The sequence below is a fragment of the Gracilinanus agilis genome, chromosome 1 (assembly GCF_016433145.1).
Source record: "Gracilinanus agilis isolate LMUSP501 chromosome 1, AgileGrace, whole genome shotgun sequence".
Taxonomy (NCBI): Eukaryota; Metazoa; Chordata; class Mammalia; order Didelphimorphia; family Didelphidae; genus Gracilinanus; species Gracilinanus agilis.
In genome coordinates, this window is record NC_058130.1 from 155563877 (window position 1) to 155635965 (window position 72089).

The window sequence follows — 72089 nt, forward strand, 5'->3', positions numbered from 1 at the left end:
TTCAATTATATCCTGTCTCTTTTTCTTATTTTTCTCCTTTTTGCTTTTTACTAATTCTGATTTTCTATCTGACAAGTTGATGGTCTGACTGTACACAGACAGCTGATTCAGGGATAACTCCCACTTCAATAATAATCTTTTTCCTGCCTGTTAGATATAATTTATTTTGTGCTTGTCATGTCCAGCACTTATCAATTTTTTCTTGAAGAAAGTGATGATGAGGCATGAAGTTTCTGCATCATCTTCAAATCTTCCTTTATCTTCTACCATTACTGTTGTGGGGTGTTAGAGGTGAACCCCTGGGGTTTGGGAGGGATACCTTTTGCGAGAATGCAAGACTCCAAAACTTAGCTTAAAAATAAAAAGAGAAATTTATTTAGAAAGAATGTTGAGAATGATCAGGAGAATAGTATAGGTAGAACATCAATATGAAAGGCTGCTCCCAGAATCCATCAGTTCTGGGGATTAGATACTTTTTACAACAGTGGGGATGTGATGTTGTGTCATGGTGTGGACGTGATTTTAGAGTGGTAGATACTCAGGCAGTTGGTGGAAGGGTTTGGTCATCTGACTGGGGTCTGCCTGAAGACCCTCAGAGTTTAGGGGACAGATGGATGCCTGAGATACAGTCCAATGGTATCGACGTGTAGCCTGGAGGTGCATCTCTTTATCCATTTCAAATCTAAAGGATGATCCAAGGATGAAAATAGTCTCAGGATCTTATAGAAGTTATCAGATGTTATTGGGTTAGGAGTCACAAAGGCAGAAGGGAGCAAAGGAATTTCCCTGTTTAAAGTTTGCCTGAGTTTTGGGGGTATGACACCCATGCCAATTACCACTTCCTGAATCATGATTTTCCATATATTTCTCCTTATCCTCACCTTTCTCTACCTTTGCATGACAGCCACCAAGCATTAAAGTATATATTGATTTGATTTGGAGGGTCTTATCAAGTCCTTCATGGAATTTATCTACCTCTTTTATTCTCAGCAATAAACTCTTTTCATGGTGGTCCTTTTGCAAATATTTATCATAAGTACTGTAACATGCATTGACCAAATGAGCCATGAAAAATTACTCTTATTGCCTTTGAGCATATGATAAAACACATTTAGCCAATTCTTTATTTGGTTCTCCACTGAGAACCTAGGAACCATCCTTCCATTTAGTTCCTTTAGTTGCAAATTCTTTCTTCTGGCTTTGTTTATATTAAGAATGTTAAGATTGATATACTTTAGCTTCTCCAGCAAAATACTAATAGTCTAATTGAAGTTTATTGATAGGCCCCAAACTGTGTGTCTTATTTTCCCTAACCACTTTCCTAACATTCTGGTACTGTACTGTAGAAGTTTAAAGATGTTGTACAGGACTGAGTATATTTGTTGTGTTGTGTTGTGTTGTGTTGTGTTTCATGGCTTGTCATGGCCAAAACTTTCATCACAATTTGGAATAGATACAATCTATTTCTAGGGTGACATTCAAAGCATTTCTGGCATGCTAGAACCAAATAGAACTTGTGCTTTGCTGGCATATCTTTAAAAACAAAACAAAACAGGGAAACCAAAATATATGGAATGCAGCCAAAACTGTAGTGAGGGAGAAATCTACAACTCTAAATGTTTATGTCATTAAAATAGAAAAGAGCAGATCAAAATGAATTGAATATGCAACCAAAAAAACTATAAAAGAACAAATTAAAAATCCTCAACTAAAGGTCAAATTGGAAATCTTGAAAATCAAAGAAGAAATTAATAAAATTGAAAATAAGAAAACCATTGAACTAAAAAGACAAAGAACTGATTTTATGGAAAAATAAACATAATAGATAAACCCCTGATTAGCTTGACTAAAAAAAAGAAAGAAGAAAACCAAATTACCAATTTTCAAAAATGAAAAGATGAAATCACAACCAATTAAAAAGAAATTAAAGCTATTATTGGAAGTTATTTTGCCCAACCATATGCCATTAAATCTGATCGTTTAAGTGAAATAGATGAATATTTACAAAAATATAAATTACCCAGATTAACAAGAAAGGAAATAGAACACTTGCCCAAGAATTGTAGAAAAAGAAATTGAACAAACCATCAGATTCCCAAAGATAAAGCTCCCACTGCCAAATGGATTCACAAGTGAATTCTACCAAACATTCAAAAAACAATTAATCCCAATACTATACCAATTGTTTATCAACTCTGGGAGCAGAGAGAGAAGAAGGGAGGGAGACAACAAGAATCATGCAACCATAGGGGAAATTTTTTAATTAAATTAAATTAAAAATAAAATAAAACCCTATATGGTTTGGGGTTTTGATTTTAAAAGATTACTCTATTGCAAAAATAAATAATATGGGGGCAGCTGGGTAGCTCAGTGGATTGAGAGCCAGGCCTAGAGACGGGAGGTCCTAGGTTCAAATCTGGCCTCAGACACTTCCCAACTGTGTGACCCTGGGCAAGTCACTTGACCCCCATTGCCTACCCTTACCACTCTTTCACCAAGGAACTAATACACAGAAGTTAAGGGTTTAAAAAATATTAAAAAAAATAATATGGAATAGGTTTTGAGTTATATATGTATAACCCAGTGGAATTGCTTGTCAGCTCCAGGAGCAGGTAGGGAAGAGGGGATTGAGAGAAAATGAATCATGTAACCTTGGAAAAAATTTTGTTTTATTTTTTAATTGAAAATTTTTATTTAATTAATTAATTTAGAACAGTGGTTCTCAAACTTTTTTGGCCTACCTCCCTCTTTCCAGAAAAAATATTACTTAGCGTGCCCTGGAAATTATGAAACTATTTATTGAACTCAGAATAGAATGTAATACAAAAAAAAGTGTGGCCATCACCATGCCCCTGGATCACTGCAGCACCCACCAGGGGGTGGTAGCTCCCACTTTGCAAATCACTGATTTAGAATATCAATCATGTCCCCATCAACCCATGTGATCAAATAGTTGTTTTTCTTCTGTGTTTCTGCTTCTACAGCTCTTTCTCTGGATGTGGATAGCATTCTTTCCCATAAGTCCCTCAGAATTGTCCTGGATCATTATATTGCTACTAGTAAAGAAGTCTGTTACACTTGACTATACCACAGAGTATCAGTCTTTGTGTATAATGTTCTCCTGGTTCTGCTCCTTTCACTCTGCATCAATTCTTGGAGGTTGTTCCAGTTCACATGGAATTCCTCTAGTTTATTATTCCTTTCAGCACAATAGTATTCCATCACCAACAGATACCACAATATATGTAGCCATTCCCCAAAAGAAGGGCATCCCCTCATTTTCCAATCTTTTGCCATCATGAAAAGTGTGGTTCTAAATATTTTTGTATAAGTCTTGGAAAAATATTTTAAAATAAATTTTAAAAACCCTTCATATTCTTAAAAATGAAATAAAATAAAGAACTAAGAGCTTATGAACATCTAAATTAATAGGTCGAGGTGTGGAATGGAAAGGCTCTTCCCCTACCAACATCCATATAGATTCTATTTTGTAATTTATTTGGTATTTTCCATGGGGGATAATTTCAAAATAAAATTTTTAGGGGGAAGATAGAAACTGATTTCTTCAGCAATGGGAATCATACATTAGGAAATTTTCTGCAGCTGTTACACAAGGTGGAGCCTTACTGAGAGAGTTGCCTAGGGCTATTGAGACTTCAGTTACTTGCCAAGATTCAATCAACCAGTTTTGCCTCATTTGCATGACTTAAAATCAGGGCTTCTTGACTCTGTGGACCACTCTCTAGTCACTAGACATTTCTTCAACATAAATGTTATTTTCTTCTCATTGGTAGTTTGTAATAACAAGTGAGAGATCTAAAATGATGCTAATTTTTAAAACAAAATAAATGAAATATATTTAAAAAATAAAATGATGCTTATATTAGTAAAAATTGTTAAGTATGGAAAAGTAGTGAGCATGACTGATTTGGAGATGGAACACAGAGAAAAAAGAGGAAATGGAAGAAAGTGAGGCAAGAGGCATTCTTGCTGAAATTGCTTATGATATGAGGCCAACATCCAGAATCATGGTAGCTTACATGATAGTTTCAAGCCCTGCAGAGTGCTTTAAATGAATTATTTCATGTGATCCTCACCACAGTTGTCCCCTTTTCAAAGACAAGGATATTTGATTTGCTCAAGTCAAAGGCTAGAAGTGTCTGGAGAGGGATGAATACATGATTATCTGACTAAATCAAATCCTTTAAACCAGGAGTAGGGAGAATAGTAGGGTGTGTCCGTTGAAATGTCTTGTGGAAATTAATTTTATCTCATTCCCTAATATAAATTCAAAGGGGAATGTTTAACCTAGTAAGACAAAATAATTGCCTATGAAGGGAGTGGCAGTTTTGTAAGAAGTTGGGGCAAAGTAAGGCATGTATTTTCCTGCATTCTGCTCTCTTCAAACACTATATTTATATATACATATATATTACATTAAATTTTCATCTTGTAAGGTTTTGTATTTTGATCTTTCCTATTTCTTTGTAACATGGCTTCCTTTGAAAAGATTGCAATCAATAAAAAAAAATAAGAAAAAATTGTAAATATTTTGCTTTAAAGTCACTTTAGCTTGAGCAATGTGCCTTGGACAAAATATGGTGGGTTTTTTTTTTTTGGTTATTCAGACATGGAGATTTCTTTCAAGATTAATCATTAATGCCTATGGATTTTGGTAAATTACAATTGGATCTTGGCTTTCCCTTCCATAAAATGAGGGGAAGAACAATATTTGGTTTGTCATAATGGAAAGAGTATTAAGTAGGACAAGGAGACCTGGATTCTTTCTTGTCCACATTCTAATCCAACCCAATAAAGATTTATTAATTGCATACTAAATGCAAGACAGTCTTAGGTATTGTTATAAAGACAAAAAGAGCACTTTGGGGACTTACATTCTAAGATAGAAGAGCAGCAAGGGCAAGGCAATTAGAGATAAGTGACTTGCCCAGAGTCACACAGCTAGGACATGTCTCAGGTCAGATTTTGAACCTAGGACCTCTCTATTCCAGGCCTGGCTCTCAATCCATGGTGCTACCTAGCTACCCCACAACTCTATACTTCTTAGAGGTAATAGAGCACTTAAAAGTGTATTATAACATTGTGGATAAAGGACCATCCTCTAAGTCAGGACAACTTAGGTTCAAATCCTCCTCTGATTCATACTGCTTGTGTGACCATGGGTCAACCTCTCAGTGTCCTAAGCAGCTATGCAGGCTTGAAGTTGTGAAAAATTGCTGATCTGCTTTAATGGAGTGGATTTCTGCAGGGGGTTTTGTTCTCTACATGGATGAAATCATAGACCAAAAAAAAAAAAAAAGCTAAAGCTAAAAAATGAGGTCAACCAATACAATTTTATGGAACATTGATGCATGAAAATAATGTTATCATCTATTGTTTTGTTCTTTTTAAGCCCTTATTATAGTATTTTCCTTTATCTGTGATGATAAAGTATTGGAGAAAACTGAGTTTATCTTGATTCATCACTCAATATTATCAATTGTCTGTTTACTCTCATATGTGCAATTTTATAATTATTTTTGACAGTGAAGAACTATCTTCATAAGATATTAAATTGAATCTGGAATGGACTTCAGAGGCCATCTCTTACTTTTCCAGATGTGGAAACTAAGGCCCATGGAAGTGAAATGACTTATGGAAGGTCACATTTGAATTTTAATCCAGGTCCTATGAATCCAGAACCATTATGTAACACATCAACACATTCCTGTAGGCAGGAAGGTAGAGGGAGACTCATATCAATAGTGAAAGCTGGGAACATTTTTAAATTAAAGCCAGGGCTCTCACCACATATTTTCTTTAGATTGGATCAGCCTGCCATATTCCACATAATTCTATCTTAGAATAGCATGAATATGAATACTTACTCCATTTTACGGAACTTACTACTTGCCACTAATCAGGACCTAGTTGTACCTTGCTAGACATATGAAGTTGGAGGACAGAAGTCATGGCATCTGGATGCACAAAAGCAGATTTCAAAAGAGAGGAAGACACTTGGCATTTGAAAAGGCAGAAACTTTTAAAAAGTATCTTTGGGGGGGCAGCTGGGTAGCTCAGTGGATTGAGAGCCAGGCCTAGAGACAGGAGGTTCTAGGTTCAAAACCGGCCTCAGACACTTCTCAGCTGTGTGACCCTGGGCAAGTCACTTGACCCTCATTGCCTACCCTTACCACTCATCCACCTATAAGTCAGTACACAGAAGTTAAGGATTTAAAATAAAAAAAATGTAAAAAAATATATGAATAAAAAAAAGAATCTTTGGATAGGCCAGTTTCTCTCACTGAGGTCCCTTTAAAAAGTGATGACACCATTTGTCACAAAGTAGAAGAAACATGAAAGTCAGCCATGGAACTGAGCTAAAAGTGGAGCTATAAAAGAGAGCAAGAGGGGCTTAAGGATAAATGCCAAGAAAAGAATAATATGGGCAGCCTTGAAGAGGGTCATTTATTTGGAAGAACAAACCTCAGCTTTCCCTTTATTGTAAGTCTTAGAGATCCGAGAGTGAGTGGCCTGCTGGAGGATGTTTTAGCCAATATTGGATTGAATTTGAAAAGAAGGGAAAGTAAAGGGAAGAAGTATTTATTAAACACTTATTATGTACTAGGCACTCTGCTAAGCACTTTATAAATATAACATATAAATATATTATCATATTGTTGTGGGGTACTAGAGGTGAACCCCCCTGGGTTCCGGAAGGATACCTTTCGCAAGAATGCAAGACCCCAAAACTTAGCTTAAAAATAAAAAGAGAAATTTATTAATTTGGAAAGTAATGTTGAGAATGGCCAGGAGGAACAGCAAGATGCGGAGCTGTTCCTTCGGAGGACAGCATGGATGGAAAAGCTGTCCCCCAGATGACATCAATTCTAGGGATTTCATACATTTTACAACAGTGAAGATGTGACTGTATCACAGTGAAGACATGACTCTAGTGTGGTAAACACTCAGGCATTCAGTGGGGGTGGGGATGAGGAGTTTGGTCATCTGACTGGGTCTGCCTAGAGACATAGGGGGTGACCCTAATAGTTTAGGGGACAGATGGATGTTTGAGATACAACTTGATGATATCAAGGAGGTGTATCTCTCTGTGCATCTAAAGGATGATCCAAGGAGGATAATTCTCTCAGGGTCTTATAGGAGTTATCAGATGTTTTGGATAAGGAGTCACAATGATAGAAGGTAGCAAAGGAATTTCCCTGCTTATAGTTTGCCTGGGTTTTGGGGGTATGATGCCCATGCCAATATCATTTTATACTTGAAATTGAGGCACAGAGAGGGATTTTCCCAGAGTCACAGAGCTAATAATTGTTTGAGGCCTGATTTGAACTTACCTTCCAGTGAAGCCCATTAGCTCTTTACTTTGCAAACAAAACTGTTCTAAAGTTTTGGACTATGTAAACCTAAGTGTTGGCAGGGGGAGCCAGTAGAAATATATAAAAGCCTTTCCTTTCAGAAGCAAACCTCTGACAACAGATCAGAGTCCAGGAGGACAGAACCAAGTGGAGGAATTCTTAGTAGCTGAGTCAGGAATGAAAGGACATGAGTGAATTTAATGATGGAAATTGGATATTGGAGATGTGCCCCTCGCCCTGGAGAGGGAATCATCCTCTTCCTTGATTCCTCAAATTGAGGTAATGGTTATACTGATCATATATGGGCCCCAGCTACGATATCTTGGTCATCATGAGGCTTTTCCTCTGGACACATCTGTCATAAGGACTTGCTCAAAGATTCCCCACAGCAGTGCTGCAAACATATATTCCAATTCTTTGAATTATAGGATTTCAGAGCTTAGGGCTCTTCATCTACACAGGTTAAAAATGGAGCAGGTCAAAGCTCCCTGACAATTATTCACTTGGAAAAAAAACACAGAACCACTATAGTAGTAAAAAAAACCAAATCTTTAATCAGGATAAGAGACAGTGTTCAATATTTGGCCCACACAGAGTCAGAGCTTAATACCACACAGAACCAACAGCCCTGGGACTCTTGTCACAGTGTCTTTGGGAAAACCCACTGCCAAAGATGATTTTCCAAATGTGCAAGTGGAAAATTTGCCACACCTGAGCTACATTCCCAGCATCCTTTTAAGTACGTCCTCATTTGACGTACAGAAGCTTGGGAGATAAATTTGGCTGAGACCCACACCTGCCATACTTTCATCAAAGCAAAGCCCAAAAAGAGCCCCGCAGCATGGGTCTCAGCCAAATTTATCTCCCAAGCCTCTGCACCTCAAATGAGGACATACTTAAAAGGATTCTGGGAATGTAGCTCAGGTGTGGCAAATTTTCCACTTGCACATAAAGAATAATCAAACGTAGGGGTCTTATATACCTTTTGGGGACTTAAATACAACATACACTGACAGGTGGCAGATAGGCTTGGGAAAGAGGCTGTAGCCAGAGGTTGGGGTATCAGAGAATGTCTTAAACTACAATGGATACAAAAGGATGGTTTTAGTCTGGTGCTGGTCTTCTTGGGAATAGATCTCTGATATAATGCAGGGGAAAATTCTAAGGCAAAAAGTGTGATTGTGAGGACTTGAGCATTTCTATCACTCCTTTTCCGGATATTCAATTGATGCTTGGTGGTCCACTCGTCAGTCTAAAATAATATCAGTCTGGGACTTTCCTTAAGGCAAGTTGCCAAGGGACAGGAGCAAACTTGGGGCTCCCAAAAACCCAGTTAACACAATTAACAGTAGAATTAGCCTACAGGTACTTCCGGCATAGGTGAGAAGGAGAATTGGTCTCAAAAAAACTTTTTTTGTTGTTTTTTTTTATTTTTTTAAATTTATTTTATTTTAATAACAAATTTCCACATAAGTTTTACAAATTTATATGATTCATCTTGTCTCCCTCCCTTCTTCCTTCTGCCCTCCTGGAGCTGACAAGCAATTCAGTCTGGGTTTTTCATGTAAAATAGTACAAAACTTATTTCCATATTATTCATTAAAATTTTTTAAGGAATTAATTTTTTATCTGTTTAGAGTTCCCCAAACTGAGAACCTTATTTGCAAGAATCTTCAGACTCTTTCCCAAAGTGTTAAAACAAAGAACTCAAAAGGCAGATAATGACTGAATTGCTTATAAATTTATCTCCCCAATTTGAGGAAACTAACTTCCTCTGCTTGAGGACTGAATTCAAAGGGGACAATAACATTTAAAGAACAAAAAACCCACTCCCAACTATTCTAACCTTTGGCTATTTCATCTTTGATAATGTTCTTCTGGTTTGTCTTACTTCACTTTGCATCACTTCATATTAGTCAAAAGGTCAACTAATAGTTCCTACAGCAGTTATAAAACTTTATCTAGAGAGCTTACTCATGATAGATGTGATTGCATAGCCTTTAAAGGCATATATGCATTGGCTGACTAAGTTATTTAACAATGCTATCATAGCACTCCTATTTTTTGGATATAGCATTGGACTTGGGGGTTAGGAAAATCCACATTCAAATCCTGCTTGAAGAGTTTACTAACTGTGTGACCCTGGGCAAGTCATTTAACTTTCCAGAGCTCCAAATTTCTCATTTGTAAAATACAGTTAATAATAGGACCTGCCTCACAGGGTTGTTCCTCCAAAGATCAGAGATATATTATACCTGTCCGCACAAACACACACACCTATCTATGTATCTATATCAAAAACTCTATTTAAATGTTAGTATCATTATTGTGAAGAAAATTAAGAATTTTTAAAATTATTTCTTCATTAATAAATCATAGTGAAATTAGCTTGTTTGTATTCTGAGCCCCAGAGAAATCATTTTAGGATCAATTTTCTCTTTATTATTCATTGCAAAGGAAGCCCACTTCCTGGCGACAGTGTTTCATATTGTGATTACTCCTCCCCCCCATACCCCCCCACCAGCCTCCGCCCCAGCCCTTTCTCCTTTTTTTCCGGAGATAAGAGATGAAGTGGAAATCCTCCTCCCAAATTTAGGAAGATACCAAGCATCTTTAAAATACAAATAAAAAGAGCTCCAAAATAGGCGATAGTCTAATAAAGTTACTGTTATCTAGTAGGGCAGCAGGTCACTGCCCAAGACCCTGTATCTAAAAGGGCTCTCCCCATAAGACTGTAAGCTCCTCGAGGCCAAGAACGGTATTTTTGTCTTTGCATACTCAGCGCTAGACAAAGGGAAGGCCGCTTACTAAGGGCTTAATAAATGCATATTTGCTGATTGACACACACAAACTATGACCCACTTTAAAAACAAACAAAAAACTAAGTATTAGTTCACAGTCTTCTGTCTCTCACAAGTCTTTTTCTTGCAGAGAGACAATCTAGGAGTCAAGGAAATGAAAATGGGAACGGGATCGCCTCGAGACAATGTCAGATGGTGCAATCTCCAGCCTGCCTTGCGTGGAAAGAGGGCTGGAATCTTAAAAGAGAGAGCTAGAAAACTGAGGCGATGGAAGGAGGGGCAATCACGCTGCCTGCGCGTGCCTTCTTAGCCAATGAGACAGCGAGCCGCTTCGAGCCCCACCAATCTGCGGAGGCCTGTGGACAAAGGGGACCAATGAAAAAGCGGGGCCGGTGGGGATGGTAGCTGAGCGCGGGGGGCGCGGAGAGGGCACGGGCAGTTGGCATCCTGGAGCTCTCGCTACTTGGACCATAGTGCTGCTCCCTCTCTATTTCTCTCTCTCTTCCTTTTTCTCTTAGGTCTCTTGTGCATACGCGAGAGCTGCGCTCAGCACCATGGACACTCTTCGTCAGGTGGTCAACTTCGGCCCAGGACCCGCCAAACTTCCTCGCTCCGTAAGTGCCTGGCGCTCCCTGAGAGGGGGCGGAAGAACCAGGGGATGTTGGGGGCGGGGAGAGACATATGCATTTTCGTAGCTGCCTTAGTACTTTCTTTCTCCATTTGCAGCCAGGAGCCCCTTCTCCAGCGGAGTTCCCGACTATTCTTCCCTTTTCTCCTCTCATTTTTGTAGCCCCGGAGTCCTTGTTCAAGGCAACTTGAGATGGACTAGCCAACCAGGCTGGCACAGTCAAGGCTACTGCCAAGATCAGGCCGCCACTTTAGCAACTAGAGCAACGGTGCAGAACCGCCTCGTGGCCGACTGTTTGATTCACTGCCCTGGGCTCTGTGCCCTTCCTGGACGTGCAATTACTGCCTGGCAGAGTTATCTGCAGCAGCCCCTACCCCTAGGACAGCTTTCAAGCATAGTCGCATTCTTGTCCCGGGTTTGAGAGGGAAGCAATACCCATCCGCAGGTAGAGAAATCATAAGAGTTTGAAGGGACCTGAAAGGACCTCCAGTTCAGCCCAGCCCCCTCGTTTTGCATTAAGCTTTGCCCAGGGTCCCCTGCTAGTAAGTGGTACAGGTGAAGTTGACACCTAGTTTTGTCTCCCTGACTCCAAGGTCAGCGCTCTGTCTTGCTTTTTCACCACTAAGAGCCCGAGGATGGGTTGCTGAGCCCACTTTTCCTCCCTCCTCTGCCAATCAGTCAGTCTGAAAACTTTTGTTAAATGCTAACCACGTGCTATGCACTCTGCTAATCCTTGGGTGTAGAAGGAAGGGTGAGAAACTTAGTCCCCTCCTTCAGGAAAAGGAGACACCTGCAAATGATACTTGCTATAATTGTTGCTAACTGCAGAAGGATGAACTAGGGGATGTTTCAAACACTTTTTGTAATGGAAATCCTGGAATCTGGAATCTGGCCAATCCCAGATTTCCAAAGAGAAATCCTATCCACTTCCCTGCTACTTTCTCCATAAGATACTACACAAGGAAGAGATAAGTTTTCTTTTGATCAAGAGGGAAGGAAAATAGGTACTTTGGTTTCCTTTACCCTCTCAACTGAACTCAATGGGTTAAGAAAACTCCTTTTAGTTCTTCAGATAAAGGACCCAAAGACAAGTTGCTGCTTTTGCTGGACTTTTCTTTTTTTCTAAATGAAATGAGAGGAGATAAGAGAGGAGGTTTTGGAGTTCAAAAGACTGGGTTCAAGTCCCATCTTTGACAGACTGTCATAGTCTGTCACTAGAATTGCCTTAAGCAGCATTGATTGAGCATGCTTCCCTGCTCAAATTGATGAAACCAATGGTCCCACCAAAAAACAAAACAAAAAAAACAAAAAAAAGAAAGAGGAAAAAAACAACAGTCTGCTTAGAAATCTGTTACCAAATTGCTGAGTCTGAATATTGACATTTTAAGTAGAAGGGAGTTTAGCCAGGTGCTTAATCTACTGTGGAGAAAAAAAAGTTCTTAAGCAAACTCAGAGGTTCACAGTGGCACTTGTTGCTTCTACCTGAAAATGAAATCCCTTCTAATAATCAAATACTCAAAGGGATCTGTGATTTCTTTTTTTCCTGGATTTGTAAAGTCAGTAAGCACTTATTAAAAACTCACAACATTCCAAGCACTGGGCTAAATGTTGGCAATACAAAGAAAGGCAAAAGCAGCCCTTGCTCTCCAGAAGCTCACAGTTTAGTGGGGAGACGAGCAAACTGCTGTGTACACATAAGATGATGACCAGGAGGTAATTTTACAGGGAAGGAACCAGCATTAAAGAGAACTGGGAAAGGTTTTTGCAGATTACATAACCCAGCTACATCTTCCAGTGGGCCTCTTAACCCCTGATGTGATCTCTGACCTGAGGTGGGTCCCTTCCCTATTGGCCCACCTTCTTATTCCTTTTTAAAAATTTTAAAATGTTTTGCCATGCTTACATGATTCATGTTCTTTCCCTCCCCTCAACTCTCCTCCCTCCCAGAGTTGACGAGCAATTCCTCTGGGTTATACATATGGATCTGATTTCTTAATCATTTTGGAGCTGAAACTCAGCTGTGCCCACATGTCCTATCCTGATTCTTGTCCAAGTTCATACTTTTTTAAATATAAAAGTCATAAAAAAATAGAACACAAAAAGTGAGAACAATGCCAATTCAAAACAAAATTTAACAAGTAATTTTTTTTAGTGAAAATGCATTAATTGTTTGAGGAAAACCCAACTCTTTTGTATTGTTACAGTTGATATTAAGTGTGCTGAGCTATGGTAACACTCCTTGCAGACTGACAGTTCCTTTCACAGTTAAATTTGAGCTTGGGGCCCAGGCCTTGAAGCATTCCTCCCCTGTGTATCCCATGATCTAATGCTATAACAGATAAGAACCCAGCTTTGTAGCATCATAGATACAAAATAGATCCTCAGAAAGAGCAGAGAATTTGAGCACAGAGCAGTCTCTCAGAGGATGATGTTCAACTAGTGAATAATAAACTGTTCCCATGGCTTAGATAACAGACTACTTTATTTCTTGGTTTTTGCATTACCTTTGGTTACTCTACCAGAGTCATGTACTTATTAATTTCTGTCTTATTTTTGCAACTTTTTTTTGAGTGGGCCATAGTTCTCTGGGGCATTATTTACATAACAGACTGAATATTTTACTCATATAATTATTACCAAAAATTTAACACTAAGAAAAGAGCTTAACTATTGAAATATTTAGGCTAACAATGAGCATAGATTTAGAGTTATGAATCCCAGATTCAAGGATCTGTAATTTCAGTGTTATGAGTAAACTTTACATGGACAAAGATTACCATCTCCCTATAAGTTAATAGATGGTCAGAGAGTTTGCTGTATCTGAAAAATTCTTTGCTATGTGGTTGTGCTAGCCTGGGCCTCAGATAACAGGGTCTGAAGTGAAATACTTTCCAGCTTGGTAGGACTTAGTAGAATTTCTCTTCTATCAGCATAGTCTTTGAGAGTCCAGGGGTCATCCCCATCTAATCATGAAGCAAGAAAAATGCTGAACTTTAGAAATTAATAACTTCCTCTTAAATTCTGATACTTTTGGATCTAAGTGGCAGAGTTGTAGGTCAATAGAGCTAAGGATGGTATCCAGCCCGCTGATTTTGCAGATGAGAAAACTGAGATCCAGAGAGATAAAAAGTCACAAGGGTAGTTAGCAGCAAATTTGGAATTTGAACCCATGCTCTTCTCAACCAAGCTGTCCAGAATAACTGCTTTTGTTTGCATGGTTGAGCTCTCATAGAGAGAAGATGAACCTGTAAGGGGAGATCTGTGTGTTTTTTTTGCTCTTTATGAACTCAGGTCATAAATTATTGCTTCTGGGAACTTCAGTACAGGTGGTTGTATTTATTTATTTATTTTTGTCCAGGGCTATGGTTTTTATCTGAACTCTTGGTTTGGAAACTCCTTTCCCCAATGGCTGCAGGCCCAGGTCACGAGCTAGTATGGATCAGAGGCGGGATCCACATCTAAATGTCGTGACTCCATCTATTGCCATCCTGTCTTGCCATTTACTACTATATTTACACCTTAAAAATATACTGGATTTACTTTGATAATTCTTTTTAATTTATCTCCTGTAAACAATATCAAACATCTAAATTACTCTTAAATCATTCCTGAACTGGAAGGGGGCTCAAAGTTTAGTTCCCTCATTTTATGTATTAGGAACTTGCCCAAGATTACACAAGTAGCCAACATCTGAGGTGAGATTTCAGCCCAGATCCCTTTTTAAATGTGTTATTTTGTGGTTTGGTTGTTTTTCATTCATGTTGAACTCTTTGTGTAACCCCTTTTGGGGTTTTCTTAGCAAAGATTCCAGAGTCACTTGCCATTTCCTTCTCTTAACTAATTTTATAGATGAGGAAACTGAGGCAAACAGGACTCACCCAGAGTCAAACATCTAGTAAAAGTATGAGGCTAGATTTGAAATTAAGAAAAGGAGTCTTGACTCCAACCAAGCTATCCAATGAGCCACCTAGCTGCCCTCTTTCCAGTGTATCAGCATTCTTTGAGCTTGAAGGGAAGGTAGCTCACCTAATGTAATCCTCTCATTTTACAAATGATTAAACTTGAAGTTTCAAAGAGGAGACATAATTTATTCAAGGTCACTCAGCTCTGTACCGCCAAACCCTGGACTCCTAACAGTGTCCTTCTACCACAAGGTACTTGCCTGGATTTAATCTAACCCTTTCTTTAGAAATCACATTCCACTTGATTTTTTCCCCCTAGAATCAATATTGTGTATTGGTTCCAGGATAGAAGAGCTGTAAGGACTAGGCAATGAGGATTAAGTGACTTGCCCAGGGTCACACAGCCAGGATTTGTCTGAGGCCAGATTTGAACCCAGGATCTCCTATCTCTAGGCCTGATCCCACTTGATTTGATGTTCGTTTTTAGAGTTTTGCCCTGGGAGAATCTTGAATTAATTTTATGCTGTAGAATGAAAGTCTTTCCCAATAGATCTCAGTGAATAAAGCATGGGTTTATTTTTCCCCAAGTATTTCTGTCTGCAGTTCAATTCAACAAGTGTCTATAGGAGTTAAGTATCTAAATCTATATCTATATCTATGTATAAATATATTAAAAATATATATTAAAATATATATAAATAGGATAGTTTGTACAGTTTGTAATAAAAAGCATTGTTGATATTTAAGTGAATTCATGTCTTAGGAGAAATATAGCATCCATTTCATCTCAGAATTACAATTTGAACTTTTGGTTAAGTTTCACCAGCAGAATTCAGGGCTGGCCATTTGATAAAAGAAAGAAAATAAGAGTTTGTGGCTGGGAAGCCCCACATGATAGCTTTTAGTTTGGTCAGCACTTCTTACCCATGCCTTTGTTCCCTGCATCGTTAACTATGTTATGTGGCAGATGAACTCTGGTGAACTCCAAAGTACTGGAGGCAGATACTTCATGCAAGCAATTCATGAAAAGTTTTTTGGCCATATAATAGTTTTTTGCTCCAAGTTTACTAGCCTGTTGATATTTTTGGAATATGGTTGTCGTATGCAGTTTCCCTTAAAAAATAATCCCCCACAATTTGTATAAAATTATCTTTTTAAAATATTTATAATTTTTTTAACTGAAATTACTCAATAGATCTGGGAAAGTTTGAAAAGATGATGTCCTAAGTTCTTTCTGGTTCTAAATCCAAAGGATAGTTGGTCAGGTTAAAGTGGGAAGGATGAGCTTCTGGATATTAAGACAAAGTTGGCCTTATCTCAGCAGTGTTCTGGAGCCATCTCAAATAGGCTAGACCTGATTGTTAAGTTTTCAGTGTATTTACAATAGAAACCAGTAAACAGTATAGCTAAGTAAAGAATCTATTGTTTTTTTAATGGTACAAAATGATGGAGAAAATTTTAAGTAATAATGAAAGTTAAATTTTAAAAGAAAACTTTTTTTGAGAGCTGATTGTTAAACATTTACCAGCATACCATTAGGCTTCTCTCTGTACCCATTTATTCCTTGATAAAAAAGATCTTAGCCATTCACCTTGCCCCACCACTATGCTATTTTGCCAACATACACTATTTTGACATACTCCTTGTGAACAAAATATGTCTTTAGCAGGACTATATTTGTTAATATTTTGTGTCTACATGGGTCTTTGGGCCTGTGTTACTTAATTTAGAGATGTGTAGATACAAATGCTATTTTAAATTAATTTTATTTTTTTCCTACAGGTTTTGCTGGAAGTACAGAAAGAATTATTAGACTACAAAGGACTTGGAATTAGTGTCCTTGGTAAGATTCCTGTGTTTTGTGAGACTTCAAGTTTGGAAAATTACTGATAGTTAAACTTGTGTCTAATTAGAAGAAAAATCTAGTTTTTCTGTATTTAAAGATGTTTTAGAGCCGGAATTTTTCATTTGTGTTTATGAAAGTTTCTGTTACTTTTTCCTACTTCCCACAGAAATGAGCCATAGATCACCTGATTTTGCTAAAATTATAAAAACAACAGAGAGTCTGGTTCGGGAATTGCTGTAAGTTTTATTTTTCAACACTGGGTAATGTTAATATTGCTTATTTAGTATATTATACACACTTTGTGATTTCTTTTGCTTATTCTCAGCTTTGTGAGTCTTTTTGTGGTCATCTAAATTTCTTTTTATGAAGAATGGGAGTTAGGACTGTTTGGATTTGAGAGGGAACTCAGGTTGGACAACATTGTGCTTATTTTTAGATAAGGACTTATATCTTCATGAGTCAATAGAAGAAATTTCTAAAATCTCAAGTCATAATCAAAAACATCATTTGGCTTAAAACTGATTTTTATAGTGAAAAAATGATTCTTAGCTTAATCACTTATAAAATACTGGTCTGCCATGGTTTTTAGTGTTCTACAGATTTCTGATGCCATGCAGATTTTTTTGTGTCCTTCAGTAGGTTGTTTGAAGAGAGATAATAGGTATACATACAATCATTGATTTTTCTGGTATATTTTTAACCTGCCAAGGTAAAGAGGAATGTTGTAATATCTTATTTATGTAGTATAGTGAAACCCCTGTTTTTCTCTGCTGAACAGAGGAGGATGTTAGGAGGAGATAAGTTTGCCCAATGTCTATGTGTAAGAGATACCAAAGTATAACCAAATTGATCATATAACAAGGTGATTTACAATGCAAGTTTTATTCCATTTAGTGGGATGGAATTATAAAGCAGGTTGGGAGTTTAGAAATCCTCTCTCTTAGCTCCCACATTTTACAGAAAAAGAATCAGGCATGAGACTCGGTGTTCCACAGCTATTTAATGTTCCAGAAGGCAGTAGAATTTGTTCTCTCCAAACCCAGTTCAGTGTTCCTTTTATTCCAAGCATATACAGTAAACTTATACAGTAAACGCTGTATAAGTGAGTCAGTTAGAATCCTTTAGTCTTATGTTTCTTCATAGTAAATATTATCTCTGCTTTGATACAGAAATATTCCTGACAACTACAAGGTGATTTTTCTGCAAGGAGGTGGGTCTGGCCAGTTTAGTGCCATCCCCCTAAACTTGATTGGACTCAAAGAAGCGAGGTGCGCTGATTACGTTGTGACTGGAGCTTGGTCTGCCAAGGCAGCTGAAGAGGCCAGAAAGTTTGCTACTGTTAACATTGTTCATCCCAAACTTGAGCGTTATACAAGTAAGTGATTGGAGTTATGTGTAATGCATAAAAATTACAGAAAAAGGGGTCAGCTGGGTGGCTCAGTGGATTGAGATCCAGGCCTAGAGACAGGAGGTCCTGGCTTCAAATGTGACCTCAGACACTTCCTAGCTATGTGACCCTGGACAAGTCACTCATCCCCATTGCCTAGCCCTTATTGCTCTTCTGCCTTGGAACCAATATATAGTATTGTCTCTAAGGTGGAGGATAGGGGTTTAAAAAAATATAGAAAAAATTATATCACAAGTTGCTTCTACCAATGTCTCTTTTATTTTGGGACAGCTCAGGGATATTTGATTCCTTCTCCTTGTGTTACATTATCATTAAATTCTGATTGGGCAGTGAATCTTTTAAAACTTCTTAGATGAAACTTCATAAATGAAAAGTTAGCATCTGCTTATTCAAAATTATTTCTGTCCTGTGAAGGATGGGTGCAAAGTCTTCTTTAAAATGGTGATTATTACTTTTAGAATGGAAACTAATAAAAAATGATAAGTATAGTGAAATTTTTGTATGTAACATTTTGTCATAAAGTTCTGACTGCAAAAACATAAATGATTTCAATAGAGAAAAATAGGGGAACTAGCTTTTTTTAAGAAACCATTGTGGGGGGGGGGGCAGCTGTGTAGTTCAGTGGATTGAGAGCCAGGCCCAGAGATGGGAGGTCCTGGGTTCAAATTTGACCTCAGACACTTCCTAGTGGTGTGACCCTGGGCAGGTCACTTAACCCCCATTGCTTTAGCCCTTATTGCTCTTCTGCTTTGGAACCAATACACAGTAGTGATTCCAAGACATAAGGTAAGTGTATAAAAAAAAAGAAAGAAATTATTGTGCCTGAATAGGTATCTATCTCAGATTTTAAAAATAAATGCGTGGGGAAATGGAAAGAAAAATAACTAAGATGGCGACAAAAGATTGGAACATTTTTTAAACTCATACCTTTGGTTTTAGTATCAGTTTTTCTTTAAACCCTTACTCTGCCTTAGAATCAATACTGTGTATTGCTTCCAAGATGAGAGTGGTAAGGGCTAGGCAATGGAGGAATAGAGGTTAGGTGATTTGTCCAGGGCCACACAGGTTGGAAGTATCTGAGGCCAGGTTTGAACGCAGGATCTCCCTTCTCTAGGCCTCACTCTCAATCCACTGAGCCACCCAGCTGGCCTCTAAATAAATTTTTATTGACTGATTGGTTTATTGCTCCCCTCAAATGTTGTGGAAGATAGATTGGCATTATTACACTTATTGCTTGGAGGGAACTATGAGTCTGCTCTTGAACAAATAGGGAAAAAAAATCATGAGCCAGTAAAGTGGGGACCTAGTCTTGAATCTTTTTTTTTTTTAATTAATGCTATAGAAATTCCTGATCCAAACACCTGGAATCTTAACCCAGATGCATCTTATGTGTATTATTGTGCAAATGAGACTGTCCATGGTGTGGAGTTTAATTTTGTACCTGATGTCAAAGGAGCTGTCCTGGTTTGTGATATGTCTTCCAACTTCTTATCCAAGCCAGTGGATGTTTCTAAGGTAAAGTACAAAAAAATAATGTTTTGGGGAAGCCCAGCATTCTAATTATCCTTCCTTCCTTCCTTCCTTCCTTCCTTCCTTCTTTCCTTCCTTCCTTCCTTCCTTCCTTCCCTTATTCCCTCCTTCCCTTTCTCCCTTCCTTCCCTCCTTCCTTCTTTCCTTTTTTTTTTTTTTTTTTTTTTTTTTTATTTTAAACTCTTTACTTCTGTGTATTGGCTCATAGGTGGAAGAGTAGTAAGGGTGGGCAAAGGGGTTCAAGTGACTTGCCCAGGGTCACACAGCTGGGAAGTGTCTGAGGCCAGATTTGAACCTAGGACCTCCCGTCTCTAGGCCTGGTTCTCAATCCACTGAGCTACCCAGCTGCCCCACTTTCCTTTTTTTTTTTTAAAGACTAAGTCTTCTATCTCCAGGTTGGAAGTTTGGGAGCTACTCATGACCAATCCAATACTGCCTGGCACAGGAGCTCTGACGGGCTCTGTTTCTGGCTTGGGCCAGTTTGTCCTTTCCTTAAGCATCCTGGTTGCATGGAACCAGAACTCTTTACATTTTTCTGAAGGGACACAGAACATGCCATTATTCTGTGAGGGGTAATTTTGGGGGAAAAACCCAAACAATATACAGGCCTATATGCCTAGACTTGTATTTGTTGGGCAGAAGGAGAAAGCACAGGAAAAATATTAACATGATCAAAAGGGATGTGGCCTCTTAAGGGAATTTTAGGAAAAGGATATAAACTTAGCCCACATGTTACTGTGTTTCTCTAGTTCTGTTGCACACCTATGTATTATTGAGGAAAATAAACATTTAAACATTTTTACTGTACTCTGTGTTTAAGCACAAATCTGCCAGAAATGATTTTATTTAATTTAACATTATTCTATAATCTCAACATTTCTAGTGTAAAGATGTCCAGAGTAGAACAGTTCCTTCATCTGTAGATATGTCTATCTTGACATGATTTGAGGTAATATTCTTGAAGTGAAGATTGCAAGATGTTAAAATACAGTTTAGGATTATCATTTGAGAATTATTATTATTAAGTTCTTACTTCATTGACCTCTCCTTTCAGTTTTTGAAAAAAAATCTCTGTCACCCTTATTTTAACTTTGAATGCAGCAGAAATACTTCCCTTAGATAGTAACTTCAGTGGATGAGAAGGCAATGATCTTAAGGAGACAGTTTTTAAAAAATCTTTATTCTATTTCCTTGAGAAAAGCCTTAACTTTTGTTCTCTTCACTTTTCTATAGTGTAGAGTCTGGAAAAAGTTTTAGACTGAAAGAAAATATTATTTCTTTGTATTTTTAGTGAAACTAAAAAGAAGAATTTTTTGGTTTGTTTTTAGGCAAGATAAGTCTTTCAGACCCAGCTTTCTATCTACTGCGCCACCTCACTACCCCAAGAAGGTTTTTTTTTTAAGTGCTTCAACAGCGTTCAGAGCAAGGCCACTCATTTGAACGCTGTGTTAGCCAAAATATGACTGAAAGCAGTTGACATGGTAAAGAATGTGGGGAGACACTTAGAAGGTTTATCTTCCATCTGCACTTGGATAGATGCAAAACTTATGCTTTCGTGGAAAATAAAAATAATCAAGTGGATCTTTTTTTCTGGAAAAGCATACTGTATCACTAAGTGGAAATGTAGTCTTTTATACTGTATCTGGTTTTGACACAAAATAACATTTCATCATCACTTATCTCTGGTTTCTGCTTGATGTGAAGCCAAGGGAACATACTACATGGATGAAGTTGGCCTTAACTGAATGGAGGACTAACTTGACTTGGCCTCTTCTGAACACAATAGCCATGAGAACCCTGTAGTACTTTCTTATGTTTACCAACAACAATACATATCAAGACCATTTTGTTGCTTTGGGGCAAAGGAGCTAAAGAGCAGGAAGGTGACTGTTAATATTAATTGCTCCATGTTAAAGAAGGTCTTTCTGAATCTAGATCTGGTTGAATCTAACAAATACTCACTAAGTGCCCATTATGGATACCTGGTTAAAAAAAAAGTCTCCAGGAAGATAAAATTGGGTGCAGGGAAAATGTAATAGCTGAAAAACTATGATAAAGGCAGAGAAACTTAAGTAAAGCATTGTCAAAAAAAATCAAGAGGCAAAGTGATATTTTGGAAATAGTACTGGGTGATAATTCAAAGGACATGGGTTAAAATCCTACCTTAGTGACTTTGGACAAAGTCATTTATCTTCTTGTTTCAGTTTTCTTATCTGTAAAATATGGAGAGGATGGACTAAATGACCTTTTGAGGTCTCTTCAGATCCTTGGTCCCTGTTCAATTCAGGTCTCAGTTCAGCTTTCACTTCAGAGAATGAAGATTGCTCATTATAATTTTGCTAAGTTAATTTGTATGCTCACTTAGACTATCTGCTAAAAATAGAGCATCTAAGCCTCCAAAATTATCTTCTGATAACTGATTTGTTGTCACCTATAGCCATAGTTTATTTTTCTTTTAAATTTTATTTTCTTTTTTAATCTTTTTCCATGGTTACATGATTCTTCTTGTCTCCCTCCCTTCTTCCCTTCCCACTCCTGGAAATGACAAGCAATTTCCCTGGGTTATACATATATTATCACTCAAAACCTATTTCCATATTATTCATTTTTATAATAGAGTAATCTTTTAAAACCAAAACCCCAAATCATATACCCATATAAAAAGTGATGAACATGTTTTTCTTATGGATTTCTGCTCCCACAGTTCTTTCTCTAGATGTGGATAGTATTCTTTCTCTTAAGCCCCTCTTAATTGCTATTAGTAGCAAAGTCAATTACATTTGATCATCCTACAACATTTCAGTGACTGTTTACAGTGTTCTCCTGGTTCTTATAGCTGTAGTTTAAAAACAAATAGATATCTGCGAAAAGGGGGCTTAGAAGTTTTTGTGACTTTATGAATCCCAATTAGAGAGTGGCATATTTGGCTTAGTGAATGGGATACCAGACCTGGAATCAGAAGACCTGGATTCTAATCCTGCTTCTGACATTTCCTAGTGGTGACTTGCCCAGGGTCCCAGATTCTCGTCTGTAAAATAAATGGTTGGACTAGATGGCCTCTGGGACTCCATCTACCTCCGTTTTACCATTTTATGACCTCTTAAAACTGCTACTTTTTTTTTTTAAGTTTGGTGTGATCTTTGCTGGTGCCCAGAAGAACATTGGCTCTGCCGGGGTCACCGTGGTGATAGTGCGGGAGGATCTCTTGGGATTTGCACTGAAAGAATGCCCATCTGTGTTAGACTACAAAGTTCAAGCCGGGAACAACTCCTTATATAACACGCCTCCCTGCTTCAGGTAACGGTGGTGACTTCATATTTAAGAAAGGGGACTGGGGCTGTATTTTAAAAAACAAACGTGGAAATGCCTTCTTTAAGGATGGAAGTATTTCTGTTGGCAAGTGATTTAATCCTCCTAGATCCTTTTGTGAAGGCCTCCTTCTCTTCCCTTCGCTTGGCTCTTGGGTATGGTTATTTGCCACTGGCCAGCATTCGCTATTAACCTACAAGTTGTCCGGGGCCTTGCTGCTGTGACTTGCATTTAAAAGAACCATTTCAGTTTTGTGGAGGACTGAAAAGTAGGAGCCTCCTCCCCCTCCCTGAGCTGCCATAAGCCAGAAGCTCTTTGGAGTAAAATGGTTGGCTTCAGAATGCGATTTTACTTTTTAGCTAAATCTGCAGGGGACCCTTCATCTAAGTGTCAAACCAGCTGAATGAGAGCTCACACAGCAGCACCATTCAGCAGCAGTTTTTCAACTTTTCAACTCTATGCTCAAGGGCTTCTCCTTATGGAAATCTGCCGGCACTCAGGATTTATTAACTGCCCGAGAGTCTCCTGAAGGACTGGGAACGGAGAGGAAAAGAAGATTTAGGTCCTCAGTGTGTGGATGGCTAGATTTATCTTTTCATTCTGGGGCATTTTCATTTATTAATAAAATGGATAAAACTAATGTTGCCTCTCAGAGAAATGAGAAAGCAGTGAGTAGAAAGTTCCTCTGGGTGAATTTCTTTTGTCTTAAAGGATTCAAACTGGGACATTGCATAATCAATCAGCAAATACCTGCTATGTTCTAGAGTCTACATTAGGTTCTGGTGCTATAAATATAATGAATTTATGGGTCAACTCACAGTGGGCTTTCATTTCAGTGAGGGGAGCAGCCATTGGATATGTAGGAAAAGTTTTTATCAGCATGGCTGGAGTCTCCCTGTGCACCTCAGGAGAGACAGCTAGCTTGGCAGGAAGTGGGGCAGGGGTGAGGGTGCTGCCCTCTTTGGCAGTGTCACTTCTACTCAGTAGGATTTTTCTTTTAAAAAATAAATGATCTGGGGGCAGCTAAGTGCCTTAGGGATGGAGATCCAGGCCTGGAGATGGGAGGTCTTGGGTTCAGGTGTGGCCTCAGGCACTTCCTAGCTGTGTGACTCCATTGGCTAGCCTTTGCCACTCTTCTGCCTTGGAGCTAAAACACAGTATTGATTCTAAGATGGAAAGTAAGAGTTTTTTAAAAAATGACCCTATAGAGTAGCAAAATATAGGTAGATAGATAGAAGAAGAGAAGATAGCAGTAATAGTAGGAGTTTACGTTTTATAGAACCAGTGATTCTGTTTTGTTCCAAAACTTCCCAGCATAAACCTATTTTTATAAAATAAATTTCTGATAAATCCCTTCTTCCTCCCCTTTCACAGTGAGCAAAGAATTAAAAAAAATTTTTACAACACAAAAAGTTTGATGTTATATGCAGTATTCCACACCTGTAGTCCCCTGTCTCCCCAAAGAAAGTAGGAATGTAACTCTCTGTCCGCCTGTCTGTCCGTTCTTTTGTCTGTTAACAAACTTATTTAGAGATCCTAAACCTGGACACCAAACATAGAAAAAGACAAAAACAAACACAGAGGCTAGACTTAGTCATTATAATTTCAATGCATTCAATTTTGATCATTATTTACATTGTTATAGTCATTGTTTCTCTTTGTTCTCTGGGTTAGCTTACTTCATTGTGCATCAGTTTATATGTCTTCCCATGGTTCTTTGTATTCATCATTTCCATTATTTATATGTAATATATATAATATTATATGATGATCATCAATATATAATATAGAATATATTTTAATATATATATGTGAGTATATCTACACAGATAAGTTTATACATGTATACATACACATTTATATGTGTATTTGTATATGTAATACTTAACATATGTAAATATATCTCTACATCCATAATTTTTCAATATATTCATATACAATATCTTATTTGGCCATTCCCCCATTGATGGATGTCTATTATGTTTCTCATTCTTTATTTCTACGAAAGTCCAGTGTAGAAACTGTTGGAAGAGTTCCATTATTGCTAGTTTAGTATTCTATCCCATATTCTTTGTCATTTCTGACATATGACTGTGTAGCCTCTTTTTAAACTTTTTAAACTTAAAAGTTAACACAAGAAAGGCTACCCTTTCCATTTTTGTACACAACTCTTATTTATTACAAAGCTTTTCCTGAGCTGAAATCTGTCTCCTTGTAACTTCTTGTCATTGGTATTAGTTTTGTCTTTGAGCTTCATAGAATATTTAATTTCCTTTGATATCATAACCCATAAGATAGTCAAAGACAGGTCTTATAATCTGATAAATTTTCTTTTTGTGTAGGTCCCAAATCTTTGGTCTCTTTATCTTTCACTTCTTATGGAGTAGTTTTTATCTGGTTTCTTCCTTCTGGCTAAACTAATCATTTTGGGTTCCAGAAGTAGACATACAACTCCATATGTCCTTTCGCTAAGACAGTATAGTAGGACTCCTTCCACTTTTCTGGATGCTATCCTTGTATTAAAGAAAACCCAAGGTCATATTACCAATTTTGGCAACATTTGTAGGCTCTTTGAGGATATAGCCAAATAAATTCCTAAATCTTTTCCATGTGAACTACTCTTAAATCAGGAATTCTCTATTCTGTATTTGTGTATTAGTCTTATTCAACTTAAATACCAGACTTTATATTTATCCATATTCATTTCATCTTGTTAGATTTATCCTATCTTTCCATTCTTTCAGTATTTGGGGGCATTATTCTGCCCTTAGGTATGTTGGTTATTCCTCAGTTCTATGTCATCAGCAAAATTGATGTTAAGTTTCAGGTCAAGATTTTGCTTTTTCTATACCACCTCTTAGTAGTCATCCTTCCTTATAGGTGTCTTTTCATCTTCCTGTACATGTCCTTTAAAAGTCTGAGCTCATCAGATTGTTAAGGTGCTAGGTTGTTTATTTTTAGTGACTTCTGTTATTTTCTAATTAGGTTAATTTGTGATTGTATTGTGAGAATTTCATTCCTAAGTCTATTATCCATCTCTCTTGAGCCCTCATTTCCTTGACATCTTTTCTTTTAAAATTCTTACCTTGATAGTCATCAACAAAAACAAAATTTTGACTAAAATATGATCAGTTGTAAATCATTGGGAAAGAATTTGGAATTCAAAAATTTAAAAAAAAGGAATGTTAAAATTTGTTTTTATATGTAATTAGGGAAAAAATAAAATCTTATTTTTTAAAAAATCTGGTACCGGCTAAGAAGTAGAGTGATGTGTTAATGAAATAGCTTAGGTATACCATAGGTAGTAATAAATTACTATAGTAATCTAGAGTTTGGTAAAATCAAAGATACAAGCTTTTAGGGTAAGAGGTTCAACATTTGATAAATAGCTAGGAAAACTGGAAACAATTTGGCAGAAACTAGGCAAGGACCAACATCTCACAAGATAAGATCAAAATGGATATGCCGTTTAAGCATAAAGCATTATCTCATGGGGAGATATTAGAGAAGCATGGAAATTAGGGGAGTATGGAAAAATGTGCCCATTAGATCTAGGTATAAGGGAAGAGTTTATGACCACACAAGATATTGGGAGCATCCCAGGATGGAAAATCAATAACTTTCTGAAATTAAAAAGCTTTTGTACAAAATAAAGCAAATATAGCCAAAATTAGGAGAAAAGAAAACTGAGGGGAAAATTTTACAAGTTTCTCTTTCTCTGAAGCCTCATTTCTCATATATGTAGGAACTGGACCCAATTCATATATAAAAAAAGCTATTCCCCAGTTGATAAATGGTCAAAAGACATGAGAAGACAGTTTTCAGAAAAAGAAATCAAAGCTATTAGCAGTCATATAAAAAAATACTCTAAATTAGTACTAATTAGAGAAATTCAAATTGCAACAACTCTCTTAGATAGCCCTTCACTTCTATCAGATTGGCTAACATGACAGAAAAGGAAAAAGGACAAATGTGGGAAAATTGCAACTAATGTACTATTGGTGGAGTTGTGAACTAATCTAATCATTTTGAAAAACAATTTGGAACTATGCTCAAAGGGCTATAAAACTGCATGCTCGGGGCAGCTGGGTAGCTCAGTGGAGTGAGAGTCAGGCCTAGAGACAGGAGGTCCTAGGTTCAAACCCGGCCTCAGCCACTTCCCAGCTGTGTGACTCTGGGCAAGTCACTTGACCCCCATTGCCCACCCTTACCAATCTTCCACCTATGAGACAATACACCAAAGTACAAGGGTTTTAAAAAACAAAACAAAACTGTATGCTCTTTGACCTAAGTCTATATCCCAAAGGGATTATAGAACTATTTGTTTCAAAAATACTTAGAGCAGTTCTTTTTGCTATGGCAAAGAATTAAAAATTGAAGGGATGTCCATCAACTGGAGAATGATTGAAAAAGTTGTGATATGGTTGTGATGGAATACTGTGGTGCTATAAGAAATGGGATAGTTTCAGAAGAACCTGGGAAAATTTCTGTGAACTAATGCAAAGTGAAGTGAGCAGAACCAGAATGAAATATATAGTAACAACTAGATCAACTCCAGATGCAGATTGAAGCATACTTTTTAAAAAGTCTTTAATTGTTTTATTTGTGTTGCTTGTAACATGGCTAATATGGACAAAAAAAGAGAAAGAATTGAACCCAAAGATATTTGAACCAGTGAAAATGCATGTTGGTTATGGGGGAGGCGGGGTGAAGGGGGTGGTGAAGAGGAAAGTAAGAACATGAATCATGTAACCATGGAAAATTTTACTAAAAAATTAAAAAAAACCCAAAGATATTTGAACTCACTGACATACAATAGTGAGCAAGTTAGCTAATCAAGCCAGGTAACTTTTCTGTCACCCTAACCAACATGAAAGGGATGCCATTTCAGGGAAAGAACATTAGCTCAAATTCTATTCAGAGATAACTTTTGATTGTCAGTTATATATTTCTACATAACATAGATTATGTCAGGACACATATTCTAAGGTGGGAATGGGGAAAGGGAATATTGGTTTCAAAGGTACCAACACTGTACCCATACTTCATAGAAATGTGCCAAGCACAATAATTCTCCACTGTCACTGGGAGAACTGTAACCATATCACAAAGTTCTGAATTCATTTGGTTGGATAATATAATCAGGCATTAAAGCACTCATGGAGAAATTCCTAGAGCTCATAGGATTACTTATGAAGAAGATACAAGATGGTGGAATGACAGTAAGTATTGCATATACTTAGAATGTATCATTATTATTAGTGTATAGTGTATAAAAAGTGATAACTTTAGTTTTTTAATTTTTAAAAAATTGTAATTTAATTTACAATTTTTAGTAATTTTGAAAAACTGTAAAAAACAAATTCTGGATGCATTTATCAAAAAGAAGTTCCCAGGCATTTCTAGACCTACAAGCTAACCTTGTTAAAGCTGAAATTGAAGCAGTTTAGGGCAATTGATTCAGGAAATGAGTTTTTAAGGTTGATAACATAATATGTATAAAAAGAAAATAATGAACCTTGAAGTTAATAATAGTTATCTCTCTAGCTTTTTGTAATACTTATCTCATTAGATCTTCACAACAGTCTTCTGACATAGTGCCAACATTATCATTCCTTGTTTTACTGATGTGGAAACTGAGGCATTGAGTGCTTTGTATAAGGTTCAATGACTGGCAAGTCATGAAGCTGGTACTGAAATCTTGTTTTTCTATTCCACATCCTGGGTTCTTTCCACTGATTAAGCTAAGAGTGCCCCTAAATTGTTGAAATGGTATTAGAGACATTTGGAGTCATATATTAAGACGCTTTGAACATTTTCGGGCTATATGTTATAAGGCCTGTGTCTTCCCTTGATACTCAATTTTTATGACTCTACAGTATTTAAGTAGCCTTGGAACATATGAAAAAAAATTTTTTTTAATAAGACTCCCAGGATCTAGAAAGAGTTATCAGGTGTAGAGTCTTAGAGACTAGGACTTGTCCCTGAGAATCTTGTCTTTATTTCATTGTAGTCTGTTGTCTTGTCCCAGTTACAGAGGCACTGTTAATGATGAGCTAGGCCTGGGCTACCTTTGTCTCAAATCCAGATCTCCAAAATAGTCTCAAGTCCCCTACGAAAGCAGGTGATCTCCCAAATCTCCAGGCCTGGCTCTATCCATTGAGCTACTTATCTGCCTCTCCTTTACATATATAACTCCCAGCAACCCTGTGAGATAGGGCTAGTATGATCTCCATTTTTATACGAGGAAACAGGCTCAGTAACAGTAGAAATGGAAATTCAAATCCATTTTGGACTCTGAATTCAACACTCTTTTCATTACACCATAGCTGACTACACGGGGCATATCCTAGAGCAGTGATGGCGAACCTGTGGCACAGAGGCCAAAGATGGCATGCAGAGTGCTCTGATTGTCCATCCCCTCCCCCCAGTTCATTACTAGAAAGGCAGAAGATGGAGCTGTTCCCTTCCCCCTCTCCACCACACCTGAGGATATTTTTTTCACATCCTCCGCCCCTCTGCCCAGCAGCCAATGGGACTGCACAGGGGGTAAGGAGAGTGGCTCACAGGCGCTGGGCACTCCCCTCCCCCTCTCTGTGGGCTGAGGACATTCCTCTCTTCACCCACGCCTCCATCCAGTAGTCCAATGGGAGTGCTTCCTCCCTCCCCAGTGGGGGTGGAAAGTACCAAGCCTGTGGTGGGAGAGGTGGGCATAGCATCCAGCCTGAGGGGTGGGACCAGGCACTCCATCTCTAAAAGGTTTGCCATCACTGTCCTAGAGAGCCATTAGGCATCCTTTTAGTATTTAGTATGAATCTTCTGCATAGAGGCTGAGTACCATTATTCCAGATCTGCTAAAGAGGATGTTACTAGTAATAGCTGGACTTCTTTGAATGCTAACCTCACTCTGTCCCTTTCCCTAAAACAACTTGATATTCCCCCACTGGCCTAAAAGACAACCTGTGAAATGGAGGTAAGCCACCTGTCTTTAAAAAAAAAAAAGGTTTTGCAAGATTAGCTTGGGCCCTTGAAGATACTTCTTCAGCCAGCACTCTCCTCTACATATTTTGAGTGCTATCATTTTTGTTTCCAAACTTTCCTCCCCTAGCAGGATCCAAAAGGCCTGGAAAGTGTGATTCCTCGCTTCAAAACCATGGAGATAGGTCACCATTGGCAAATTTTTGAATTTACGAAGACCACTGGAGACAATGGTACTATGAGGTTGTTGCAAAGAAAAGACTTTGTTCAAATTATTTTTAGTGGTTGTAGTAGTAATATTAGGAGGAGGAAGAGAATTGTAAGAATAGTAGTAATGTAGTAGAAGTATTTTTAGGACTTTCAAGCAATGGAAAGTAAATATGTATTTTTAATCCTTTTTAGGGACTTAGATTATGCCACTTACATGTGTCCTTTTTCCTTGACAGAGCTAAATTAAATGGCTTCTTTTGTTATTATTTCAGCATCTATGTCATGGGCTTGGTCCTGGAATGGATTAAAAATAATGGCGGAGCTACAGCTATGGAGGAACTTAGCCTAATCAAATCTAAAATGATTTATGATATCATTGATGAATCCCAAGGATTCTATGTGTAAGTTGATATGATCTCATTTTACTGTTTTATGTTGTATTAACTTAAAAGTGTATATTTATGATACCACATCATTTATTTGACATTAATGTCACCACTGACATTAGTGACAAGCACTTTTTAATTAAGTGTCTTTTATCTTCTGGGTTAAAAAAGGATTATTTAGTTCCTTCTTAGACTTTTTTGAAATGTTGAAAAATTGCCTTCATCTATTGCCTCTTGAAAAGCCATAATTTTCACCAGAGGTAAACATTAGAATTTGTGCTATTTTTCTGAATTCACAAGATTTTTTTTAAATTAAGAGAATTAGTTAAATTCTCCAACCCATTATAATTCCTATATTTGCCAAAACATGCCTTTGGAAATAAGTGATTTTGTGGCAAATCAGTATTCATATTCGGAAAAGAAAAGAGAAGCAACCTGTGCATAAAACTTGCCTATTCAAATGAGATTTATTGAATGATGCTTTTCCCAGCTAACTGGATCCTGCCCCAGAATGGTTAAAGACAGTTATTGTTTACTCATTCAGTCAGGTCTGACTTCATGATCCCAAAGGGTGTTTTCTTGGCAAACACGGAGTAGTTTGCCGCTTCTTTCTCTAGTGGATTAAGGCAAACAGAAGCCAAGTGACTTGCTAAGAGTGGCATAGCTAGTCAGTGTCTAAGGCCACATTTGAATCTAGATCTTCCTGACTCTAGGCCTGGCGCTTTATCCAATGTGTGTAAGGTTCAGAACAAAAAAGATTGTGTTGCTGCTCAATCGTACAGTCATATCTGACTCTTCATGACCCTCTGTGGAGTTTTCTTGGTCATTTCCTTCATCTGTGGATTATGGTAAACAGAGCATTAGGGTCACACAGCTAGGAAGTGTCTGAGGCTGGACTTGAATGCAGATCTTCCTGCCTTTGGGCCCGGCACTCTATCCACTGAGCCTTCTAGCCTAGAGACAAGGGATACTGATCTATGTATCTACATCAGACCCACATAGCGGGAAGAAGAGCATAAGGGGAGAGGGAAAGAGCGAAGCCCCTAAGATGTTTTCCCAGCGTTCCCCTTTGGTACAGGAAAGCTCCATCTCTAATGTGTATTCCAAGTGGGATGTTAACCATTTTCCTCTATTTTAAGGAAGTGAGTGATGGGGAAAAAAGGTATTCATCTGTCACGTCCACGTTTTGTGAACATTGTAATTGCTTAATAAGCTGAAAGAGGAGGGGAAAGGGATGTTGGGAGAGATTCTGATTCAATTCAGTCAGGGCTGACTTTAGATTGTTTCAAAAGAGATTGGGACCCTTATCTCTCATGGCCTTGACTGGATTCTGTGACACCTTCCCAGCCGCCAGAGGCTCACATTTCTGTGCTGGTGGCCGTAGTCTCATAATATTCATTAGCCAAACAGAGGAGGAGGCTCATCCTGGGTCTAGGACAGCTCATACTGAGGCACAGAAGAAAACGTTCTGTTTAGAGACAAAATAGGCCAGTTTTGGCTGTGCCAAGATGATATGAAGGGGATTAATGAGGAATGAATCTGAAAAGGTAAGGGTAAGCTGTAACCAGATTGCAAAGGGCTTTAAACGGGAAATGAGGAAATTCTTATTGTGCTCTCCCAGGACTGGAATGGGAATGAGAGCTAATAAGCCCACATTTCCTCCATCCATAGCATCAGACAGGAAGCATCACCCATTTAAGAGTAAAATAACACTAAACGCTTTTGAAAGGAAGGAAGATTATGTAAGTTAAATTGATAATGACATTTCAACATCTCCTCGTCATTTAAACACATTTTTTTGGTGTGTTCCATCACCAGTAAGCGAGTGTAATCAGCCAACGGATACTTGTTAACATACCAGCAAATGGATTTTTTCTTATATCTGAAACAACTATAGATGTATTGGATTAAAGGACATTTTAAAAAGAGCTTTCTCTTTTTCTTCCCTCATCACTAGTTCCACATTGCTTTCAAGTGCTTGAAGTAGTAATGAAAGAGTAAACAAATGAAAAAAAATATTTATTAGGTGCTTAGTTTGTGTCGAGAACTGTATTCTAAGTATTTGGGATAGAAATAGAAACAGTGACATAATTTATATTTTCAAGGGACCCATTCTCTAACTGAGAGAAAAATGCATAAAAAAGTGGCAGGGGTGTCAGTGACAGGGTCCATGGCAAGGCTCTCGGATCTTTAGGTTATATCTACCAATAAGATAGTAGTGCCTGACGTTTTGGACATATCATGAGAGCAAATGGTAAGACCCCAAAAGCCTTAAGAAATAGTGGTAACAAGTGGCAAGACCTGATGGTTTTCTGTCTTACCAGAAGGAATATTCCTAGTTTACTAAAGTAGCATTGGTGACCATGTGAAGTCTTGGTGGCCTGGGGAATAAAAGGAGGGACTGGGAAAAATAGTGACTGGTTTTATTTTTATTATATAGTCATCACTCTTATATAAAGTATCTTCTTTGCCATTATATATTCAAGTGGATGTGTGATTTTTATTAACATGGATATTATCATGAGTGATATAGATCATACCTGTCCATTCTTGGCCCTCCCATTCAACTCTTGTCAAAGCCTCCCCTTGTTTATTTATTTAACTATCCATCTGTCCATTTATTTATTTATTTATTTGGTTGGTTGGTTTTTTGAGCCCTTACCTTCCATCTTAAATCAATACTGTGTATTGGTTCCAAGGCAGAAGAGCAGTAAGGAGCAGTGGAGGTTAAATGACTTGCCCAGGGTCACACAGGCAGGATGTATCTGAGGGCAGGAACTTCTGTCTCTGGGCCTGGTTCTCAAACCTTTGAGCCACCCAGCTGCCCCCTCAAGACCTCCCTTTAGTTCACTACAGGACATGTACCCAACGGATCTGAGAGTCTACCTTAATTTATCTTTGGATTATGATGATTATTTATTTAGTGCTTGAAGTCATAAAGCCAGTTTACCAACTTTATGTTTAATGTATAGTTATGATTAATTCATATATAGATTCTCTAGTTTATAACAATATAAAATTCTATGCCACTTGAAGTTTTATCAAGCATTTTTAGCTTTATATGAGGTAGTTCATTCAAAGATGATTATTTCTTTTTTTAAATTTCCAAGGTTCTGTAGCTGGTAAAGACCAGAACCAGAAATTCTGAGACCAAGACCAGTGCTCTTCCACTACACTGTTACTTTATATACTATCCACAGCAGATGTTAAATTTGAGTTTGGCATCTCTTGCTATGGGAATGTTTCTGTACTGCTATCATTTCATGTGTATACAGAGAAATGCAGATGAATTTAGCAATTAGTCAAATTAAAAACAGTGATGCATTCTCAAACCAATTACATTTAGGGGAAGGAAGGATGGGAGGGAATAATTGTGCCAAAGCCACTCTCCTTGCTGTTAATTCATATAACCAATAATGTTATGAGAAAGAAAGAACCTTAATTAATCTTAAAGACAATCACCACAGAACTGCTTGTGGGTTCCATTAGCAAAGGGGATATTAATGGGGGTGGAAAGCCTGTCAACAACGTTTACTTGAAGAGATAACAAAACTGTAATCTATTCCTTTGGCCTTCTGCCTGGCCTCTTCATAATGGCCAACTAGACAAATCAGCTTGCCCAGAGTAGGATTAAAAAGAGGGAATAAGAAAAGTAGGTGTGAAGAGAAGGGCATGGGACAAGTTAAGACAGAAAACAGAGGAAAATAGGAAAGAAGGGAAAGGTAAAACAAACACGAAGGTAGTCAAGTTTGTAAGCCAAGACTACAAGATGCCTCTCACCACCAAAGTGGCCTTGGAGAAAACAAATAAACAAATTTATTTTCCCTCTAGGACATGGGTTCTGAAGCTGGAGTCTGGGAACTTTTTTGTTTCTTAGTATTTTGAACTAAATTTCAATATAAGTAGTTTCCTTTGTAATCCCATGTATTTTATTTTATATAAGTAAAAACATTATGCCCAGAAGCAGTCTATAAGCGTCCCCAAATTGCCCAGAAGGTCCAGGGCACACAAAAAGAGCAGATCTATTCTGGAGAAAACATCTTGTTCTACTCCCTGCCCCTTCTATATGCCCTTCAGACAGAGTTCCATGTTTTTTATCCTATTGATACATATTCATGTTTGGGCTTTAACTCCCACTCTTGGGATACCCTTCCACTTGGTATCTGTCCCTTAAGAGAGTAAAACGCTTTCTATACCACCAGATAGTATTCCCTTTCCCAGACTAGCTCTATGAAGTCTGCTCTGGGGACAGGTAAGTTGCCTGCAACCAATTATTTATGAAACCAAATAATTAAACAATATATTTTTCATTGATTGACCTTTATTTAAATGCCTAACACCATGCTTGGTGCTGTGCAGAAATAAAAAAGCATTGAGACTCAATTGCTGTCCTTAAGAGGCTTAGAGTCATAAAATTATAGACTTAGATCTGGGAGGGATCTTAAAGATCATCTCCTCCAACCCCCTCATTTTATAAATGAGGAAACAGGGCCAGGAAATGGCAGAACCATTTTGAATTTTAGATCAATGACTGAATCTAGCATTTTTTCCACCGTGCTTTGTTAACAGGCCTGTACAAGACAGTCTATGATCAGGTGTTGGAATGAATGGAACCGATTAAATGTGCTTTAGGAGTTTAGTGTTAGCAAAAGATTGTATGTGGAAGCAAATAGAAGATTTCAGGATGGAGCTGGGAAATGAGTTGGGCCTTGAAGGATGGGTAGGATGTGTATTGGAATGAAGATGGATGGGGAATTGCAAGAAGGTAATATAGCACAAGTAAATATAAAGAAGCAGGAATACTAAGCCTTGCACATATTTGGGACTGGAAAGTTATGGACCTATTTAAGGTGGAGAGTTCATGATTGGCATAGAAGTAGGTTGAAGGCATAAAGTCTCTAACCAGCCCACACTCTCTGCTACGTCCCCCCAAGGTCCAATGCTGAGTGACCATCCTAGGCCTTCCAGAGCTGTTTCTCCAAAAGCTACTAGACAAGTGAAGTTACTATAAAGCTTTTAGTAACAAGGCATAGTTAGAAGCAGAAATCTGGATCTTCCCATCATCTTTGTTACCTAGTGATACATCTCTCGTTCAACTCTGACTACCTGGGAAAGGTTGGGCTCTTGGAATGATGCAGCAACTGATTTTGACCCATTATATCCTGAGATCTTTCTGTATTTGTGCATTCTTTGCAATGAGTGCTGGAGAAACCATCTGGGAATATAAAGATTTTAATCTGCTTTCTCTGGGATTTGCTTCTTGGTGACTGGTAGTGACCAACTGTTTTGTTTGGTCATGATGATGATGAAATCATTGCCCTATATCAGTCATGGCATAATTCTTTGAAACTTTCCCATGGCTCTTACTTTGAAACCTATTCCATCCTTGTCTCCTAATCTTTTTGAATTCTCCTCTAGGTTGTCCCCTTTATATATATGTACATGTGTGTATGTGTATATTTATACATATATACATATTTATGTTTTTCCATTCAGACATTTTCCCCCAGAATAAAAATGTTATTAGAATGGTTCTTATTATCCCCAAATTCCCATTTTAGAAGTCCCTAATTTCTTTAAAACCATGCCATTAACTTTTTCTTATTTTAAAATACTTTGCTTTTTTTTGTGGGAACTTCCCCCATTGACTGACTCTCTTCTCCCCTGCTGTCTTGTTGAACTTCCCTCTTATATATGCTTTCTCCTAAGGAAATGGACAGTTAAAGAAAGCAAAAAACCCTTTATAAATTTTAAATACATGAGCATATCTTCAGGTCTTAATGTGGAAAATATAAAGCATTAGGGAATGATTCTGGGAAAAGGCAAGTTTTTTAAAAAGAATGGGTGAAGCTAAATGGAAGGAGAACCTCTGAGCAGCCCCTCTTTTATGATGCATCTTACATTTAGAGATTGCAGCTAGGATATTCATTCCCTGGTAGGCAACCGTCAATTCTAGTGTAAAATAATTTTGTTCTGAGACTTCAGTCTCCTTAGGACATCTGTTCTCATTTGAGTTTCTGTGCCTGTAAACAGTTATCCTAGGGTTCATTTCATCTCATAGAATAAACTATAAGCATCTCTTTTCAATTTTAATTCTTGAATTCAATTCTAATCACTCCTGTTCCAAAAAATCTCATTTAATATATGTAATATTTATGCTATATGTTATAGAATATATTTATGAACAATATATTATATAATACAGAATATAGAATATTTATTTATAAATAGTAAATAGATTTATAAATATATAATATGCATGTATGTGTGTACATTTATTTATTTAAGCCTTTTTCTTTTGGATTAGACTCAATACTAAGTGTTGGTTCCAAGGCAGAAGAGCAGAAAGAGCTAGGTGATTGGAGTTAAATGACTTGCCCAGGGTCAAACAGCTAGGAAGTGTCTGGGGCCAGATGTGAACACCGGACCTCCCATTTCTAGGCCTGGCTCTCCATCCATTGAACCATCTAGATGCCCCCTCCCCATTTATAATATTAATAATAAATAACATTGACATTTGTTCAATGTTTTAAAGTTGGCAAAGCAATTTCCCATCCTTTGTCTTATTGTAATCTCACAGTCACCCTGTGATAGAGGTGCTATACCAGCATCATTGTTATCATTTTACAGAGGAAGAAACAGACCCAGAAGTTGGCAATAAGTACAAAGTAGGATTCAATTCTAGATCTTTCTGAATGCAAACTCAACACTCAAATCTCCTGTGCCATGCCATATACAAAATATTCTTGTACAATTGATCTTTGGGAGAAAACAGATTGCTACTGTTGATGTCACCTTAAAATGGCCAGTGCTTAACTTCCTGGCAATTCCATAATGTTTTCCTGCATCTGCCTAGAGCCTTTCTGAAATTTTGCTCTATTCTCTCTGCCTGGGAGACAGTACAAGTAGTCTGCCTCCCAAGGGGCATGAGGGATGGACAAAATGTGCTTCAACCCAGAGACTGAAAATCAGATTTCTCGATAAGATCCGTTACTTTCCAGGGGCAATCAACATTCCCTCTTGCTATTGATTTTTTGCTTAGGAAAGAGGCCACACTCCATTTCAGTGACTAGTGGTGATGGATGTTGACTAGGAGGAATAGTTCCTGGGGAGTTCATTGAAGAAAAGAATTCCCTGTTAGGCCATTATTTTTAGATTACTCAGTAACCTTGGTAGTAGTTCCTGGACTGGAATGGGGGCCCTCTTTTGTGCTCATGATACCCAGGAGTTTTTTCTACTGCCCAGTTCAAATAGCCCAAAGTGTTCCAAGTCTTTGTACCAAAATCTTCCATTTTATGCTTCACAATAACTCTTGTGTTCCTGTGCACTTGTGCCAAGTCTTGCCCAGGATTATGGGACTAGAACTTGGAACATAGCAGGAGACATGTGCAGTATCTGTTCCCAAACCTAAATGACAGTTGCATTAAATGTTATATTTTGAAACCTCAGGAATTTGTTTTGTTAATTAAAACAAAACAAAACAAACAAAAAATTTTAGCAAAGTGAAAAAACTGCAAAAATCTTACACATTTAAGTCAGATGACTTTCACTTTATATGTTCTATATATGTATATACTATTCACTATATACTTAGTGAATATATAATGAAATATGACAATAGTGCATATATGCAAATGAAATATAGACTGTCTTTATAGAGATGAATACATATGCATGTAATACATATATAATATATATACATGCACAGAATATATGTATGTATAGTATCCTTTACACATAGTCTCCCACCTCTGTAAAAGCAGGGCAAAGTGCCTTCTCAGATTCAGAGATCAGTTGAAGGAATTGCACATATTTATCCCACAGAAGAGAAGACTTGGCAAATTTTGCTCACTGTTGTCTTCAAATGTTTAAAGGGTTGTCGTGTGGAAAAGGAATTCGACTTATTCTTGCATCCAGAACATAGAAATAAAACTAGAAAATAGAAAGGGTGAATGATGCCAACTCAAGTATAAAAAAAAAGAACTTAACAGCCAGAGTAGTCCAGAAATGGAATTGATTTTCTTGGTAGGTAGTGAGTTTCTTATTACTGAGAGTGTTCAAGATGGAGTTAGATTGATCATTTCTTAATGATATTCTTAAGAGGATTCCTGTTTATGGCAGGGGTTGGACTAAATGACTCCTCAGGTCAATTCTAATTTTTACCTTCTTCAAATTCAGGACTCCTTCTGGCACCTCTTTTTGCTTCTTGAGATATCCTTCCCTTAAATTGAAATTAGCATGTCCTGGAGACATTGTCCTAGGTAGCTCTTGACAGTTTTTCTACATATCTTCTGTAATTCTGGGAGAGCTTCACTGAAGAAATGATTTCCTTTTAGACCATTCATTATTTGTAAGTTTCCCAGTGAACTTGTCAGTCTTTTGTAGAAGGCAGTGATGTGACTCAAATTCCAGTGATGCCCATGAGTTCATTTCACTACCTTGTTCAATTAGTCCACAAAGGTCCCAGTTTCATTAGAGGAGTGCTGAAGCCCACATTTCCTGTTTTCTGATTCCCACCTTCTTGCAGCAGTATGAATCCTGTAATTCTTTTAGCTACAAATCCCCCTGGTATGTTGCTTTCTCTTTACACCTACCTCCTACTGCTCTTTCATTGGTATTTCAGGGAGTTTAAGCACATTATTCAGAGATGAATGGAACTCATTGGCATTAACTCTTGGGAATTTTTTTGAGAAAGAAATGTACCTGTACAAACAAGCTAGAGTTTGAGCAGGAAAAGTTACTGAAGTGGATCAAAAGAACTTATGGAAGCCAAGAGAAGGAGTGCCCCCGAAGTAGACAAACAGATCTGTCCACTTTTGTGCTGCTGCCATATTGAGGCCATTTTTTTCTTCTGTTTTTGCTCCTCTCACACATTAAAGGAAAGCATCTGAGCCAAACTATTCCCTTTAATAGGGTCATAAGATCATAGATTTAAAGCTGGAAATGCCCCCCAGAGGTCTTCACATACAACCTCTTAATTTTTCAGATGAGATAATTGAGGTTTCAAGATGTTTGGTGGCTTGACTTCTGTTTTGGTCTTTTCAAGGAAAAAATAGTATCAAATAGATTCTATATTTAGAATTTTTATGATGGTTGTGAAATCTTTTTTCCCCCTTACTCCCCTCCATATCAAAAAATGTACCTAATTCTGCCCCTAGAGCCCATTATATCTCTCTCAGAAAGCAAGTAGAATCTTTCCTCATAAATCCCCTGGAGTCTTGGTTAATCTTGGATTGATTAGGATTCTTAAACCTTCCAAAGTTAATTCTTTGTTGTTACTGTACAAAAGGTTCTCCTGATTTTCTTCACTTTCCTTTTATCAGTTCATATAGGAAGGTCTTCCTATTTTTCCTGGTACAAGAGTATTCTGTTAAATTCATTAATCATAATTTGTTTATCATTCTCCAACTGATAGGCACTCTTTTAGCTTTGCAGTTTTTGCTACTACAAAATGAATGTTTTCGTACATAGATGGGTCCTTTTTTCCTTTTTTGATTTATTTTGGAGTATCAGCCTAATACTACTGGTTAACTTTCGGGGCATAGTTCCAGGATGACTTGGACTAATTGACAGCTTTATCAACAGTGCACCATTATTCTGACTTCCCTCATTGTCCAATTTTAAAGCTAAAAGCTCAAAGGAAAATAGTAGTAACTCAGGAAATACTCTGATTAAATCCAAAAGAACTCCAAGTGTTTAGTTTCTTCTATTATATGATTTCTCTAGTTTCCCTCATCTGAGAATTAATCTCAGAATCTCTAATTGCTTAATCTCAAAATATGGGGTCTCAGGTCTATATGATATATCTGAGCAACCTGGGGGGTCCTGCCCAAACAGCAGACTTGTTTTATAGTTCTCTAAGGCAGAACACACTGTTTTCTTCTGGTCTTTGGGTCATGCCTTAGGTGAGTAATGGCTAAGACATTAGTCCAGAAATATTTCCACATGTGCTTCATTCAGCTTGGAAGACAGTACACAATATAGAGGTTCCTGGAAGAACCCCATCTTCTTCAGAACCTCAGGAAATTGTTGATAAACAGGAAGATACTCCTCCTATGAATACAGATCAAGACCTCTTACTTTTATTACATTGGTTTCATTATTTCATTGGTTACTATAGCACCTATCTCCAAGGGTTTTGTGCAGACAAAATGAAATAATATTTGTAAAGCTATTTGTACATTCTAAAGTGCCATGTAAATGCTAGCTATTATTATTAATCATTGGGGCAGCTAGGTGTTGTAGTGGATAGAGCACTGGGCTTAGAATCAAGAAGATTCATCTTCATAAGTTCAAAACCAGCCTTAAGCTCTCTGAGTAGCTGTGTGACCCTACACAAATTACCTAACCCTGTTTGCCTCAGTTTCCTCATCTGTAAAAGGAGCTGGAGAAGAAAATTGCAAACTATGTCAGTATCTTTGCCAAGAAAACCCCAAATGGGGTCATGAAAAGTTGAATACAACTAAAATGGGCAAACAACAGCTATTAATCATTATCATTATTAGAGGCAACTAGGTGGCACAGTGAACAGAACTTGCCTTGGAGTCAGGAAAGCCTGAGTTCAAATCCTGTCTCAGATAATTTACCAATCACTTAACCTCTATATATGCTAGCTTCCTCATCTGTAAAATGGAGATAATAGCATCTATCTCCCAGGCTTGTTGTGAGGATCAAATGAGATCATATTTGTAAAATGCTCTGCAAACCTTAAAGTGCTATAGCTAGTTATTATTATTCTTAATTATTATCATCCTCGTTATTATTAAGAACATTTATTTTCTAGTAGCCAGCCTTGAGGAGCCTCTGAATTTATCCAGGTTGGTTGGGCAATCCATTTCTTGGTCCATGTCCCAAGGCTCATCAATACATCTGTTAGGAGACCCTGGTTGATTTCCATGCAATGATCTTGGTTCATTGTGGTACTTGGGTGGAGTTTAGTGAGTGGAATTTAGTGAATGGAAACTGTTTTCTTACTCTGCCTTTTGTAACTCAGATCCTTTCAGTCTTTCAGTGTATGCAGCCAATTACATTTCTTTTTAAATTTTTATTCCAAATTTTACTAAACCAAACCAAACAAGCATTTCCATATACAAAGGAAGATAGTACATAAATGAAAAAAACAAATCTGTTACACTTTTTAACTTATCTTACTTTTCTTTCTCTCTGCATGATAAATCCTGCCCACCCCTCACTACTCTTCCCACGGCACAGAAGATCATTTGATGGCCAACATGTCTGCATAAATTAATACCATATTTTTTTTTTCATATTTCACCTTTCTGTTCACTTTCTGGAGGTAAAATTCACAGTTGATTCTTCCAGGAGTAATTCTGTGGTTGTGTATAATGTTCTGGCTCTACTCATTTCACTGTTCATTACCTCATATAGTTCTTTCCAAGTTTTTGAAAAAAATCTGTGTTCATTGTTTCTTATGGCGCAGTAGGAATATGCCATCACAATCACATACCACCGTTTGTTCAGGTATGCCCTTGGTTTCCACTTCTTTACCATCAAGGAGAAAGCTTCTATCAATCTTTTAAATCATATGATTCTTTTCCTCTTTCCCTGATCTTTTTGAGAAATAGACTCTGCAATAATTTTATATAATATTACACATTATATAATATCTGTAATTCCAAATTGCTCTCCAAAATCATTGGATCAGTTCACAGTCCTACCAGCAGGGCATTAGTGCCCCCATTTTCCCATGTAAGCCAATTAAATTAAAAAAACCAGTTTTTATTGGTGGTGAATTCTATTTTTTGTTTCGTTTTGCCTCAGTAATTTCCCTAAATGCCCTCTCTCTGAACCTACCTTTGTAATAAAGCGAAACTGATGGTGAAAAGCCCCCCCCCAGCCTATTCTGATAGCATATGCAGCATTTCCCATTCCCAGTTACTCATCTGTAAAATGAGATGGTGAAGGAAATGGCAAACCACTCCAGTATCTTTGCCAAGAAAACCTCAAACAGGGACACAAAGAGTCAGACTGACTGAACAACAAAAAAGCATTTATATGACATTTGAAGGTTTGTAGATTTATATGGTTATTTTATTTGATCCTCACAACTCTCTGAGTACTTTTATTTTCTCTATTTCTCAGATGAGGAAACTGAGGCTGAAAGGGGTTAAGTGACTTGCCCGGGACCACACATTTAGTGTCTGGGTCCAAATTTGTCTAGCACTCCATGCCTGCTGCCCACATAGCTATCATAAATAAAGTTATGGAGAGCATGAATATGAACTAATTTTTTAAGTGGTTAAATGATAGCTTTAATTATCCTCTTGGTTAGAAGAGATTGTTCCCTCCTCAATCTCTTATACATTTCTTTGACTTCTATTCACTTTCTCATTCAGATGTTTTAATGTTGAAGGTTAACATTCCAAGGTTGAATTAATTATTTTTAATCTTTGCTATGCTTTGAATGGTCTGGCCTGAATCCATAGTGATGGTTAAGTGGACTTTTAAATTTTCTTCCTGTAAACTTCAGATTTTCTTCTTCATAGAAACTTGGTAGACTTTGTGCTAGTATAGACTTTAAAGATCACTTAATCTACCCACTTTGTTTTCCAGATGAGATAATTGAGGCCTAGACAGGGGAAGTGACTTTTCTGAAGTTAAACAGTGGGTTAGCAGCAGAAGTATTTGAAAGATGTCTGTAGTGTAGTAGACTCTTGTGTTCCTTCATAATAGTTAAGATTTAAATAGTACTTTAAGGTTAACAAAGCCCTTTACTTATGTAACCTGGTTCAGTTCTCATAACCACTTTGTTAAAGTACGCGCTATTATTTCCATTTTTACAGATGAGGAAACTGAGGCAGATAATTTTGGTTTTTTTTTTTTAAAGTGATTTCCACAGGGTCACACTGCTAGTATCTGTCTGAGGCAGGATTTGTGTTTGAGTCATCCTGACTCCAAAGCTAGTACTTTTATCCATTGTACCACCTGTACTGCTGTAGAAAAAGTGAATTTTGGGGGAGAAAGTCAAGTTCTCCACAGGGTAGATATTCCTTTTTCTAAATAAGATGTATATTTAATTGCTGAACATCTAGACTAGAACCAGTACTTTGCATTTCCCAGTAGTAGAATGTCTAAACAGCATAGCTGTTGTGTTTTTAATTTAAATGTCAGCTGTGAAAAAACCTAGCATCTCCTGGAAAAGAAGGGACTGCAACTCAAGTCCAAAGCCCAGTTACTAGGCATTTGGTAATTCCCTTTAGTATCTATTCTGCCTTAAAGGTGTGAGCTTGACTCCTATTAACTTTCATAGGAATTATGTATGTGCCTCTAGGGGAGAGAACAACTTTTAATGGGAAATTCCCTTCTACAGCCTTTATTTGCAGTTTAATTTTAATGAATCCCACCTAGCAGAGACTTCAAATAAAATGGAATGTTTCTCTGCTTAAAAATAAATAAATAAGTAAATGAATGATTGCACAATACTAGGTTTTGTCCTCCCAGAACAGTTTTAGTTGTTCTTACATCTCTATAGTATCCCTGGAAAATATACTCAGTTGCTCATTATTTTCAAAATCAGAACCCAAGAGCCAACTGTGATTCTTCCCCTTAGGCAAGAGTTGTTGGTTGTCAATAAGGTTCCTCCCTAGCCATTGAACACCTTCCAGTCTAGCATGTCAGGGCTGCTTAGATGGGGTGTGGGGACAGAAATTAGAACTGTTCAGAGATGGAGTGGGGGAGGACAGAAATTAGAACTGTTCAGAGATGGAGTGGGGGGGACAGAAATTAGAACTGTTCAGAGATGGAGTGTGGGGGGGCAGAAATTAGAACTGTCCAGAGATGGAGTGGGAGAGACAGAAATTAGAACTGTTTAGAGATGGGGTGGGGTGGGGGGATGGGGACAAATTAGAACTGTTCAGATTCTGAGTGCTACTACTTGCCTCTCACCAATCATGTGCAGTTGTGCCTGTGTTCACAAAATTTTCAGATTTCTCCAAGAGTATTTCAGAAATTTCCTATTGCAGTAGGAAGGGCACCTTCTGCCTCTTGATCCTTCTTCTTTTTTTCTATGATCTTTTGCAATCTCTCTAACAGGGGCTCAGCAATCTCACTGACTGTTTTATTGGTAGGGTGCAGAAGATGGAGTTTTATCTGGGTCAGATGATCAGGATTCACTAAGGCTTTATTTCTTGCTGTGGGTATCCACTCCATGTTAGTCAGTTTTTCAGTTATTTCTAACATAAAAGTTATTCTCTGCAGAGAAAACAGAAACAAAATAACAACTGAACACTTTTGCTGTCTTCCTAGTATCTGTTATCATTGCTCTGTCTACCTCAAGCAGAAGTCCAGTTCTCCCTTGAGCCTCCTTTTTCTTTCACTCTTAACTTAAAAACAATCCTCTCCCCCAAACTAAACCCTTTTTGTTGTCCTTAGCCTTTCTAAAATAAGCTTTGACTTATTTTGCCCTTCTGCATTGCTGAGATTGCTTTTATAGGTCCACGCCACCCTCATATTAATTTTCTATTTCCTGGCCTTGCTTTCATCAACTCTAAATCTCTTTAAAAATCACTAGTTTGGGGAGTGCCCTGTGCATCCACATCTGTCTTGTATAGGGGCTGGTGACCAGGAAAGAGAACTATGGTCCCTGGAGTAATAAGAATGGTGAGTCCACACAAAGGAAGTCATTTGAAGCAAGGATGATACCGATTTAATGACCGTGTCCAGAGCAAGAAGTGGAAAAGGCAGGTAGGAGCTGAGACCTGATGTAGGGTAGGGCAGATGGCAAATGGCTCAGGTGGGCAGCTGGATGGGCCAACGGGATGCAAAGCATCCTCTAATCTGCAGCTGGATAGACAAAGTGAGAGCCTCATTCTGCTTCCCCATGGGACCTTTCTCAGATGAAACAGTGAAACACACAAATTATAGAATATTCTTAAAAGAAATAAAGCTTTATTATTTTTAAGTACCTATAGTCACTGCTGACATTGCCCCCTGCTGGGCCTGCTATACAAAAGTGCCCCCTGCTGGGCAGGCTAGAATGAATAGATGAAGTTTGTGATAATTAGTATTATTTGCATTTAAGCAGTTTTGTGTGCTGAAGCCTTGAAAAACAGTTTGTTCTCTCCAGTAGATTAATCATGCTTCCTATAATCTCGTTTACATTATTCATTTACTTCCTACACTCTTTCTTCACAGATTGTGCAAAGAGAAACTTCAGCTCCTAATTATTGGAGATTTTGAGTTTATGGAGTCCAAAATAATGATGTTTAGCTGGATTACATAAATAACCTTAAGGAAGTCTGCTTTACTGATGTCAGTACTCCTTTAGCTCACAGAGTTTTCAAATCTTATCTAATTTAGATGTTCTTTGAAACATTCTGGAACTGAAATGCTTTCTTCCTGCAGCTAGACTTGCACTGAAGCTTTCTGAACTCAGCTAGGAGGTTCCCTAAACAAAAGAGAGACATTACCCATCATGAGGCTCGTGCTCATGGCCTTTCCAGCTTGGTAGCACCTAGCTTAGCCTTTGAGGGCCCAGTTATCACCATTCTGGATATGGTTGACCAGGTATTGGGTTAGGACTGTAGTACAAGACTGTATCACTTAATCAGCAAATATTTATTAAGCACCTACTATGTACCAAACAATATGGCAGTGTTATATTCAAATTCTGAGAAATGTTGGTCTCACCTTGATTGACAAGTGAGGCAGTTGGAGAGATTGGAATGTTCCCATTTGCTGTGAGCCAGGGGCAAAAGTTGGTTAGCCTGAGAGTATAAATACCCCTAACAGCCATATGGAGGAGGTTCTCTTTCTCTTTGATTTGGACTTTGGTCCCTAGATCTTTACGTCTCTGAATCTTCCTAGCTCTTTAGGTCTCTGGGTCCCTGGGTGGTGAAGGGAGGAAGGGAGGTCTGAGAAGAAGAGGGTGGTAGGATTTAAATACTTCCTGAAGGCTGCGAAGGCTAACACATCACCAAAACTGATAATGAGAAAACTGAGAGGAAATCACCAATACAGCTGCAGCAAGGGCTGTCACTTCTCTATTTTGGCAGTGGCCAAGCTGAACCAGAGGGGTTATGAAGAACAATAGCTCCAGCTTTACTGAGACAATAACCTCTAGCCCTGAGTGATTATAGATTATAGATATTAGATTGACAGGGTCTCCAATCCCCAATCCTGGTTATCCTTTCCCTAATTAAGATCATAGATAAAGTATTTAATAAGTATCTTCATGAGTGGTCATTATATCACGACCCTTGGGGAGGGAGCAAACGCAGTCAGATGAACAATGTGATCCAAGGCTAATCAGAGCCCAATATTAATAATTGATCCAACCTCAGGGGTACCTGAAAGGGTTACCCATCCACCTGACTGTTCAGGGTCCTTCCTGGGCAACTGTTATTGAAAGAGGAAATTATAACAACTAGCAAGGGTGATTGGGGTTGGTGTTCCCCCATCATCAGCACCTAGGGAGAATACAAAGATACATTCCACCTCACTAGATATCTCTATCCCCTAGGACGGGGGTCGGCAACGTATGGATCTCGAGCCATATCTGGCTCTTTTGAGGGCCAGATATGGCTCTTTCTGCAGGAGCCATAAAGTCAATTTTTTTTCAGGCGCTGTTACAGGAGCACACACTGTGAGCACTGTACAGCTCTCACGAAATTACATTTAAAAAAAATGTGGCGTGGGGGCAGCTGGGTAGCTCAGTGGAGTGAGAGTCAGGCCTAGAGACAGGAGGTCCTAGGTTCAAACCCGGCCTCAGCCAATTCCCAGCTGTGTGACCCTGGGCAAGTTACTTGACCCCCATTGCCCACCCTTGCCAATCTTTCACCTATGGGACAGTGCACTGAAGTACAAGGGTTTAAAAAAAATTTTGGAAAAAAAAATGTGGCATTTATGGCTCTCACAGCCAAAAAGGTTGCCGACCCCTGCCCTAGGAGGATCTTTTTCTTTATAACAGCAGATAGGTACCAAGAATACAAAGACAAAAATGAAATAGCCCCTTGCTCAGGGAGCCTATGTCTATTGAAGGAAACAGCATATACATAAGTTGATTATATGCAAAATAAATACAAGGTAAAAATTTTTGTAGGGAGTTAGAAGCATACCAAATAACAATATATATCTACACCAAATAATCTAGATATGTGAAAGGAAGGAAGGAAGGAAGGAAGAAGAGAGAAAAAGGGGAAAGAGGAAAGAGGAAGAAGAAAAAAGAAAGGAAAGAGAAAGGAAGCAAGAGATGAAAAAGAAAAAGGTAGAGAGGAAAAAAGAGGAAGTGAGGGATGAAGTGAAATAGAGTAAGAGAAAAAGGAAGAAAGAGATGAAGAGAAAAAGAGCTTAATTCTTACATAATGCTTTGTTACCCATAATTGGAATACAGTATCCCTTTCTTCTGCCTTTTAAGATCTTTGTAATTCTATGAGGCTCAACTGATCCCAAGGCTTCCTTAGTAAAAGACTTGCCCTGACCACCCCCATCAAGCCCACTGTGATGCTCTCTTTTCTGAACTCTTCCTCTGCATCTATACTCCTACAAGCATAGTATCTGGCAGAGAGTAGGTGTGTAATAAATGTTAATTGATTGATGAATTTTCCATTTATTTGAATTATCCTTTTCTTCTGCTCCCGTTAACCCTTCCTGACTAGGTTGTTAAATGTCTTGAGAGCAGGAAGACTTCAAGGCATAATTTATTGATGATAATCTACATATTCCATAACAATTATATTAACCAATGTAGTGTTTTTCAGATGCCCAGTGGAGAAACAGAACAGAAGTAAAATGAACATCCCTTTCAATATTGGCAGAATTAAGGGAGATGATGCTTTAGAAAAAAAGTTTCTGGAGAAAGCTCTTGACCTTAATATGATCTCCTTGAAAGGGCATAGGTAAGTAAAATGACTTAAATGTTAGAGGCTGATATTTGGCTTAATATCTTTAGGAAAAAGTAAAAGCTAATTGAGTTGAATGGCCAGACACCTGTCCTTTAGTGTGTGTTTTTTTAAAGTACCAACTGTAATTTGCTAAGAAAGAGCCATTATCATAGAAATGATCTAGCCTCATTTTTATTTTCAACATCTAAGAACAATGAATAGAAGTGAGAGACATATTTGGGTTTATTTTAAGAAAAACCTTCCTAATAATTAGAGCTGTCTCATGATGGATCTGGCCATCTCATTAAGTAGCAAGTCTTCATCAACAGAGGTGAAGGCTCAATGACTGTCGAGAATGTCACAATTCCCATACTGAGTGAGAGGGTGAGGTCAGACTTGATATTCTTGAAAGGTCTCTTCATATTCTTAATTCTCAACTTCCTTCAGAAAATGGTAAATGGAAAGTAGTGTATTTCATAAGTGTCTCTCTTTATGTGTGGTTATAAACATTTTCCTTTCGGTTCCTCTAGGTCTGTTGGAGGAATTCGTGCTTCTCTGTATAATGCCGTCACCACAGAGGACGTGCAGAAGCTGGCAGCATTCATGAAGACCTTTATGGAAACATATCAGCTGTGAATACTTCAGTGCAAGTTTATATACTGCCTATTTAAAAAATAGGCAGCCTATTCAAATAATTGGCATACATACTTATAAGCACATAACAAACTAAGTTATTTTTTCTCATAAGCAAGCCTACTAGAATTCTTTAAAAAACAACAAAACTGTTACAAGGTAGTTTGCCACTGCAAAGTCAATAATAGCTAACATCTTCACTCTAACTAGAACTTTAAACATTTTTTTAAAGTTATACTCCCTATGTTTATGTGAGGTCCATTGTTTTTCTTCCTTTTTGGTAGTTTTTTTACTTCCTAAATATCAGAACGCAAATTTGGCCATGTGCTTAACTGAGCTGTTTGAATATCCTGGCTTCCCTGGGTACACACATCAGTGGTATAGAAGGGACCAGAGACTTATTTCTTGGTGTGCCAAGGACACATTAGACCAGGGTCAGCAAGCTACAGCCTGGCTGCCAAACCTGGCCTTCTCCCTGTTTTTGTACAGCATGCTAGCTAAAAATGTTTTTTATATTTTTAAGTACAATAAAATTTCATTTTAAAAAAAGAAGAACCATTTTAACTTCCAGGATGGCAGGCCAGATTTGGCCCGCAGGCCATAGTTTGCTATGCTGGCTGTAGAGTAGTGGCCTGATCATTCACTTAAGGTCTGTTTCCATTTATTTAGACCCAAACTCGATCACTGGTTGTGAGCTCAGAGACTCAAGGTATAGGGCAAACTGGGTCTTCCTTTGTACTGTATGTTCTCTTTTTAAAGAGACAAAATGATAAGATGGTTTCTAGTAAGGTCTATTTTTAATATCATGTACTATTTTTCTCTGTGCACTTATATTTCAAGTAGTAGTTCTTTGTACATTCATAATCATAGCTATGCAAGAAAGCTTATTTAGTATATTAACAAGGGACAGGGTATGAGATTTCTTTCTTTTTTTCTGCTTTTCTTCTGAGATAGGAAGATTAGCACCTTTCTGACCCCCCCACTCTCCTCCAAAGCCTCTCCTACCTGTTAAGTTCAACTGAAAGCCTTTGTTAGAATACTCTAAACCTTTATTCTCTTGGCTGTTTGTTTTTCCTCTATTTGATGGGTCAGCACTCTGACTTCTGACATGCTCAGTGGAGAACCCTTTTCCCATTCCTTTGTCTTTATGTATCAGTATGTGATACTGAACACATTAAACCACATTAAAAATACTAAAACATCCCTCTTCTTGTTTTTCATTCTCTGTTTTATTAAGCACTTACTATTCTCTATAGTTTTGGGTTAGAGAAAATAGATATAAAATACCTACACATCTAGGTCATGTGATGGATAATACACTGGGCCTGGAGTCAGGCAGACCTGAGTTCAGATTCAGCTTCAAGATGCTTACTTACCTCTGTGACTTTAGGTGATTCATTTTTTTAAACCCATACCTTCTGCCTTAGAATCAATATAGTCATTCCTTGCTATATCGTAGTTCATTTATCAAGTCACTTAACCCCCATTGCCTAGCCCTTACCACTTTCTGCCTTGGAACCAATGCACAGTATTGATTCTAAGACAGAAGGTAAGGGTTTAAAACAATAAAAAAAATAAATTAAATATAAGGAAGGCACCAAAATGAGGAGCATAAGCTAAGGTTGTCCAAGTAAAGAAGGGAGACATCTCTTCATCCCTTTCTCCAGGGCCCAGGTTGGTCATAATTGTGTAAGATGATGCATCATTTTAGGGTTCTTTTTGCTTACATTACTTTGGTATTATGCTCCTAGTTCAATTTCCTTAATTCTGTATTAGCACATCCAATTCTTCTCATGTTTCTCTGAAAGTTTTTTCATTCATAGTATCTTTTAGCACGATAGTCTTCCATCACGTTCATTTTATTCAGTCCTTTCTTAATCCCCGTGGGCCCATTTTGCTTCCAACATTTTTGCTACCATAGAGCATGCTGCTATCAATATTATGGCATAAGGCTTTCATTTTCTCTCTTTGATCTTAGGATATAGGCTTAGCAGTAAGATCTCAGAGTCAAAGGATAAGAACATTTGGGTGACTGTTCATAACTTGAAATTCTTTTCCAGAAAAATTAAATCAATTTACACCTCCCCAAGTAGCATATTAGTGTGGTTGTCTTCCTGCTGCTTTTCCAAAATGGACTATTTCCATCTTTTGTCATCTTTTTTAATTTGCTAGATGTAAGGTGAAATGTCAGAGCTATTTTCATTTGCATTTTTTCTTTTTAATAATCATTTGGAGTGGCTTTTCATACATTCTAGGCACCATTCCACCTAGCTGCCTAGCAGGAGATTTGGAATCAGGGGTTTCCCTGAAGTTGAGGTTTGCCTCACAGCAGCCCAAGAATATACCTTGGCTTGAGATGATTTATTTTACTAACCTGAATCCCCAGCTGCAAATTAATCCTAGATTCAATTTTTAAAAAAACCCTTACCTTCCATCTTATAATCAACACTATGTATTGGGACTTCTGTGCTAAGATGGCCTCAGAGTAGAAGCAAGAATCTTCTCACAACCAACTGATATAAAGCTCCTCAAAAGGCTATGCATCAAAATCAGATGAGGGAAGGATCTCTACTGTAGGGCGTAGCCTTGAAGGTAGGCAGGGTTTGGGCATTTCAATGTTATAAGGGGGTAAAATTACACCTACCAAACTGAGATCTGAACACCCCTCCCCCACTCTACCTCCTGAGCCAGAGTCAGAGCAGACTCTAGGTTCTTGGGGTATGACTGAGGGTACCACAGACTTATCCCTGAGGGCTGTGAGACTTGGGTCCCAAGGCTGAGGAACACAGAGATAGAGCAGAGAGGGGCTGCCTGTAGCAGACATGGCAGAGAATGGAAAAATAGCCTCAGGGCAAAAACTGCTCTGTAGCTCTATACACAGAGAACTGCCTGTCCTCCTCACTCAGACAGGAAAAAGCTAACACAGCAATGGCCACCAACACCCAAGAACTATAATCTACAACTACCAAAAAAGAAAATAAGAAAAAGTCTCTGACACTGGGTAACTTCTATGGAGAAAAACAGCAGAGTATTTAGAAATGATAGCAGAGAGCAACAAATAAGCAAACACACCCCAAAAAATAATAAAAATTGGTCATTAAATAAAATTTAAAATAAAAAAATAGAAATTGGTCACAAGCTCTCAAGGAACTTGAAAAGGAATTCAAGAACCAAGTAAGAAAGAGAGAAGAAACTTGGCAATAAAGTGGGAAATAGAAATGCAAGTAATTAAAAAAAATAACATTTTTAACAGTTTAAAAGACAGAATCTTCCATTTGGAAAAAGAAGCCCAGAGAAAAAGAAAATTACAGATTAAAATACAGAATCTCCCACTTGGAAAAAGAAGCCCAGAAATCACACAAAATAATAAGCAAATTGGAGATCAGAATTGACCTGAGGAAAGCCATGAAAAGCAGGATAGACCAAACCAAAAAGAAAAGTCAAAAGATCATAGCTGAAAACCAGTCTTTAAAGTCCAGGATCAGCCAAGTAGAAGCTAATAATCTCATAAGACAGCAAGAATAAATAAAGGAAACTCAAAAGAATGACAGAATAGAAGGAAACACAAAATATCTCATTAAGAAGATGATGAATCTGGAGAACAGATCCAGGAGAGGCAATCTTAGGAATCATTGGTCTACCAGAAAACCTGAAAAAAAAAAGAGGTCTTGACATCATACTTTGAGAAATTATCCAAGAAAACTTCCCTGATATTTTTGAACAAGAGAACTAAACAGACATTGAAAGAGTCCAGAAATCACCCTCTACAATAATCCTCAAAAGACAACCCCCAGGAATGTAATTGCCAAATTCAAGAGCTTACAATCTAAGAGGAAAATAGCAAAAATAGCTAAGAATAAGAAAAAATAGCAAGGAGAAAATTGCAAGAAACCAGAAAGAGACAATTCAAATATCAAGGAGCACCAATAAGGATTACACAGGATCTGGTAGCCTGCACACTAAAAGACCACAAGGCTAGGAATATGATATTCAGAAGGGCAAGAGATTTGTGTCTACAACTAAGGATCACCCCATCAAAACTGACTATATACTTCCAGGGGTAAGTATAAGTATGGGCATTTAACAAAATAGAGGATTTCCAAGTATTCCTAAAGAAAAGACCAGAATTAAATGGAAAATTTGATGTCCAAATCTAAAATTCAAGAGAAAAATGAAAAGTTAAACAAGAAAGAGGGGGGAAATTCTTTTTAAGGGCTTCTGTAAGGTGAAATTGTTTATATTCCTATATGGAAAAAGGATATTTGTAACTCTCAAAAACTTTTCACTATCATATAAGAAGCGGGGTTTCAGATAGTTGGGATGTGTTCTGATAACCCCCTGAATTATGATTGAGAGCCAACATTGCTCAAACACCACCCCTCCTTACTTAGGAGACTCTCAGGGTTACTGAACAAGTAGAAGTTCCCCAAAATGGATATGCTGAAGGTAAAAGTTTAGAGGGAGATGTTGTCTATTAAAGGAGACCCAGGGGACCCCCGTCAGTTGTTCAGAGCCAGGGTGTCTTGACACAAACCTCTCTGCTCCCCAATGGTGGAAACAGTATAAAATGGGGAACTATCCTCCTTCCACCCTCAACCAACAAAGTTCTGTCTCCTTCCCAAATCAACTGTTCAGATCTGACTTGAATCACTTAACAAGGGTTTATTCAGGAAACAGATAGATGGGGATTAAAACTGAGATGGGTGCTGGGAAAAGGGTACAAGGGATCCCTGAATACCTGTTCAGTCCTTGACTGGGATGGGTAATAGCAGAAAATACATCTGCATTCCCCAAATCCAGATTCTCTGACCCAAACCCCAACTAAACCTAATATTATGGCTATCTATAGAGAAATTTTGATAAAGTAATGGTTCAAGTCTAGTTTGACTCCCCCCACCGGAGTCTAGGCCCCCTGGCCAAACTGAAGTAACTTTGATAACATGTCTTCCAAGGTGTTCAGGAATGTTGAAGAATCAAATAGACTAGTTTTAGTAGCTGAAGGTCTTTGGGAAACTCTTCAGATTTGGGTTTTGAGGGTACTGAAGGTGCCACAAAATCTCTACCTCCCACTTCCCTGTCCCTCCAGAGCAAGAGAGAGAGAATGAGTTCTGTTGGTTCCTTCCCACAAGTCTTAACCCTCAGGCCAATTGTCATCCCTCCTGGGTCCTTCAGTATTCCATCTGTAATTTGCTAAATATAGACTTGCTTGGCCTCTTGCAATATCTTGTCTTTTCTGTTACACATATTAGATAGAAGAATTATTCAAAGGCAGAGGTTGGGGTACTAAGTAGTTTAAAATGATATGTAAAAAAAGGAGGGGTGGGAATACAAGATGATACTAAGAAACTTGAAGGAAGAAGAAAAATAGGATAATTTATACCACATAAAAAGTCACATGGAAGGGGGAGAGGAAGAATAATATAAGAAGAAGAGAGTGGTAAAAGGTAATACTTAAACCTTACTTTCAGTAGAATCAGTTCTGAGAGGGAAGAGCAGCTAGATTAACTGGGGTATAGAATTCTATCTTACTCTACAGGGAAGTTGAAAGAGCAAAACCAAGGGTGGGTGGAGAGGGGGGGTATTAAATGGGAGGGAAATGAAGAGGAGAGGGAAAAGGAGAAACTATTGGAGCTTAAGGAGGAAATAGATAGTAAAACTATACTAGTGGGGGACCTGAACCTTCCTCTATCAGATCTAGATAAATCAAACCAAAAAATAAATAAGAGGTAAGAGATATGAATGAAATCCTAGGAAAATTAGACTTAATAGATATATGGAGGAAAATAAATAGGGACAAAAAGGAATACACCTCAGCCACACATGGTACATTTACAAAGACTGACCATGTAGTAGGGCATAAAAACATTGCAAACAAATGCAAAAAAGCAGAAATAATAAATGCTACTTTTTCAGATTATAATGCAATAAAAATTAATTGATAAGAGGCAAATTAAAAATTAATTGGAAATTAAATAATATGATTCTCCAAAATTGGTTGAAGAACAAATCAAAGAAACAAAGATTTCATTGAAGAGAATGACAATGAGGAGACATCATATGAAAAACCTATGGGATGCAGCCAAAACAGTACGTGGAAAATTTATATCCCTGAGTGCATATGTCAACAAATCAGAGCAGGAAGAAGTCAATAAATTGGAAATGCAAATTAAAAAACTAGAAAGAACAAATTAAAAATCTCCAGATAAAAATGAAATTAGAAATCCTAAAAATCAAAGGAGAAATTAATAAAATTGAAAGTAAAAGAACTATTGAATTAATAAGACTAGAAGCTGGTACTTTGAAAAAAACAAATAAAATAGACAAAGTACTGGTTAATTTGATAAAAAAGGAAAGAAAACCAAATTAACAGTATCAAAGATGAAAGGGTGACCCCACCTCTAATGAAGAAATTAAGATAATTATTAAGAATGATTTTGTCCAATTACATGGCAATAAATATATCAATCTATGTGAAATGGATGAATATTTACAAAAATATAAATTGCCTAGATTAACAGAAGAGGAAAAAAGAATATTTAAATAATCCCTTATCAGAAAGAGAAATTGAACAAACTATCAAAGAACTCCCTAAGAAAAAATCCCCAGGACCTGATGGATTCACAAGTGTATTCTATCAAACAATTAATCCCAATGCTATGCAAACTATCTGACAAAATAAGCAAAGGAGTTTTGCCAAATTCCTTTTATGACACAAATATGGTACTGACTCCAAAGTCAAGCAGACCAAAAACAGAGAAAGAAAACTATAGACCAATCTCCTTAATAAACATAGATGCAAAAATCTTAAATAAATACTAGCAAAAAGACTCCAGCAAGTGATCATGAGTATTATCCACTACAATCAGGTGGGATTTATACTAGGAATGCAAGGATGGTTCAATATTAGGAAAACCATCCACATAATTGACCATATCAACAAGCAAACCAACAGAAATCACATGATTATCTCAAAAGATGCAGAAAAAGCCTTTGACAAAATACAACACTCATTCCTATTGAAAACACTAGAAAATATAGGAATAGATGGGTCTTTCCTTAAAATAATGAACAGTATATATGTAAAACCATCAACAAGTATCATTTGCAATAGGGATAAATTCAAAGTCTTCCCAATAAGATCAGGAGTGAAGCAAGCATGTCCATTATCACCTCTGTTATTTAACATTGTACTAGAAACACTAGCAGTAGCAATTAGAGAAGAAAAAGAAATTGAAGGTATTAAAACAGGCAATGAAGAGACTAACCTATCACTCTTTGCAGATGATATGATGGTCTACTTAAAGAATTCTAGAGGATCAACTAAAAAGCTAATGGAAATAATTGACAACTTTAGCAAAGTTGTAGGATGCAAAATAAGCTGACATAAATCATCAGCATTTCTAAATATTTCCAACACAACTCAGCAGCAAGAGTTAGAAAGAGAAATTCCACTTGAAATCACCCTAGATAGTATAAAATATTTAGGAATCTATTTGCCAAAACAAACACAGGAATTATATGAACACAACTACAAAACACTTTCCACACAATTAAAACTAGATTCAAATAATTGGAAAAAACATTAATTGCTCATGTATGAGACAAGCTAACATAATAAAAACAACAATCCTACCCAAATTAATTTACTTAATCAATGCTATTCCTATCAAACTACCAAAAAACTTTTTTATTTAATTAGAACAAATTATAACAAAGTTCATTTGGAAGAACAAAAGATCAAGAATATCAAAGGAAATAATGAAAAAAAAGTGAAAGATTGGGGCTTAGCATTACCAGATCTTAAACTGTACTATAAAACAGTGGTCATCAAAACAATATGGTACTGGCTAAAAGACAGAAGGGAAGATCAATGGAATAGAGTTGGGGTAAATGTCCTCCGCAAGACAGTGTATGATAAACCCAAAGAGCCCAACTTTTGGGACAAATATCCACTATTTGACAAAAACTGCTGGGAAAATTGGAAAACCATATGGGAGAGATTAGTTTTAGATCAACATCTCACACCCTAGACCAAGATAAATTCAGAATGGGGGAAAGACTTGAATATAAAGAAGGAAACTATAAGTAAATTAGGTGAACACAGAATAGTATTCTTGTCAGATCTCTGGGAAAGGAAAAAATTTAAAACCAAGCAAGAGTTAGAAATAATTACAAAATGTAAAACGAATAATTTTGATTACATTAAATTAAAAGGTTTTTGTACAAACAAAAACAACGCAACCAAAATCAGAAGGGAAACAACAAACTGGGAAAAAATATTTATAACAAAAAGCTCTGACAAAGATCTAATTTCTCAAATTTATAAGGAACTAAATCAATTGTACAAAAAATCAAGCCATTCCCCAATTGATAAATTGGCAAGGAACATGAATAAGTAGTTTTCAGATAAAGAAATAAAAACTACCAATAATCACATGAAAAAGTGTTCTAAATCTCTAATAATTAGAGAAATGCAAATCAAAACAACTCTGAGATATCACCTCACACCTAGCAGATTGGCTAAAATGACAGCAAAGGAAAGTAATAAATGTTGGAAGGGATGTGGCAAAATTGGGACATTAATGCATTGCTGTTGGAATTGATTCAACCATTCTGGAAGGCAATTTGGAATTATGCCCAAAAGACTTTAAATGACTGCTTGTCCTTTCATCCAATGATACCACTGCTGCTGGGTTTGTACCCCAAAGAGATAATAAGAAAAAGTACTTGTACAAAAATATTTATACTGTCTTAGAATCAATACTGGGCACTGTATTGGTTCCAAGGCAGAAGAGTGGTAAGGTCTAGGCAATGGGGGTTAAGTGACTTGTCCAGGGTCACAAAGGTAGGAAGTGTCTGAGTCCATATTTGAACCCAGGACCTCCTATATCTAGGCCTGGCCCTCAATCCACTGAGCCACCCAGTTGCCGCCCCTGTATTCAATTTTTAAGGTATTTTGACTGACTTGGGTTTTATAGATTCTTTAGAATGAAAGTAGATGAGACTACATAGAACCTCTCTGGGCTAGAGCAGGCACTAAGTTGGCTGAGGCATAAAATCTGGGTCTGGTCTAGAACTGAACTGGTCTCCAGAGATAGAGAGCAAGGCTTTTCACTTTGCTTTACTTCCCAGAATTTAGTGGCATCATCGTGTATTGAAGGCCAGAGTAATGAGTTTTGAGCAAAAGACCAAGTAATTCCACTATTGTACTTATTAATTCTTACCCTATAAGTTAGTTCCTTTGATATTGTAACTTGCAACCAATTATGTGCCTTCTCATCCTATATGATTCTTGCCCCAAACTGCCATAGAAGTTAATAATAATGATAAATAACATTTATATAGTACTCTAAGGTTTAAAAATCTCTTTACATAGCATTATATAAATTTTATTCTAACATCAACCCTGGGAGATAGATGCCGTTGTTGTTTTAAAATAATGTTAATGTCTTTTATTTTTATATCACTTATGTTTTCATGTGCTTTGCCCTTCCTAACAGCCAAGCCTTTTAACAAAGATTTTTTAAAAAAGGAAATAAAAGAAAAAAATTTAACAAAGTATCAATATGTTTTAAAAAAAATCTGAGTTATGCAATATCCTGTACCCACAGATTCCCTTCTTCTACAGAGAGAAAGAGAGAGGGGGGAGGGAAAGAGAGGTGGAGAGGAGAAAGAAGGGGAGAGAGAGGGAGAGGGAGAGAGAGGGAGAAGAGGAGAGGGAGAAGTAGAGGGAGAGAAAGAGAGAACAGAGAGAGAGGGAGAAAGAGAAAGAGGAAGAAGGAAAGAGACAGAGAGAGGGAGAGACAGAGAGATGGAGAGAGAGAAGGGAAGGAGGGAGGAGGAGAGGAAGAGCAAGAAAGAGAGAGAGAGGGAGAGAAGGAGGGAGGGAGGGAAGGGAGAAGGAGGAGGTGAAAGAGAGAGACAGAGAGTGGGTGGGGCAGGGGGTGTGTAAATGGAATGAGCTCATCTCCATTCATAGTTAAAATTCTAGCCACCAGAGATAATACCAACCCACCTTCCCTAGTGGGGTGGGGAGACACGTGACAATAAGTAACAGATCAAGAACAAGGGACTGCCCTTTGGGCAGTCCAAAACAGTGTAGAGGCTGCCATTTGTCCACTTGAATTAGAGGTGGATACAGGAAGTGACGAAAGATGCTGTCTCTCAAATATGCTGGTAACTTCCTGTGAAGGCAGTTGGCGCTTTGAACTTGGTGTAGAAGGATCTCTGGTGAGACCTCAGGTGGCTTCTCCTCTGAATTGTCACGTGGGTAAGTTAGGCTGACTTCCCTTTGCCTCTCTTGGTGTTCTAGAATATCTACCCTCAAGGAGGCTTCTTTGCCTCTCTAATTGTCAAGGCCTTGTGGCTGGTAACCTTGTTTAATTTAGCTCTAATCCTCTTCCAGGCTGGACCTCTGGTCCAGCCAGAGTTTCTCTCTCTCTCTATCTCCCTTCCTTCAACCTTTCTAATTGTAAATAAACTACCATAAAAGCCATTCTGACTTGGGTCTATTTTTAATTATGGAATCAATATGAATCTGATTGATTTGACTGATTCCACACATTTACATATATTTATATATATATATACATATATATATATAATTTCCATTCTTACAGGGGAAAGGGAGAGTTACTGGCATGTACCAGAGAAGAAAGAGACAAAAGTCATTGCTGATAAAAGTTGCAAACCTACTAATTGACAAGAAGAAAACAATCTTAGTCTTTAAGCTCTCCAGATCTAGCAGGACTGGGGAAGAATATATTTTCTTACCAGTCTGACAGAGGAGAAGTTAGCCATAAGAAAATCAATAATTAAAAATGAACAGGCAGAATACAACAAATAACCAAACATATCTTCTTTCCCATTGCCCATTCATTAAAAACGAACAGATATCATGTCAACTGTCTATGGGCACAATTCACCTTGGTTTGGGCCACAGGGAGGTCTGGGGTTTCCGTGTGTGCCCTTCCACTTGTAAGGTTTTGTGGAAAGAAGGCTGGACATAGATCCAGAGTTTAAATCACATCTGTGCCACTTGGGTAATAGGACCTCTATGGACTTCAGGTTCCTCATCCATAAAATGAGAGACATAGACAACATGTCCCCCTAAGCTTCCAACTCTAGGCCATTGAATCCTGAATATGCGATCATCAAAACAATGGCACCCATTTGTAGAATCAAGGAATATTAGAGTCAAATGGACCTGAGGAGGAAGAGAAGTGAAATCATTCTCCTCCCATTCCATGTTTTTGGAAAGAGGTTTTTGGATATCAATTGATAAGCATTATTAAATGCTTATGTGCCAGGCACTGTGTTGCTGGGGATACACAGAAACACTGAAATAGTCCCCGCCTTCGAGGAGCTGATATTCTAGTAGGGAAAATAACCTGTAAATAAGTAAATACAGACAAAATGCAGAAGAGATGGAAGATGAAGCTCTTGACTTTTATAAGATCTTTTTGAAAAGGTGTCAGTAAGTATAATGACTGGGAAATTTTAGAGAGAAATCTGGCTTAGTCTCTTTACTAGAAAGTGAAAATTCAGTGATCTGGCCTCATTTTCATTCTATTATAGATTATGGAATTGATGGTGTGTCTCATGGTACACAGTGGATAGAGCACTAAGTTTGGAATCAAAACCACTCATCTTCATGAATTCAAATCTAACATCAGAAAGTTATTAGCTTTGTGACTCTGGACAAGTCACTTAACCCTGTTTGCCTCAGTTTCCTCATCTGTAAAATGGGCTGGAGAAGGGAGTGACAAACTACTCAAGTATCTTTGTCAAAAAAAAAAAACAAGAGGGATCACATAGAGTCAGATGCAAATGAAGCAACTCTTGCCTAAATATATGTAAAAATTATAACCTGAAATTATGACAAAAATAAAAAAAAATTATTTGGTAATTGTTGTACTGCACCTTCTTTTTCCTTTCCACCAATGAAGTCCCAACTTTCCCATAAATACTGATGACAACAGAAAATTTGAATCTAAACATAACTGAAGGTGAAAAGACTAATTTTTGTTTGCTGTCACTAGATGTTGAAGGAGGTGTCGACATGGAATCTAGAGTTCCCAAACTTGTAGCTTAGTGAGATATGATGAACCCCAAGTTTAGAAATAGTTTGTAGGTTGGAGACCCCCAAAGCTTGTGCTTGTTCCCTGTTCCCCTGGGAATCCACCCAGAAGGGAATCTCAGGCTAGCAGTTGCAGACTGAATAATGGACCCCAGGGTAAATGCTAAATACCCTTTTGTCCTAGGTAGTCTTGCCCATTGTATCAGAGACCCTGTCCCAGGAAGGCACACCTGGGCAGGAACTATCTTTTAGTATCCATTGTGTAAGCAGTCCCTTCCCCTACACCCTAGCCTCTAGCTATGATCCCTTTCTCTAGCTTGATTGTATCCTGTCAGTATACTGTCAATCATCTCTCCCAGCCCCTGGATCTTCCCAAAAGGTATATAAGTTCCCCAATTTCCTTTGTCCCTAGGAGTGGTCATCTAGCGCGGTGTCACTTCCAGGGGGATCAGGGAGCAGAGCGAAGCAGTGTTCCTTTAGACTCTGCACAAGGCGCAGCTCTGCATAAGAGGCCAAGTAGCCCTCATCCCCCTTTCCCTTGATTAAAGAGTGGTTTTATGACTATTTAATAGTCCCGTGTTTTTCTAAGTTAACAAATGGAGGTTCCCCAGCGAGATCCGAAGTCCGGGCGGCCTGAGCCACCTGCTAACCAGGACTCCAAGACGTGAGGTACCCACACAGCCCATTTGGGGTTGAGTCAGGAGTCTGCTTAGCAGAGCGGCCAGGCAAGTGGCTCTCGGAGCAAAGGACTCGGTCGCGCATATTTGGGGCGATCCACTCTTTAATTAAGGGGGTTGGAAGCAACGGTCCGTGGACCCACGGAGAGTTGCAGAACCAGAACCAGCCCGGGGGTTGTCTGGAATTATGGGAAACAGTAAATCTGTAGGCCCAGGAGGTGGAAATAACCAACAGTCCGAAGAACCACCTACCAATACGGCGGCAAAAGAGATTTTCAAAAAGAGTGTTTTCAAAGTATGGCCTAATGCATGCGAATATCTGGATAAATGGCAAATGGCGACAAAGTCCAATCCCAAGGTAAGCGGGCCAAAATGGAGTCTAGTTCAACCCACTACAAGCCCCGAGTGTGACTAGGTATTAGAGTGTGTGTGTTGTTGCATGTGAAAGTGGGTGAAGCATGTCTGGAGTAGAAAAGCAAGGAGAGGAGTTCAGAGGTGTGAATGGTGGGCTGAAAGCCTTGAATGGGAAGCTGAGCTGAAGTGTGGGAGCCTCAAGGTACATTTAAGTGGATTAAATGGAGAAAGTTGCTTCATGAACTGAAAAGCCAAGGTTTAAGGGTTTAAAGTTTAAATGGTTGTAAATTTTTGCAAAAGAGCTTCTCACAGAAGCTTAAAGAACTTAAGTTCTGGATTTCTTCTAATTTCTTTGAGGTTTTGCTTATATTGTATTTGTGATGTGTTTTAAAAAGGATCCACTAATAACCTTAAAGCTCGTGATTTAAATGTCTGAAGTTGTGTTAACTATTAATTCCTCCCAAAAGCTGAAGAGACAGGACAGGAGCCGGAGATCTGGATAGGAGGAGATCCAGCAAAAGGCAAAAGGAGGTCCAGAAATTCCTAACTTTAAAATTCTAACCTTTTCTTCCCAGTTTTGGTATAATGTGTGAAATTGTATACAACGTGCACTTAATGTTTTAATAATGTTGGTAATGGGATGCATTTGTTCTAGATGTTAAATTTTTTTTTTTGAGTGCTGTAAGTTCACATTTTTTTTTTTCCAAGCTGTTGTTTCCAGAGAGCAAGGTTTTTCTGATTAGCCTGCGTTCAGAAGCAAAGATGGTTCATTTTTGTTCATTGTGTCTTTGTAAAATGACAAGATATGGTTAGGGAAAGGCTTGGCTTTGAATGTGAAGGAAACTGAAGGATTTTTAAACTGACCAACAATTTTCCTCTGAAGGAGCCTCTTTAGCCTTAGGCCAAAAGGCTTTTGAGGCCAGGCTGAGAAAAAGGTAATTTGGAGCCAAGGACTGAGTAAGAAGATAGAAGGGAATTGGACAGGTACTCTGATTTAAAGGTAATTTTTTTTAGCTTTTCCTTAGTAATCCAAAGTTTTGGGTCGAGAGAAGTTTTATGGGTTTTAAAAGGAATCATGAAATATAACCTGATTTTTGGAAAGTTTTTTTTTTAGGTAAATTTCCAGAGTGCAACCATTACAATAGATTAGTTTTTGTTCTAAAAAGACCAGAGAATCCTAGTTCCTATATATAGGTAATGGAGTTTTACTTTTTGAGTGGAGAGAACTAATCCAATTTGGCATTTATTTATTTTTTGAGCATTATTTTTTCTGATAGATGGTCATGGGCACATGACCGATATTAGAGAAAGGAATTTCTCACCTGGGAAAATTCCTAAGAAATTTCTAGGAATACCCTGCATTTTACTACCCCAGTTCGGTAGTATGGGTGAAGTGATTAAAACTTATTAAGGCCAAGTTTGCTATAAGGCTTGTCAAAGGGATTTTTTTATTCACAACCCCTGGAGCACCTTTTATCTAAAGACTAGGAACCAACTAGGTACTTAGGAGCCAAAATCATGGACAAGACTCAGAATCCGAACCTGAAAGATTCTCTGAAGAAGACGCCTATGAGAAATCCGAAGGAGCCCCAAGATGTCACTGGAACCGATAAGTATCGCCTTTCTTAATTGCTATCATTTGGCCTTTCAAATTTCTGTAGCGGTCAAAACTTTGCCATTTTATTTACTCTTAAGAATTATACTTACCCTGAGCAAAGACTCTTAAGTAGAGAACCTAGAGAGAAGAGTTATGCCCCAAATTTAACTAAAGTAGGGAAAATTTAAAATAGTAGCATTTTACTTTAAGAGGCTTGAGAGTAGTAATAACTGGTAGATTTGAGAATTCACAGCAGATTCCAGAGTGCTAGTTCAGTATTACAGAACGCTTTTGTCTCAAAGTAGTATCAGAAGAATTCAGGAAAGAAATGATGGAGCCTAGAAATTTGTTAATAAGCAAAGAAAGTTTATTTTAAACCCTGAGCATGGTTAGAGAAGATTGCCATTTAAAGGAGAAATTGTATGGGAAGACAATTGGGAAAAGAAATGCTATGGAGGAAATTGGTTATGGATGCAGTCACAAGGCGAATGGAAGGGCTGAGAAATGGCTAAGCTAAGTTTCTGTCAAGTTCTACAGGTGACTGACTGCCAATCATGACCAACTTATGCATGGCATCAATATTCAAAGTTATGGGAGCCTTTCTCCCTAATTTTAAGTTACTTCCCACTTTTCTCCCGTTTTAGCAATTTTCTGTAATCATGATGAAGGAAGCCTTAGAAAGGCAAGGCCTAGAATATGGAAATTGTGAAGGCAATTGTGAATGAGGTTAGCAGATTAGAGGTCTCTTTTCCCAAAAGGAGGAAGAATTTAGGTCATAAGGAAAACCTGGCAAAATATTAGTGTCAAAGAGGGAAGGGAAGCAAAACACATAAATAGTAGATTCTAAGCAGTATTTTTAATAAATAGGGTTCAGATAGAACCAGTAAAGTTTATACATCTAGAAGACTAAAGGCAGAAAACAAATGAGATAAGGAAACTTTTGTGACTAGGGAATGCTACTGAAATCACCTACTGACTAGGTCTAAGTTCAATGATGAAGGAGCCCTTATTGCCAATAAATAGATACTTGAGGAAATTGAAAAATGTACCCCAAACTAATTTGGTTAAGGAAATCTCAAGTTAACTGCCTAAGCAAGAGAATTATTTTCACAAGAATTTTTTATCTACAGACTTTAGCTGAATCAGTTGTAACATTTTTTCCCCCACAAAGTAATAGGCATTGTAGTTAAGTAGTTAAAAGGTGAATAAAAAGTTTTTTTTAAATCTCCAGCATTTCAACTCCCCAAAGGGGGGTGTGTGAGAGGTTTTAAAATTAGGAAAATTTAGAAGCATTTTCAATCTTGAGAATTTTTGGAGTTAATTTTAATTTGAGACTTTTAAAATTGTTTTGAAGTTGAAATTGTCATAGTTTTTCATATAATTTTGAGATTGCCATCATAGAATATTTATTAGAAATTTTTTGGTATTAGATGATAATTTAATTTTTGGTCACTGAACGGAGGAGAGACTACTTTCAGATTTACAAGCCCTGATTAACCTATAATGGACTTATTTTTGTTTTTATATTTCTATTGTTTGTAGGGTTGATTTTTATATAATATTTTGGTAAAGTAAGGAAATTTTTGATTGGGTGTGTAATTTAAATAATCTTAAAATGGGTGTAGAATGAACTCTAATAGAGTCAATTATTATAGGATGTCAAGAATAAGGTTAGAATAAGCTTTTATAGTAAGTATGTTGGGAGTTGATCAAGGTCTGTTAAAGAATATGTTTATAGATCTCTAAGTTTTCCCTTGCAGCCATGAAGCTTGTCTTGTACAGAGAAAGAAGTCTGCAGGAGAGAGGAGAGAGGAGGCCAAAGGCATTACATCAGGATCCCAGGATTTGAAAGACTTAAAAGACTTGGGAAGTGGGCTAATGTTGTGATTGTCAAAATATGCTGAAGGTAGACTGCCTACCTTTCTCTGGCACAACTGTCAATGCGCCGGGCACTGGGGAGCGCCCCCAAGTGCCAGTCACCCATACTTGTACCCTAAGATTTCTCCACCATTAATAAGAGTCCCATTGTTGGTCAGCGACGTTTAGTCTTGACCAAAAGGGGGGTGTGTCGACATGGAATCTAGAGTTCCCAAACTTGTAGCTTAGTGAGATATGATGAACCCCAAGTTTAGAAATAGTTTGTAGGTTGGAGACCCCCAAAGCTTGTGCTTGTTCCCTGTTCCCCTGGGAATCCACCCAGAAGGGAATCTCAGGCTAGCAGTTGCAGACTGAATAATGGACCCCAGGGTAAATGCTAAATACCCTTTTGTCCTAGGTAGTCTTGCCCATTGTATCAGAGACCCTGTCCCAGGAAGGCACACCTGGGCAGGAACTATCTTTTAGTATCCATTGTGTAAGTATCCCCTTCACCCTAGCCTCTAGCTATGATCCCTTTCTCTAGCTTGATTGTATCCTGTCAGTATACTGTCAATCATCTCTCCCAGCCCCTGGATCTTCCCAAAAGGTATATAAGTTCCCCAATTTCCTTTGTCCCTAGGAGTGGTCATCTAGCGCGGTGTCACTCCCAGGGGGATCAGGGAGCAGAGCGAAGCAGTGTTCCTTTAGACTCTGCACAAGGCGCAGCTCTGCATAAGAGGCCAAGTAGCCCTCATTCCCCTTTCCCTTGATTAAAGAGTGGTTTTATGACTATTTAATAGTCCCGTGTTTTTCTAAGTTAACAGAGGTATCAAATATATTATTTACTGCTCTGGAGGACCACAAAGGTATGACCAATGGGTGGAAGCCAAAGGGAAGCATATTCTGATTCATTAAGGAAGGCCTTTCTAATAATTAGACATGTCAAACAATGGAATTTACTGTCTCATTAAGCAGTGAGTTCTTGATCAGTAGAAGCAAAGGCTAGATCATCTGTCAAAGATGTTGCATTTCCTGTCTGGGGAGGAGTTGGATTTGATGACCTTAAAAGGTTCCTTTCAGTTTTAATCATCTGTGATTCTAACCTTGCATATCTATTCCAAATCTCTCATTTTAGAGATGAGGAAACTGAGGCCCATAGTGAAATGAATAGAAAAAAAAATACCTGATTTACATTATAGATTGAGATTTGTACATTTCTCAACAGGTCCTGCAGTGCTATGATTCTACACTTAAACCCTAATATGGGAAATAGAACTGGGCTTTACCTTTGACTCTTAACTTTTCTGTATTTTCTTAGAAAAATTAATATAATTTGGTTACGTGGTATTTTGCCCTCATTTGAGAAAACTTTGGGATTTAAAAAATAGATGAATTGCTTTATGTAGCAAGTAATTCTCCCCCCCCTTAAGTTATTACTGTTAATATTTTAGAATAACCATTAGTAGAAGAAACCAAGGATAGTCATAAAAAATGGACAGGACACTTTAATAGATTGAATATTGTCCAATTATGTTGAAAGCATTATCAGGTCTGGCATCATATTGGTATATGATTAATGTTTGTTGTATCTCACTCTTTGAATGGAAAATAAAATGAGGAAGAATCTTCTCACATTTGATCAGAGTGAGCATAATTAAAAAGTGAAATGCTACTGGGTCTTCTATGAAATCAATCACTTTAATTGGAAAGAAGGATCCCTTACTTCTGTTGGTAATTGGGCTCTTGATAATTTAAAATTGGAATTCATGACAGTTTGTGATAAATTGGCTCCTTTTAGGCTAAGAAGCTAAGAAGTTATAATTACCCATGGATTACTTCTGAATGGTTGGGGAAGCTTGATCAAAGAGATATTGAGGAATATATAGAAAAACTAGTAGCTTGCAGAGATGTATTGGATTTTTAAAGAATAAAATTGTTCGTTTGATGTGGCAAAAACAAAAGCTCTATTTGAAATTCTAGATATGGAAAATTGGATTTTTTAGGAAAGTATAGTATGGGGAAAGAGAAAATTGGGTATATTAATGGGATAAAATCATATATATTCTAAATATATATGAATGGATCATCTTAAGAATTTAGGGTCATGTTAAGTAAGACAACAAATATGACACTCAGATACTTTTGTTGATGTGTTTGTGTTAGAATGGCAGGGAAGAACAATTAGCAAATTCATTGCGTGTACAATTCTTTTTATAGTCCTCTTGTGAAAGTTAACAAATAAAACTGTATGCTCTGTTCATGGATGTGTCAGAAAATTTTGACTGAGCTTGGGGCTTAACTATGTACAAAATATATGCAATTTAGACATGCTTGTGAAAATGAAAACATGTTCTTAGTTACTGACAAACACTAATGAGTTTAATAAGGTTGGACTAGCCTAGTTCAAACTAGAAAAATAGGGTCCTGATTAATCAATTTTCTAGCTTTTTTTCTCCTGCTAAAGAAGGAATGATATATTTAGTTTTGAAAACATTTTTATTAGGTGGGGAAAGGAACTGGTTTTTAACAAAAATAAGTTTGGAAGGTGGCAAGGAAGGAATTGAATTATTTTAGATCAGTGATTCCCAAACTTTTTTGGCCTACTTCCTCCTTTCCAGAAAAAAAATGTTACTTAGCCCCCTGGAAATGAAATTTTTAAAATTTTAATAGCAATTAATAGGAACGATAAATGCACCTGTGGCCATCACCACTCCCTTGGATCGCTGCAGCACCCACCAGGGAGTGGTGGTCCCACTTTGGGAATCACTGTTCTAGATAGTTAAAGTTTAAAATGGAACCTGTCCATTTCAAATAAGGGACTAAGTAAGATATAAGGATAGATGTCTGGAATTTCTTTTTAAATTTTTATTGACACTAAAAAACTTTATAGTCGGTTCTCAATAGTTGTTCTCTATATTAAGTTCTCCTTTTTAATAAAAGAAAACAAAAAGAAAAATAAAGAAAACCCATTGACCAAGTAACCATTTCTGATATCACATGTGACATTTTTTCCCCATAGTTCTCCACTTCTGTATTAGGAAGGGGGACATCTGTTCTATCATCCATTTTCTGGTACCAAAATTTCTCATTACAATAATTAGGGTTCAATTGCTTTTTAGGTTATTTTCCTTTATGTTGTTGAGACCATTGTGTATATTGTTCTCCTGGCTCTGCTTTCTCTTGTCTTCATCAGTTCATCCTCTGAATTCCTATTAGTTATTTCTTATGATGCAATAATATTCCATTGCATTCATAGAGCACAATTTGTTCAGCTATTCTTTAATTTTATTCTTCCTTGTTCCCAATTTTTATAATTTCTTTTCACATGTATGCTCAATTATATTAATTAATATTTTAATTGTCTATTTTTGAAACCTAGGACTTAAAAAAACCCCTTATCCTCTATCTTAGAATCAATACCAAGTATTGGTTCCAATGCAGAAGAGTGGTAAGGCTTAGGTATTGGAGGTTAAGAAATTTGCCCAGGGTTACACAGCTAGGAAGTATCTGAGGCTAGATTTGAACCCAGAATCTTCCATCTCTAGGCCTGACTCTTATCAATTCAGCCATCTACTTGCCACCAAACCTAAAACTTTTCTGCACCATAAGTTAAAATCTAATTATCTAGACATCCAAAAAACAGTATGTGCACACTTCCAAAAGAAATTTCATTAACGTGTATGATTTAAAATTGTCACTCATTATTTTTATTAAACAGAACAAATCCCAACAAGAAAAACAAATACTGTCCACCAAACTGCACTATCCTACCAAACATAAAATTATATAAGTCCCTAAGAAATGATAGGTATTTAAAAAATAAAATTGGGATAGAAAAATAGGACATGTAAGTTAGAAATATAAGAAATATAAAAGGCTATAAGAAAAACAGTGAGGCAGATTTAAAAGGAATCAGAGATTTAAATTCATGATTAAAGTTTTCTCTTTGGGGAATCTTACATTGCAGAATAAACCTAGATATAGCCTAAATCCTTTTAACCCCCTTTCATATCAGAATGAAATTCTTCAGAGTATGGAAGCAGCAAAGGACAGTGAATGAGCATAATAACCAAATCTAGATGCTCCTGATAAAAAATATTTCATTCTATTTGCTGGTTAACTGGGATGTTACTATATTTCAATTTTAGGTATCAGTTATGCCTATAATATTCTATATTTCTTTAGATAGCATGTTGGAAACTGCTTGTATGGTCACTTGGCAAAATAACAACTTTCAGGATAGATTAGAATAGCAAATATTTTATCCATGGGCTACTACTGGAATCCTTCCTTTGAGATTCTGGATAACACTCTTAAGAGTTAGCAAAATCCACCTAAGTGAGAAAATTTGGAGGAAATTCTTCCTTGAAGCAAGTAGATCTAATATACTTTTTGTTTACATCATATATTTTCCTTTAAATCCGAAGATTCATGCTGATTGTGAGATCATGGGTCTTCTACCCTGTATTGTATAACCTCTGTTAGGTCCCATATTCTCTATCTACTGTTAACACTAGAGGGGAGCAATATAGATCTCTCTCATGGAAGACTTTGTCCCTAGGTTCTGACTTACTTCTTCCCCTTTCCTTGGTTTCTCCAGTAGTACTAAGAAAAAAAATTTTCCCACCTTGTAAACTACCATCCAACAAAAAAGTGATTCAACCTAATTTTGCTACTCTAAAGAATCTCATGGTACAAAATCAGAAGCTGTAGACCTGACTCTTTCATATGTGTCAGCTTTGCAACTGTCTTCATTGAAGAACATTTCCTTGCAGGTACTTTCTCTTTTGATCTTGGAGGTCCATCAATTAGGTCTCTTACCTTTGGGTTTGTGGTTCATTGGATGAATCTACCATCTTTATTCAGCAGTCCTGAGTGGGCTGTCCTTTTGGTCTTTTGAAAAATAAAAGGCATTCCTTCTTGAGTCCCAGGAGATAAACAGCTTTTGGCTAGAATATCTTCCAGTGTTGTTACTTCCATCACCAATGTAAACATTTTTGTTCATACTTATTAACCCAGGAATCCATTTTTCCATCTATTTTCCCCTTCATTACTTTAGGGCTCGCTAACCATTTTGGATTCTCTTAACTCTGGCCCCTCTTCCTTTGTCCTATTTGTCCACAAACATGCCCTCTAGAATTTTCAGTTATTCCTCGACATCTTCCCTCTTGTATACCAACCAGTTGGGTATATCATCTTCTTTCCAACTGGCCATCTTATTCCTTTTTTATAACACTCTCAATCTGGGATTCATAATTCATGTTAGCATGCTAAGGAAAGTCCCCTTGGATTCGTATTTGTGTTATTATAAAGCACTGCCATTAAACTGATTTTCCTCAAGTGTAGTTCTGAGCATGTCACTCTCCACCTTCCCCCTCTCAGTACATTCCAGTGGCTCCCTGTTTTTTTCAGGGTCCAGTATAAATTCCTCTCTTTGGCATATTGAGAGCCTGACCCTTTCCATTATTCTTATATATTACTCTCCTCCATGCATTCTATAGTCCAGCCATACTAGTCTATTTAAAATTCTTCACATGTGATGTTCCATCTGCTTTCTCTGTAACTTTTCACTGGCTCTATACCTAGAGTGCTCTCTTTCCTCAAATCTACTTCTTGGAATTCCTGATTTTTTAAAGACTCAGCTCAAGTGTCAATTTCTGCAGGAGACCTTTTTGGTTCTCCCAGTTTCTAAGTGTCTTCCTTTCTAAGATTATCTTGCAATTTCTTTTCATGTTTCTCTTATCTTCTCTCTGTCTCTCTGTCTCTCTGTCTCTCTGTCTCTCATCTTTGTCTCTATCTCTCGGTTTCTGTTTCTTTCTGTCTCTGCTTCTGCCTCTTGGGCTCTGACTCTCTCTGTTTTTCTCTTCTATTGCCTTCCCTATTAGATTGTAAGCTTCTTGAAGGGCAGAAATTGCTTTACTTTTTGCCTTCGTGTCCCCAGTTTGCACAGTGAATGGTACTAAAACAAGTGCTAAGGATTGGGGATACAAAGAAACACAAAAGTTCCTGTCCTCAAGGAGCTCACAATCTAATGGGGGAGACAACATACAAACAAATATGTATAAACAAGCTACATATGGTATAAATAGGAAATAATCAACAAAGAAGTCACTGTAATTAAGAGAGCTCTTTCTACTGTGCCTCTGATTCCAATGTGTAAGGGTTCAGTAAACCACAGCCCCTCAAATTGTGATGAATTTGAATAATTCAGAGTTAATTGTATAGGAGTCCTATGGACAATAACAATTTACAGTAAATTGTCTTTCACCTGAGACAATCTTATCAGGTTAAAAGTCATAAAAGAAACAAATCTCTGGACTTTTCATTTTCTTGCTCTCTAGAAACTCAGATTTTCATTTCTCAAAATGAGTCTGGAAAATACCTTTTATTACTGAGGGCACATAAGCTGCCAGCAAAATTCTTAAAACAGAAATTTCAGTTATAAAAAATCATCCTCTGAAGGGTAGATGTGCTCTAGTCCATTTTAAGAAAAGTATAACATAAAAGCCTAAAAATTGTACCAAGGGAAAAAATCCTTTTGTGAGCCTCATTCCATTTCCTCTCTGCCAAGAAACAAAACAAAACAAAACCTCAAACCAAGAAACCTAAACTCAAAAAAAAAAAAAAAAAAAAAAGATATGATACTATATTAAATTTAAAGCCAGAGAAGAATAGAGA

At 37.5% G+C, this 72089-nt stretch overlaps 1 protein-coding gene across 2 annotated transcripts; it reads left to right on the top strand.

Moving 5' to 3' along the window:
- The first annotated feature begins 10641 nt into the window (after positions 1–10641).
- PSAT1 (phosphoserine aminotransferase 1) lies at positions 10642–50050 on the top strand. Of its 2 annotated transcripts, XM_044657231.1 has the most exons (9): positions 10642–10791; positions 16490–16550; positions 16720–16789; positions 17723–17928; positions 19304–19476; positions 22619–22788; positions 30261–30389; positions 48092–48229; positions 48745–50050. In XM_044657231.1, the coding sequence occupies exons 1-9, from the start codon at positions 10732–10734 to the stop codon at positions 48848–48850; spliced, it is 1113 nt and encodes a 370-aa protein (XP_044513166.1). In that variant the 5' UTR covers positions 10642–10731; the 3' UTR covers positions 48851–50050. The 2 variants fall into 2 exon arrangements, with proteins under 2 accessions (XP_044513166.1, XP_044513167.1); XM_044657232.1 differs by lacking the exon at positions 48092–48229.
- The last annotated feature ends 22039 nt before the right edge of the window (positions 50051–72089 follow it).

Coding starts and splice junctions, on each gene's coding strand:
- PSAT1 (XM_044657231.1), top strand. CDS start 10,732: ATGGACACTCTTCGTCAGGTGGTCAACTTCGGCCCAGGACCCGCCAAA. Junction 17,929..19,303: donor CAAACTTGAGCGTTATACAA/GTAAGTGATTGG, acceptor TTAATGCTATAG/AAATTCCTGATCCAAACACC. Junction 48,230..48,744: donor ATCTCCTTGAAAGGGCATAG/GTAAGTAAAATG, acceptor CGGTTCCTCTAG/GTCTGTTGGAGGAATTCGTG.